General features: G+C 35.9%; 1 protein-coding gene across 6 annotated transcripts; it reads left to right on the top strand.

Moving 5' to 3' along the window:
• Positions 1 to 19,969: 19,969 nt before the first annotated feature.
• LOC121429451 (peripheral plasma membrane protein CASK-like) lies at positions 19,970 to 68,560 on the top strand. Of its 6 annotated transcripts, none has more exons than XM_041626461.1 (11): positions 19,970 to 20,405; positions 45,297 to 45,383; positions 55,088 to 55,171; positions 58,166 to 58,363; positions 59,160 to 59,393; positions 60,657 to 60,856; positions 61,545 to 61,660; positions 62,737 to 62,898; positions 63,927 to 64,129; positions 65,332 to 65,418; positions 66,621 to 68,560. In XM_041626461.1, exons 1-11 carry the CDS (start codon positions 20,319 to 20,321, stop codon positions 66,795 to 66,797), a joined length of 1,635 nt encoding a protein of 544 aa, XP_041482395.1. In that variant the 5' UTR covers positions 19,970 to 20,318; the 3' UTR covers positions 66,798 to 68,560. The 6 variants fall into 6 exon arrangements, with proteins under 6 accessions (XP_041482395.1, XP_041482394.1, XP_041482397.1 ...); XM_041626460.1 differs by having other exon boundaries at positions 20,148 to 20,405; positions 55,049 to 55,171; XM_041626463.1 differs by lacking the exons at positions 19,970 to 20,405; positions 45,297 to 45,383 and adding an exon at positions 47,832 to 47,969.
• The last annotated feature ends 3,529 nt before the right edge of the window (positions 68,561 to 72,089 follow it).

The following is a 72,089-nucleotide window of genomic DNA, read 5'->3' as shown; positions in this document are numbered from 1 at the left end:
AATATTGGCTTTTAATTGGAAGTTATTAGCCCTCAACACCATATTCTAAGTGCCATTTGCTATTCTCATTGACACTCCTCTGTGTGAGGCCCACCGCCGTAGAGTATTCTATGTACATTATGGGGTGTTTAGTGTGCTTTGCTAAAGGTAACTGGAACACATATCCTTCATTTTAAGGCTCTTAAGGGGGGAGCTTAAAGTTACAAGTTCATATGATTAAAAGACATGTTTTGATATTAGCTTTTATATTTACAAAGACCTTCAAAATCTGGATTTTGCAGGTACTTTGTGTTTTATTTTTCAAGTATCTATTCAGGTTCAGTGATATTTGCCTCAGACATGTTTGAGTAGCCTACGGAATAGGGGTATATTAAATGGTTCACTGGAATGAAGTGTGATAAAGAAACTAAAACACAATGGCCTGTATTCTGAAGTCGGCTTAACTTAAACTGAGGTTTAAAGTTGTGGTTTAAGTATGGAAAGCCAATTGTTACATAAATCACTAACAGTATTTCAGTTCATTTGGCTCTCAAATCATTCATAATTGTCTAGGAACTATAAATAGATGATTGTCTTCACCATTGATGAATCAGGAAAGAGCACAGTAAACATAAGAAACATACAACTTGATAAAAATTTTGACACTTTTGGCTTTCCATAATTTTATCACAGAGGTAGACCATGGTCTAAGTTAAACCTGAATTCAGAATACGGGCCAGTAATTCTTGTTGTAAGAATTTATATATGTTGAAAGATTGTCTGTGGTTATTCATTAGTTTCTCTGGTTATGCACATTTCATGATATAATTTGTTGTGTGTACATACTAAGTGTTTACAGACCAATTAAAAGAGGAAGATGTGGTTCAGAGTGACAGAGAATTTTTGATGGCCTACAAAAAGTTTAGATGACCCTGTTACATTTGATAGGTTCATCACCATTTTCAAGAGCCATTCTAAGAAAGAGAGAAACTAATTTTGAGATAAATGCATTTAGCATTAGATTTTTTTCAGTTTAAAATATTCAGTTTCACTCAACTTTCGATACATTATAGTACATTATCTATGGAATTGAATGACATACAATTTTTGAGAGAGCATAGACTTTAATAAAAGTCTTGTTTGATATTGCAATTAAATATTTGAAGAAAAAAAATTATTGATTTTGTAAAAAAAGATGAAGGGTTATGTATTCATAGTGCCATTTTTGTCATGTAACCAAATATTTTTTTTTGCAGTTTGAAACTTGAAGTTATCAATATTAGAATGTATGCTCTAATAAAAGAGATAGATGTTCATGTAAAAGTTACATTAAAATACAGCAACATCTCTCCTTTGCTTTTCTCTCTCTCTCTCTTGAATGTTTATGAAGCTTTGCTTAAAAAAATATTCATAGCATGACTACAACAATATAACCCGAGGCAATTGTGATATCGATAATGTGCATTATGTGGACAGGTGGAGGAAGCAAGGGTTTTCTGTTACTTCATTGATCTCATTTGTAATGGGAAATGAAATGAATTAATATTTGATGGTGCTCAAATGCGTTGTCCGTTTCTGCTGTGAGGTATGTTGTATTTATCCATGTTGTGGTGACTGTCGGAATGTGTGAGACTTATTAAGTTATAATACCGGTATACACAGCAAAAACATCGGTGTTAACTTAACACCGGTCAGAGTTACTTGTAACTCTGTGTGAGACTTATTAAGTTATAATATCGGTATACACAGCAAAAACACCGGTGTTAACTTAACATCTGTCAGAGTTACTTGTAAAATATGAACCTGTTCGTAATCTTAGATCACTTCATAAGGATTTATATAACGTACCGATTGTTAAGACAAAGTTTTATGGTGAACGGGGGTTTGCGCATGCTGCGCCGGAACTCTGGAATAGCATCCCACAAAATTTAAGGCAAGTTGACACAATTGGGCAATTTAAAACTGCACTGAAAACATATTTATTTTACTGAAAAGAATATTAACAAAGCATTACCAGCAGCTTACCCTTCATCTTTCTTTTTCTTCTAAAGTGCATTGAGACCTTTGTAAGTGTAATGCGCTATACAAAAGCTGTTCTATTATTATTATTAACACCAGTCTGGTATCTATATCGGTCCACACGAGAGAGGTGTTGAAACAACACTGGTTTGGTGTTAGGCTATACACCAATTTAGCATTTAAGCAACACCAATTAGTGTTAAACCAATATCGGTTTGATTCTTAACTGGTGTTGTTTCGACACCTCTCTGGTGTGGACTGATATAGATACCAGGGTGGTGTTAAATCAACACTGGCGTTTTTGAAGTGTAATTTCCCTATGCACAGGAAAGGGAACAAAGTTCATGTAAGGACCTATGTTTAAATTGGGAACATTCTTAAACGCAAATCATTTCTTGATAGACATACTCATGACCAAACTCTTTTACAGTTGCAAAGACAAGCACCACCAACTCTACTACCACTATACCACTGCTACCACCACTACCACTGCTGATTTTAATTTGATGATTTTGATTTGATTTGGCATCTCTGGGCTTTACAAATTATGCAGTTTAATTAGACAGGACTTAGCTACCCATCTATCAAATAAACCTTTAAGAGGGAAATACAGAGCATTGCATTTCAATGAATAGATTAAAAAAAAGGACATTAATTGCAGGATTCGAATTCAAGACCATGGTATTTAGAGAGCAAATTTACTCTCAAAACAACAATTCTTCCAAATTTCCCCTTTATCCCTTTCCGGTTGCCTCTTTCTGTCCATGTATTTATTTGTCATTCCTTTTTGACAATCTGGACTGGACTGTGGTCACTAGAAATCGTCCACATCTCATGCACCTCCAGATCAATCAAGGGAGAATAATTACGGAAGAATACGCAATGAAAATAAAATCATTGTATTGAAAGGTTCATGATGGAAGGCAATGTGCATTAAGATGTTTGTTTATAGGGGGTCATTCACACTCGCAACATTTAGAGATATTCAGACCATGAACTTTTGCACCATCAGAAGAGTTTTATTTTCACTGATCTTAATTTTTTCTTAATTTCTTAATTTCTTAATTTTTTTTCCTTGTGGTGGTGATGGGGGGGGGGGGGGGATGGGAGAGTGGGGTGATGTTGAAATTTAGAACACATTTAATGTTTATGGTAATTAATTATTTTTTTTGTTGATTGCTTGATTTATACTTTTGTTTTCTTTATTTACATTTGCTTTTTCATTTTTATAATTTCATATCATAAATGCACTATGTCATTGGCAGGGAATATTAACTTCATGAATAATAATAATAATAAGCATTTATATTGTGCCATCTATTTAGAAATAATCTATGCTGAGGTGCATTGTCATTATTACTCCAGCCTTATCTGGAGCTGCCTTTCAGCGCTCAATGCATTCAAGGAATTGATCTTTGCTGGGTACCCATTCACATCACCTGCGTTGAGTGCAGCACAATGTGGATAAATTTCTTGCTGAAGGAAATTATGCAATGGCTGGGATTCGAATCCAGAACCCTCATTTAATGACTACACAGTTCACTTATCGATCTGTTGAAAATTAACATGCAAATAAAATAAAGAGAGAAATGAGAATATCATGAAATGAGAAAATTCATGAAGAGATGGTGTTGGTATTATGGTAATCACATTTTATATTTTACAGGTATTTCTGTTTTGCTGTACATTATTTTTCAAATTTTTATGATAAATAGTTTACTTCAAATCAATCACATCCTTCGCACTCTGCTTAATAATTTCATTAATAGAAAAAATTCTTTGAATTAGAGTTCAAAACTGATATTCTAACCCTAGCATTAACTTAAATGAGTATAGAGATTTTAGTCCAATTTAATTGCTTTGTAAATTGTAAGTTGGAGTGTTTATAAAGTTAATCATGATGTCTGAGAATCCGCATAAAATTGAAATTCATACCTCATTTCATGTATTTCATTATCAATTTATTGAGCAATTAATTCATCAAACAAGGTGTGAAGTTAGTCATGATTTACATCAAGTCATCCCCAGGTATGAATGAACCTCTGTCGGACTTCGTGTGTGTGTGTCCCCCTCACAGCTGAGCAAGCTGAATTTCATGCTTTGTGGGAAGTGCCCCCTCTCTGTGCCGACATTCGGTGAATAAACAGTTCGGTGGCAGCAGTGGGTGATATAGATGGTCTCTTGCCAAGGAGGGATCCATTTTCCAATAGACTTGTTGACATTTCCCGGTTCCATCTTCTCCCCCATACACTTCTTGAAGTGAAGGGGTCTTCAAAAAAAAAAAAGAAAGAATGAGAGAAAGGATGGACTTCAATTTTTTTTTAGGAAATTGGACAGACAAGGCAACATGTTAGAGGAAGAATGTAAAAGGTTTTGATTTATCCTTAATATTAGAATAATTATATAATGTTTTAGGGGGTATAAAATCTATTGAATCTATGTCATAGAATATGGTCTCATACAGCCATCATTTATGGACTAATACCATGTAAATTTGTAGTAGGCCCAAAGAATGTAATTAGTCAAGTCAAGTACATGTAGGGTCACAAATATTACGTACAAAATAGAAATACACCTATAATAGTAAAGATAATACATTTATATTATTAAGGTAAAGGACAATAAATATGGGTGTGATTTGGTTCACAAATTTACCCACATTGTGCTGCACTCAACCCAGGTGAGGTGAATGGGTACCTGGCATGAAATGCAGTGCACGTAACAGCTGCTCTGGTAGAGCCAGGGTAATTCATTATGCTGCATTACTAGTATTGTATAGTGCATAGAGACTTCTGATCAAGTAAGTTTAACCGCTGTAAGCAAGTATAATAATAATGATGAATTATTATAATAATCATTATTATAATGAATTATTATTATTATAATTTCATGAATTAGTGCAGCAATAAAAAGCTCTGCAGTACAATAACCTTTACCCCAACACCACTATGTAAATTACATACATTACTGTGGACAGATTGGTGTCGACCCTAATTAATATCTTAATGTCTTGTGTATGAGTAATCGGACACTCTTAAGTTGTCTAGGAATTGAAGATTTAATTGTTCTTGGAAACAGATTCAAGCCAACTTGAAGTGTATTCAAGCATGATAAATACCGAGGTCTAGTTGTGTGTCGCTGAGGGCTCTGAATGACGTAATGACTTATATAAAAAAAAAGAAACTGAAAACATGTAAGCTCTTTGTATTAGTTGGTACTGCACAAACTGTAATACTTAATTAAGTATATCATTACATTTTGTATCTTATGAATATTTTGTCTACTCCTTATCATTCTTTTAAGAAAATTGATACATGCATATCAACATCTCCACAGAGCATAAATTACATTAGTTCATTTATGACCCCCGATATAGGGCCTACATGTACTACCGCCGTATCTAAGCCTTATGCCATAAAATGCTAATCACTGGATGAAACGGGTGCCTTCTTTCATGATTATCCTAATTTCTGGATCCATTACCGATAATGCGCCAAGCCCGCCTGATAATCTTGCTAAAATGCAGTATTATGGCACAGTGCATGTATGCATATTATATCAAACATGCCTTTGTCAGGGTTAATATATAATGAAGATGTAGTGGTAAAGTGGTGGCTTGGAGAGGGGGACGAGGGTTCAAACTAAAGTTGTTGCTATATTATGCCATTACCTTCTTTATCGTGTCCCGTAGAGGCTTGGAATAAAAACTACAGGTCTTTATTTTACTTGTTACTAGTCCCTTAAAAAGTCAATGGTTATGTGATTTTTTTTTTGTTGGGGGGGGGGGTACTTTCCTTTGCACCAATTTGATACCCATCCCCAAAATAAATAAATGAATTAATAAATTAATAAACAAATGAATAAATGAACAAGCAAATTAAACAAATGAACGAACAATCATATGAATAAAGAATTATAAATGAAATTAGAAAATTGATATTTATGCTAAAAAATATAATAATCAGATGGAAGAGATGTATGACTTATGTCAATGAGATGCTATTATATCATTTGCCTAAGGTATTATTATTTTTTAAGATACGCCACTGTCAGCGCTCTCCTTGAGATATATGAGTGAGTTTTCCAAATTGATAGATTTTACTTTCATTTTGTTTAATTTATTTCACAGGGGTTGGGAGTTGATTAGTTAAACACATTTCATGAAAAGTGTATTGTATATGTATTGAGCATCAACATCTTATGTTTCTGTTCAATGAAAAAGTATATCATGCATTCAGGAGTTGCATTCAGGTATTGATGATTTAAATTAAGCCAATTTATATTTATAAATATTTGACCGAGTATGGGCTCTTCATCGAGTACCATAATTGCTTTTTCGAATTCAGGACTGTTATATTCATTGTTCGAAAGCGATCAATATCTCATTATATGGTCGGGAGAATTTATGGCAGCTGTCACTTAAACCATTTAGAATGACAGCGTCATATTTTATACTGCTGCTGGTAGGAGTGTGATGTTGGTTAGATTAAGCCTTTGCTTCTCAACATGTCCGATTGTCTATCGAGCGCGAGAGAGAGAGATAGAGGATTCAGTTGCAGAGGTGTTAAGATGAAGCAAGCATCATTTGAACTATTTTAAGATGACTTGTCCTCTGGTATCCTCGCATGCATTCAGCGGTATACTCCCTTAGGGAGAATGAGATAAAGGGAAAGCATCAGCACTCTCTCTCCGAGCATTGGAAAATATTGCCCTGTAATATCCGTTTGCTCTCATTCTTTGCTCTCCCATCTCCACCAATGCAACATGAATGTGAGCCAGCAAACAATGAGAGCAGAGATCCAGGTTTGCAATCGGCCGATAAAGAGCAATTTTCGTATCTATGTCCTCCGATGGAAGCGGGGGGTACTGACATGAATGGTACTTACATTTGTAGCTAAGCATCGGTCATGGATGAGCCCTGCATTAGATATGTGTATGTGTGTTGGTGTGTGTGTGAGAGAGGCTCTCATTTGGAGATGGGTATTGGCACCGTTGCACCGGTCACTCGGATGTTGCTCTTAATGATTTCACCATTCTCCATCTTCCTCCTCCATCTCGCCAGCAGCCGGTAGTGGGCGGGATGCGGTGCGTTCCGCAGTCAACAACACAAACTCCGGTATCTCCTGTGCCTCGTCAGCGTGTCATGTTTCGGGCTTGAGCTCTGATGGGCAGCTGCAGCGAGATGCGATTATCATCACTGCAGGAGGCGAATGTGGTGATGAGGATGATGGTGGTGATGATGATGTTGCCCACCGGTAGTAGAGATCGCATCCCTACCAGCTGTGTGTCTTAATGTATCTTCCCTGTCTGAGTTTCACTTCTCATCACACACCTGAAACAATGAAACTTTAATGAAAATGAGGTACGGGGCACACATCACTCTCTGGAAATATTCCTCCTTGGAGTAGGAGAGCAGGCATTTATTTGATTCGTCTGATTCATCACCGACTCTTGCAAATTTTGTGTTACAAGTGGAGCACTTTATTGTGGTATATCTGTGGATGTGATTAACAAGTTGTGCCCTGGTAAAATGATTCTTTTGTGTCTTAGAGGATGTTAAAGGTTATATAGAAAAAAGCTGTGATGTTGCGGTTAACCTCTTTGCAAATGATCGAGTTCAACGCCATTGTCGAGATGGATGTTCGTCTCGGAGAAAAGATGCGATCCAGCATCGCTATGGTGATGCTCTCCATCTCTTTCCTGGGGGATTCTTAACCGATGATGATAATGATCCATGGAGATTACTGATCAGGAGTTGAAATCGTCGCCCGGTAACCCCCTTTCCGTCTTGTCTGTCGTATCCTCGTAAGCAAGTGATCAGTCGCGGTTGACAATCTTCATCCGATATAGTTTTCTTGTGTGTGAAATTCTTTGGATGGATGGTAGAGTTGTCTCTCAAGCACACCATAAGTAAAGAAATCTACCCTCATTGTGAAGGGTTATTTATATGAAGCAAAGCCTCATTCTGCCTTTGGGTCATGAGTGGCATCAAAACTTCCTGTACACACCCCCAAAGAGATTATTAGTTGTGATGTGAATCTGTGAAATGATATATAACAAGCAAACCTTATTATTATGAGTCTGACTAGCAGATATCACCAAATTTTCCAAGTGTAACATTTTTTAAAAAATTTGAATCTGACGTCATAAGTAAAATTCTAACTATAGAATAAGTTCATTACCCATGTATAATCAATTATCTGAGATTAAAGATAGTCAAATCAATAGAAATGGAATAAGAATTGAAAAAAAAATATTCTGAGAAATTAAAATATTAACGTAGAACGCAACATAATGTATGGTGTATACATGTATGAATGAGCCAAATATGTCCTATCGCTGTCATTGGTGGTATTTTAGCTGACAAATGTGTCATATTTTAATTTTGTGTTCTATCCATCTCATTCATGAACACTTCTGTATAGGACCTATGAAATTCAATATGAGAAACAGCGATTTTGAATTCATCAGTTCTTTGATTTGCAATTTGGCATACTTTTTATACTAAAGCATATAAAAAGAAAGCAACACAAACACCTTCATACCTTGCTATTACTTTGCATCATATAATGATACACATTTCACTGTAGGCTATTTTCGATTTACTAATTACTCAGCGAATTCAACTGAATTGTTTGACAAGGCTTTCAAAGATCGTTTTACCACCCTGATTTTTCTTTCAATTATAGTTCTATGGATAAATGCACATTATAATGCAATACATGATTTGCCACGCCTGATTGCCCCTGATATTACTTATGCATGCATGGGGGAAGGGGTCGCGTCGCTATAAAAGGATTATTATCCTGCAAGGGGCTCAAAAACCATGAGCCAAGATGATAGGATTAGGATTACCCTTTATTAAGGCTCCAATTTAATCCAAACATATCTAATAAATTTGATTGCGTTTCTTGCTTCAAGCGCTTCAAGGGTTTTCATCCAATGTTCATATCTGCTCTAGATGTCCTTTTTTTCCACAGATAGGAAAACAAGCTTTTCCTCATTCTCATTTTTATTTATTTAGAAGTACTGTATATTGATGAAGACTAAAAGGAAGGAGATTGAAAATAAGTGAGTGTACAATAAAGAAGTCGAGGACATTTATAGATTTGAGAAAAAGAAAGAAAGATTGATGGCACTGTGATCTTGGAAGTCTAGGTCATTGGTTCAAAACTAAGTTGGTAAGGCATTGATTGATTTATTTATTTATTAAACAATATTTCAATAGGGTGCCCTTTCAGCAAAAGCTGGTATCAAAAGGGGCCCTAAAAGCATAAAAACAGTACATGTATATACAAGTGGTAAAACATACAATGTAAAACAAGGTAAAAACATATAATCGTACATAATTATTAGAAGACAGAAAGGCATGAAAAATTAAATCACTAAAATATTTGTGGTACAAGAATCATTGACATTTTAACATTTGCTGGACATTATATATGATTTCAGTTCTTTTGTAAAACTAGAGAGTGTGGATAGGGTTTTTAAATGAAGGGGCAAGGAATTGAACATTGATATTGAGGAAATAATGAATGAGCATTTATAGTATTCAGTATTGCATTTTGGGACATCGAGTAGTAGATTGGAGGTGGATCTTGTATTTACGTTATGTTTTTCGGATACTAATTTAAAATTTTCATTAAAAAAGTCGGAAGATAAATTATTTAAGCTCTTAAATATAAATATACATCGAAAATACATTACTCTTTGGGGATAGGAGAACCATTCCCCTTTTTAAAACACATTTTTTCTTCATTTTTGGAAATATAATTTATCTGTCTTTATATTGTAAATTCAATCATTTAATTCATTCGTATATTTGTAATTGATTACTTAATTAAACAATTAAATTTAATTAAATAATCTATTCTCATTTATCCAATCACTCATAGATATATTTTTGTTTACTTAATCAAATGAGTAATCCGTTTGTTCTACATGAGCTACCCTGAAAAACAATAGAAATAAATGGTTAGAAAATAAGTATTTTGATGAAGCTGATACAAAATGTATAACTTTGTCTTGTGAATTCTGCCATTCAATGGCCGGAAGTGTAATCGAGTAAATCACTCTGATCGGAAAAAGTAATGCCTTTGCTATTTCCTTCCTGCCTTTTTTTTCTAAATAACACACTGGCCTTTAATTGACCTTTTGCTATATCTTACTCAGTATTTAGTAAATGACGATAGGAATAGATAGCAAGTGTAGCTACTGAATACTGCAATTAAATAATTGTCTATGGACTTAGGGCTGAGGTTCATGTGGTCAAGCCATTATATTTTTTGAGTGTTGGAGTGGGTGCGGAGAATTGATGAACTGGCCGTTTAGCCTAGATAACCTTATCTTATACTGCCCCTCCGTATCATATCATTCAGGGTTCAGTGTCCGAGCGTGTTAGATTATAGTCCATTCAGTAGCATGCAACTGGTAAAGTCCAGAGTCCGTTCATTTAGTCTATTGGTAAGCCACCCCATGTACATGATTGGATTGAACTTGCTTCTGCAGAAGATCGACTCGTGGTTGGATTAATGTTTAATGATGGTTTAATGTCAGCTGGTAAGATGCAGAGTTCATTCAGTCTATTGCTAAACCACCCCATCTGTACAATTGGATTGAGCTTGCTTTTGCTGAAGATTGACTTGTGGTTAAATAGATTGAGATTTAATGTTGGTTTAATGTCAGGTGGTTAGATGCAGAGTTCATTTAGTCTGTTGCTAAACCACCCCATGTACACGATTGGGATTGAGCTTATGCTGAAGATTGACTTGTGGTTAAATAGATTGGAAATCTAATGTTGGTTTAATGTCAGGTGGTAAGATTCAGAGTTCGTTTAGTTTACCCTAAACCGTGCTTTGTGAACGATTGAATTGTCTTTACCTCTTCCGAGGATCGAATCGTTGGATTAATGTCTACTCATTTCATCTGGTGAATTCCATTGTTCTGGAAACATAGGAAAGTGCTCAAAGTGATTCTACGAGCTGAATTTACTCTTATGTCATATTGGATTGAGTAACAATGTTTTTTCATTGGGATTGGTTTGACTACTGATTTTAGCTCGTGAAGTCCAAGGTTTTTTTCATTGGGATTGGTTTGACTACTGATTTTAGCTAGTGAAGTCCAAGGTTCAGGCTTGTATAAAACATTGGGTATATATCGCCCACAGTGTTGGAATTTCAGTATATTGACCCGTGATATTTATGATTTTTAAAAAATAATCAATTGGATCTTGTATGCAATCAAATGCATAAGTCTGGCTTTTTTTTTTTACCAGAACATCTTACATTCATGTGTTAATTGCTCGAATGATCTGAAGTGCTACAAGGTTTGATTGTGTACGGTTGGACCCTGGTATGTATATATGTTTGTTCCAATATCATTAAAATTCCACTGGATTGTGGTTAATCCATTGTTAAATCAGCTTGCATTATTACTGGCATTTTAATTGGTAGGCAACCAGCTTATTATTCTTTGTCACTGTAAAAACCCAGCCTGTATTTGCGATGAATATTTAAATGCTGTTTGATTTACGAGGGTGGAACTGTCCCTAATTAAGGGGTGTAAACCAATCATGTTGACATTTTTACGCTTCCATTGTCTTTGCTTTTACAATGGAGCTGTCATTTTTCTCATGGTATCAATTTTTGATATTTGTATCTTTTGAACAATGCTGGTTGATGTAAACTGAGCTCTTTGCTTTGAAACTGTACATGTTTATCTTTGTTATAATTAGTGATGTCTGCTTGACAAGCATAAGTAATTAAGTTGTTTGCATCATATTCTTGCTGGTTCACTGATAAATTGAGTGTAATTTGAATTTTCTTTCCAGCTATATATATCATCGTGCAATAATAAGATATTTGAATATTTGAAGTTCATCATCTTTGAAGCATCACAAGTATGTTTAAGTAGAAGCGAAGCATTGTGAAAATGTAACTGATTGCAGACTTCACAAAAATCTGATTGATGCAGTACTGTTTTTGGAGCCAGCCATACAACGAAGCAGAGGATGAATAGTGTATGCTTTTGCAATATTCACCATATTTCCCAACACGACTTGCTCAAGGCTTGCATATGTTTCCTGCATTTGCATATTGTTTAAGCACAAGCAGTTACGGACAAATTGGTTACGTTGAACGGTCGCTGCTCAGGGAATAGCAGTAATTTTTTTGTTGTTGCTTGAGGATAAATGATGGTTGGAGTCTCTCTGCCTTTATAACCACTGATGTATGAAGTTGGGATGTCGTTAGGAGCTGATTAAGCAGTAACGGGCCATACTTCCTGTGTAAATTGGACCTGTGTTTAGATTATGTATGACCATGTTCATGTAATTTTCATGTGTAATGGGGTTGTTTTCACGTATGGCATTAGATGTTCATTTTGGCAATCCCTTCATCGATAACAAAATCAAGGATTCTGTGGAAGGTTTGCAATGGACCAATCATAACTGACCTAGAAAATTTTGTAGCTCTTACTTGCCTATTGAAAATGTAATTTCTATGTGTTATTTTGTATGATAGGGCCAATTTCTCTTACTGTACTTTACACAAAGCAATGATGTATATTCATATGCCACCAAAAATCTTGTGGATCAGAATCAGTATTTTTCTTGGTTGCATTGCTTTTACAATGAAGATTTTCAATATTAATTATCTGTGAAGATGTTCACACCTACCATTTTTACCCCGCATGCCTGATGCCTCCCTTTACCAACCCTCAAAGGCATATGCTTCCTCATAAATTATCTGCAGTGTTTTCTCATCCAGATATTCCAGTGATATTTTGGGAGGTTGGTATGACGTTTGTAGGTTGAAGTGTTATTCAGATGGGTCTATGGCAGAGGGCACTCAACCTTTTTTTTAATCAGCATCACTGCACTCCTTTTCTGTAGAATGATCGGGGCCCAAGTTTCATAAAAATCATTCATCAATCAAAAATTAGACTTTAGTGTCATTTGATTGGTTGAGAGAAAACCTGTCATTGAAATTAAGTTTTTCATTTTGATTATAGGTTTTGTGAAATGTGGCACTAAGTTTTATTTTTTAAAAGTGTAGGGTAGGCCATTCTGAGTTTGAAAAATAGTATTTTTCTGATATATATGTAACTAGACTTGAATATCTTTAAGCTTACAAAATTTAGAGTATTAACCCATTCCTCTCATTCACAAGATTTGGTCCTATCATGCTATGAATAATTGAATTAAATTACATACTTAACTCTCCAAAATACCTACAAAACAAAAGCTCAACTTTTAACACCTTTAGTTAAATCTCAAGTGCTTACTTTGTATGTGGTTATAGTTGGTGAAAACATTAACAAAGTCAGAAATATCTTGGAAGCAGAGGGATTTGAACAGGGCCTGCTACTGCTTGCTAGCAACCACTGTGCCACCTTTTTCATGATGGGCCCCTTTACAAAAAGTGTTTCAATCAAACACATAAAGTATAATCAAACATAACTTGATTTTTTTCAACCAATCAGTTGCATGCATTTGGGGAGTTACAATTAATTTTTCTTGGTTAGGTTCAAACGCAACTCTTTCTGCAGCCCCCCCCCCCCCCCATGTTCCACAAGGATCTCTACTGGGTCCACACCAAATATGTCTATATGTCTCACTATTAAATGCTTATTGCCGTATTCAAGAGACTTTCCAGCAAGGATATTCACATTCAAGCACCTTGCGTTTAAGGCGATGTTATTAGCATTGATTTTACATTGCAGGTGCAGATTCTTTCCCTCGTGATTTCCTCTGCCAGGTAACATGTCATTAACATCTCGCAGGAAACGCGTGGTGGAAGTCGCAATATAATTACCATCATATACCGAACACCACACTCTTTTTATTCTCGATCCATCAAATTGGTATTGATATTGCATTAATATGAAGGAAATGCATTGGAATTTCCATTGGGATAGAGAACTCCTTTCCAGCTTCAAAGCCATCAAGTTCTTGAGCGGGAGATATGTATGGAGTTGTGTGCACTCTGAACTGGAAGTTAAGATACTGAAATTAGAAATGGTAGAATTCAGCTAAAAAAGATAGAATTCAGCTAAAAGAGATGATACCTTGGAAGAAAATCATAACGATATTGTCAGTCTATGGCTATTGATAATTTTACAGAGGTGCCAAAAACAAAAGAAAATTATTCAGCAGGAAATCATTGCAAGTGTGAACAGTCCTATTGCATCTGCACACCTTTACAATAGACGATTCTGCAAGATAAATCAAATTTAACAAAATGATCATTGTACCTATTGTATAGTTGTCTAGAAAGCATTTGCTTTGCCAGCCTAACAGAATGAAAGTCAGATAAGGAAAACAGATATCTGATGAATTTGAGAATGTCCCTTTGGGTATAATCTTCAATTGATTTAGCATTTTGTTGAAAGCCATCCTTTGTATATTCCAAGAACGCAATACTTGAGGCAGGTAGCGTCACGCTAAAGCACATTGTGTAATATGTTGGCTTGCTCTCCTGATCTACTGCGGATGTAGACACACTGCAGTGTTTCTGGATGCGATGCGACTTGTTTCTTAAACCGATTAGTGGTGCATCAGTCGAGCAATACACGGCTTTCTATATACACAGATGCTGCTGAGCCAGTGCGCTCAAGGTCGAGGGACAATTAAAACCCGCTCATCGAGTGTGTGGACTATTTCCTGTTGGTCGCCTGGCCCAGGAGAGAAGGAGATTAATGAGCAAATAGACGGGGCTTTTATCCCTATTTAGCACACCATTTTGCAGCTTGGTTAAATGGGGATGAAGTGGGATGAGATGGGGGGGGGGGGGGGGTTGTAGATGTGATGGTTTGTCCACCTGCTTCAGCCTTTGCCCATGGTTATATATCTACCAGAGGATTCTTGCCACTTGGACTTACTAAAAACATGTAATGTACTTTATATGTATGGTTAAATAGTATTTAGCATATGAAGAGCACTCTTGTTTTTATGTTGTGATACTTCAGCAACAGAGTTGTATATTTGACTGACAATATGCTAAAGCACAAGTTCTTGATGAGTTCTAGTGTGGTTCAAGAGCTACTTTATTGTATGTTGAATCTTTACTTTGAGAAAAATCATTACCAATATCGATCTCAGAAATGAAAGCTAGAAATAAAGGTATTCAAAATGCTATCTCTAGAGGAGTTATTTGATTTGATCCTGTCCAATCAGACAGTTGAATATTCAGGGGGTTTGAGGTGTTGGGGTGGATTACCATACAATTCCTTTATTATTTTTGAAAAGTATTAAAATGATCCTCTTTTAAGTTTCTTTAACATCATCTTGGTGTACATTTAATATCCAACTTTATCACTTTTCAAAGGAAGTTACCTGCTAGTAAAAACTTCTCTATGTTTACTGTATAAAGGAATGGGCCCATTGTGTATTAGTGTAGTTGCCATTGCTTCCTATACTTTGAAACATAAATAAACATTTATTTGTTTCAGTATGCTATAGAACAACCCTGACATATATAAGGAAATCCTGTTGTTGGAAAGACTCAGGGAAAGATTCATGTCTAATGCTGCAGTCATATTTCTCCTACGGTGACTGTGCAGCAAGTCGAGAACAGCCATTTTATTCATTTTTATTCAAACCAACTACCGTAAGGGCACTAGTATTCAACCCAGCATAATTCAAAGATTTTTGACATATTTCAAAAATTTAGAAATATGGAAACTATCTTAATTTCATACCTTTGTTGTTTCCAGGGTAATCTGTTGTCAGTATTTTCTTTATCAATCTGTCGACTGTATGCGCGAAGGATCGAATTATGCGCCGATGGCCTTTTGCACTGAATTGCACTAGTATTCAACCTAGTGAGGATAGATAGCAAATCTCAAAAGGGTTTAGATTGCTAAATTAGATCTAGATCTATGTAAGTCTCTGGCTTTGATTAATTCCCTGTTTGGTCTCATTCTCAAATGGTCTAGTCCATAGTCGGATGGGATAAGGGCAGATTGAGAGACAGGACCATCTTTCATCACTAGGTTGAATACTAGTGCCGACGGGTTGAATACTAGTGCAAAAAACCATCGCCGTATAATTCGATCGCCCGCGCACACAGTCGACTGGTTGAAGAAAAAACTAACAGAAAAAGAATAACCAGCATTTGCTCTTGGAAATAAGACGGGTCTGAAATTCAGGTAAATTCTATGTTTCTATATATTTGAGGAAACTCTCCAAATGGGTTGAATACTAGTGCCCTGACGGTATATGTAGCTGGTACAGAAAAAATGTTAAAATGGCTGTTTTCGACTCGCCGTACGGCCGCCGTAAGGGAAATGTGACTGAGGTATATGGAACAATAGGAACGAAAATTCAAAGAGAAGCCACTTTTCCATTCTTTCAGTTCATTGGTATTACAACTTTAGTATGCTCATCTGGTCCCTGTAATAAAGAGCCGAGTGACTGATCCTACAGTTCATATTTCTATGATTGATTTCATTGATTATTGTGTATGATCAATCATACACTGTAAAAACTGCGGTGTTAAAACTGACACCAATTGGTGTAGAGGACCACACCCTGAGGTGTTAAAATTACACCCTAGAGATTAAACATAACACCAAAGAGTGTAAATGTAACAAGATAAGGTGTTGTAATAACACCTATAGTTATAAAACTAACACCACCAATTTAACACTGGTGTAAAATAAATGGTGTGGTCCTTATGTACACCGGTTAACACCACATTTTTTGCTGTGTAAAAATCATTCTCATTATCAGTTGCTATTAAAGCTTTATGTCATGGGGCACTGCTCTTGCAAAGACAGTATTTCCAAACACCTTTTTGAGCTGAGTACAGTGTAGTAATATACTTTTGTGCATTTGTTATAATACCATTTCAAATTTAGGAATAGCATACAGTAATGAACTTTTTCATATCTCATCGCCTTTATGTGAAAACACTTGGGTGTTATTTTTCATGGCATTGACATTGGAGCCGACCTTCAGGAGTTATTGAACACCGACTTGTCAAAGGGTAGATTGAGATTATTAATCGGCTGGCATCAGGTGGCAGTAATACGCCGATATCAGTCCTAGATCTCCGACATCTGGATTACATCTCGTGGGAATGCCTTCATTTAAAATAGATCGGGAGAGCACGTAACTCATATCGGTGGGTGACCGTTGGTCAATGTACTTGGACTTCTAGCATGTTCGAGTTAAAGTTGCCTCAACAGAAGAGGGAACAGAGTTAAGAAGTGGGAGCACAGATTCTGCCTTCTATTTGGAATAGTTTTGGAAAAGTGAGTTTAAGAATAAAGAGAAAGAAAGATGTCGATGGCAGTGTGAAAAAAAGGATGATCATAATAAATTCACATGTATCCGAAATGTTTTTGTAAACTAAATACTGGGGGAGGGGACGGCTAGCTTGCTAGCTTGGGAAGTCATTTATATTCTATTTTTTAAGATACTTTAACTTCATGAATATGACGAAGGAAGTAAGATGTGTACATAAATTTGAAATAGGGAATATTTTATTGAACATTGTATTGTTGTGCCACAGACAGATAAAATGATACTTCATTGGAACTTAAATGATGTAGAGGTGATTCTGTTTAATGTAAAATATACAACTATTTATGGTTAAAGATCTATTTAGGGTTTGATAAATGATTAATTGTTTTATGTAAAATTAATTGCATGTACAACCATACATTAAAATGATGTGCCAGCATAATTCATTTTACATTTCTTAATTTTTTAAAAAGGCAAAGATAGTGGTACACCAACTGCTTAAAACTTCAATTCACTATACTGTGAATGTTAATCATCATACGTCATATATTTCAGTCTAATAAGTTTCAAAGAAGTCTGATATTTATCGCCACTTATATATTTGCCATCATAATTCATTTTACATTACTGTGTGTATATAAAACAAGAAAGACAAAGAAAATGATAACTCCAACTACTTATAACTGTCATTCACTATATATCATGCTTTTAATTCAAGCACTTCAGTCCATTGATTTTTAAAGCAGTCTGGTACTTTCGGCCACTTCAGTATTTATATCCCCTCTTTTTAAAAATATCATTACATGGATACCAGTATAAAAATAGCATGAATGGTACGTGGATGTTTATATTTCATCATGGCACTCAACACCAAAATGCTCAAATTGCTTTACTTTCTTTCTTTAACAATGACCAGATAAAAAAAAAGAACCAGAATCCCCCCCCAAAAAAAAACGGGGGGGGGGGGGGGAGCTACTCTTAACAACCATTTGCCTATATCTACAATATTGGTTAAGCTTTTATTGGGGAAATTCGGGGGGGGGGGGGGTCATTTTATTTTCCAGGGCTTTTTTGAGCATTTCGTGACCCCCGCGTAATGTTTTCCCTGGTATCGACTATTGATCACTTTATAACTAGGTGGGAGTAGAAACTTGTGGTCATCGTGAAGGAAGTCTAATCAGGATACCAGGCTGTATTGTGCCACTGTTGACCCATTTTTGCTGCTGACTTAGGATGTTACGAGGGTTTCCTAGCATTGTTTTAGTCAGCGGGCAGTAAAGACATGCTATCTCATTCATGAAAAAATTAGACAAATGATTAGATATGAGAGATCGTGTTATGCACAGTGAAGGTTGACTGTGATTGGTTGATTATTGAAAACAACCTTTTAATAGGTAATAGATATATAGTTTGATCTGTCTCCTGAGTGGTCAAACTTCTGAATCATAATTGGACAATTTCATTGTTTACCTTTATTTTCCGTCGTTGCAAGGATGTTGCAAGATTTTCCTTGCATTGTTTCATTGTGGGTAGTAGGACATTATGCAATCTCATTCATGAAAGAGTAGGACAATCGGATTGATATGAGAGATTGCGTTCTGCACTTGAAGGCTAATTGCCTGTGATTGATTGGTTAGTGAAATCAATCTTTTAATATGAAATAAGTAAACTAAGATCTGCTTCCTCAATAGTCATACTTATAAATCATACAGGATAATTCATTTGTTGATGTATATTTTCTGTTGTTTTCTGATGTTATGAGAGTTTCCTTGCATTGTTTCTTCCTGGGTAGTTAAAGACATTATGCAATTTTCATTCATGGAAGAATGGGATGATCAGATTGATATGAGAGATGGTGTTCTGCACAATGAAGGTTGTCTCTGATTGGTTGGTTACTGAAAGCGACCTTTGACTATGTAATAGGTGTAGTTAGATCTATCACCTGATTGGTCAAGCATCTGAATCATAACTGGACAATTTCTTTGTTAACCTATTTTTGCTGTTGTAGGATGTTGCAAAATTTTCCTTGCATTGTTTCATCCTGGGTGGCAGGACATTATGCAATTTCATTCATGAAAAAATGGGACAATTGGCTTGATAAATAAAGATTATGTTAACTACACTGCAGGCGTTGTCTCTGATTGGCTGGTCATAGAGAATGCATTTATAGATCTGCCACCTGATTGGTCAGACTTCCGAAGTATAGGAAAATAGGAGGATGGCTTCATAGTGCTGGGTTCAATATCTGAACTACCTTTTAAATCATGGTTTGAATGTGTATCTCTGAGTGTTTCCTTCTGACCCTTTCAACCAGTATATCCAATAATACTGCTAGCCATCGATACTTATGCATCTATCAGTCTCATGTTACTCTCTTCCTCTCTCTCACTGCAAGGGAATAGATTCAGGTTTGATTGGCTTAACATGTTGTTTTAATCGACTTAATCAGATGATCACCATTGCAAGATGCAGTAATTGACAAATTACCTTGTTAGATCTTCCAATTAACGAGAAATTGCTGAATATCATTGGCTGTGTAACCAAGGGCTGCTTGACGACGTGATCGGTCGGCGCTGAGTGTGACTTGTTCCAGTTGGGCAAGAGTTCCTTATATTTAACATCTTTGAGTGTCATCTCATACACATATTTCTCGTCAAAAGTGCAATTCCCTTTTTAAGGGTGACTGAAGAACCTTGCCGCTCATCGCTAGTTTCTTTCTCTCAGTTGAATACCCTGCCAAGTACAAGGAAGATAGTGGATGAAAATATTATAAGCTGCGGAGGCTTCGAGAGATGACGGCCACTTGAACGGTTCTATACTTGGATATCAAGCGTGACTTGTGCCATTCTACAAAGCCATGTCCATTGAGAATACTGCATGACATGGAATACTCGATACTGATTTCATTTGGAAAATATACACAAGCAAATTCAACATTCTTGCAGCTTGGGTGAAACTTGTGAGTGTTCAGTGGATCTCTGAATAAGGAATAACTCGGTGCGCTGTTTGATCAGCAAATGTAACGTAGTGATGATATTTTACCTCCATCTTGTGAAGTGTGGATGCGGTCGCCATGGAAATGGATTATGATACAAACAGCATGGATGGGCAGAGCCCGTCGGATGATAGGTCAGAAATTGAGCTGGCCTTCGAAAGATGGGTGAGTATGCAAACTTAACCGCATTTTGTATGTATCGTAACTTAAATGCAGAATATGAACTGATGTGTGTTAGATGTTAGGATAAGAATTTGTGAAAACGTATGCCTCATTGTTTCATCTCATCAATTAATGTACAAAAATATAGATTTTTCCCATTTTTCTTGTGTTTTTGATGCGAGAGTAACTTCATCACAGCATTTTCTATTCTTCCCAAGTTGGGTCCTGACCTGGTTTTATGAAATATGTTTTATAAAATGTTTCCGACAAATTTGCCCTGTGGTAATTAAATGTAATTTTCAGTATTGCTTTTGATAGTTCTTGATTTGTGAAACAGTGCCCATATCCTGTATTACACCAAGGTAGGCTTACACATACACCAGTTTTGGTTGCAAAGCTCCTAGTTTACTTTTTAAGAACTAGTAGATCCATGTATGAAAGTATTGCAATGAACTGGTTTGTCTTTTCTAATAGATGTCCAATCACAAAAATACATATTCTTTATTTAGATACGCATTTGAAGAGATGCTAATTACAGATAATTGATTGTCTATAACCAGTCTTATATGATCTCTAAGTCTAGACAAAGGACAATCTATATATCTAATTGACATCTTTATCTGTCTCCAAATGGCAGGGATGAATGTTTAGAAACAGAAGGTTGTTAACTTGTATACTCACGAGAATATAATACCATCGCTTCAGAAACAGAAGGGAGTCAAACTTTGACTTTTAATATGGCACATTCCTTATAGGCGTCACATAGGAATCCGATAATGAAATGTGAGAAAATCTTTGTTACATCACAAGTGATAGGATGATGAAAAAATGTATTTTTTAATGAGCACAATTTTTGCTCTCCATTTACATAGTAAGCTTTAAGTAATGACAGACATGCATAAAAACACAAAAAAGAGAGAGAGAGACGATATTTACTGTAAATCTATGATTAGAGGTGTAGTTAAAAAGTGCAAAGTTATGAATATGCATTACTTTTATTATGACATCACACTGCTTTGTCATGTTGGATGGTCGGACGTGTTAAAAGTTGCATATTTGGTTCCCAGTCCTTTGCGTACATAAAGCTTGATAAGGCATTTGACAATATAAAGTTACCGAACACCACTACCATCTATGAGAGAAATTCAAAATATTATTAAAGGTGTACATCCATTTTGTTTTCAGTTAAACTGAAGGCCTTCGAGTGTAAATTCATAAGGTTTAGTTTTGATATTTGAATTTACAAGCACCCCACAGGGAAAACATTTACATTAACTATTGTTCTTTCTAATAGAACTCAAGGACAACCATGCCATTATAAAAGTCTGTTTGAACGTCATGATATTGAACCTGGAATTCATGTTATTGTTTGGAACCCATTAAAACCCATTAGGAAAGAATGTGCTATTCTAGACTTTCGCTTCATGTTTTCCAATGTTTGATTTTGTTGTATGTGTGTTATTGTTTTGTCAGTGGGATTTTTTTTGCTTTTTGTCTGTAGGATACTAGGGAGTTTACACACCGGGATGCAGAACGCTTTCAAGGACATAGAAAATGTATTGATAATGACCGTCAAATGACAGTGAGCAGATGGGAGGTCTTTGTCGAGAATTGGTAAACAGGAAGAGCAGTTTAACTTGTCTTAGTTTCAGAGCTGATAAAAAACAGCAAATATGCCATTTGTCCAGAGTCCAGGACGAAACTGCCGTTTTGATTTTGCCAATTTTCGACAAAGACTTCTTGGTTGCTTATTGTCCTGAAGGGCATTGGACAATACAGTTCCTATGTTCTTGAAAGCATTTGTATGTTAATTTCATGGCTACGAAAACGTTGTCTTTGTCAAGCATTTTGTGAATTTGAGTTCCAAAACTTGATAGAAAGCATTAATAGATCTTTGTAAAGCATTTTAACTTGATAATCGTGAAGGCGAGGTGAGTTGAAATAAGACATAATTATCAAGCCACTCACGCTTGAGTGATCACCGCATCTTTCCCTCTCCTTGACTAGACCTGATGCTCACTTGTTGGCCGACACCAAGCGGGAAGCGCGAGCTGGCTTCTAAATTGAGCGTCTTTTGTCGGCGAGGGAGGAGAGGGGGGATCGAAGGGAGTCATTCCCTCTGTAGAGGAGGCTCCACTCATCTGTAAATACTGGGATGGCGATTCGAGAGGCGATGGAAATAAATTAAACCGTGCTTTCTCTCAGTCGACGTGCAGTTTGATTGGTGTAGGGGTGAATGTTGTGGATGTTTTTAGAGAATCAAATGTTTGGTGGCTGTGTCTGTTTGCTCTGTCTTCACTTATAAACATTAGTCATTGAATCAACCAGTATTCCTGAATATGATTCTGACACTTGCTGTAGTGCTATATAAATAAAGCCTTAAAAAATAAAAGAAAAGCATAGTTTTTGAAATTTATCTGAGAAATGATCAGTTTTGAAAAAAAAGGAATGTAACTGGAATATTTTAATATTTTCTACCCTGTTTTATACAGTATATCTTTCAGCTCCTTGGGAATTGTGTGAATGATGTGTGCGCTACACTTTCATTTTTAATATTATTAAAACAACTTTTATTATTTTTTCGTTTGATTGTAATGCATTATAGAGATATAATCTCTTTTCTCAATTTGAACAAAAACTTTATGAAAAATTCAACATTCTCCAGCTCAAATTAGAAATCAAATTTGTCAAGATATTTTGAAGGTTAAATCTTTATCATTTCATTTAATTTGGTCGACATTTTAATTGGCTTTTTTTGGTCTGAACATCTCTTTTTAACACCCGTGTCACATTTATATTAAAAACTGTAACTGCTTTTTTGTTTTGTTTTTCATGAACTAGATACCCATCCTATTCCTTGATATTTAGTAAAAGACCAGGAAAAGAAGAGAAAATAATCCTTGAAATCTAACCTATTTGTATTAGCCCACTTCCATGACTTCTATCAGCTGATCGCGCCCATGACACTCCCCCTCCAAGTCCATTGTTCTATTGTTTCATGCGTTTGTAATTTCCTTATCTGAAATGTTGATGTAGTTGAGGTATATTGTCTACACTCACATGGCAGCAAAGCCTTGGGCACGGGTAATTGGACTTTGGAGCCTTAGATTGAGTTGAGGCCGACATTACATTGCATTTTCATCTGAAATCTTCCAACAAATATGCCCCCAAGATTTCTCTTTTAATAATTGATTTTTCAAGATGTTCTATTTTCTAATTCAGTTTTGAAGAATGTAGTGAAAGCAAAAAGGATTTAAATGGTTGTCATGTTATTCAAAAGTATTTATGCAGCATTATAGGTTTGCATTTGATTGATTACAGTATTTAAAATTGATTACTTTTTCTGTTATTCTTACAAAAAAATTGTGTGAGATTTCCTTGATGTCTCTTCACAAAGACAAAACAATCTGCAGGTGTATCATATCCCACTAAGCATCACTGGCTTTGTTCCTATTACAGAAGTGCAAATCACTGTAAACTGTAAAAACGCTATTTGAAACTTAAGCACGTTGTTTAAGCCTGATACTCTAGCAACTACTGTTTAATCTTTTTAAACAGCTGTTTAAACTTAACAGCTGCTTAAACTTTACAGCTGCTTAAACTTTTTAAACAGCGGTTTTAACTTTGTAAACAAGCTGTTTTAAAAGATTAAACAATTACAATTTTTAAAATAATCTGTTGCTACAGTGACGGCTTAAACAACATGCTATCTTTTTTATGAGTAAAACATAATTTTCATATTTGATTTTCATATTTGATTAATTCTTTGCATGCTGAATTAATTTTGGGGGATGATAAAGACAATTGTTTCCATGTTATTTTCTTTAATTCAGGATTTCCATATTACACCATTGATACGTATTGTTATTATATATGTTATCCCAAAATTATTGCCTTATATTAGCTTAGTTATTTGAAGGTATGGGATAAAACTAATTAATACGATTGTTGAATGTGCAAGATTGCAAAATTAGCATGCAAAGGATTAAGAGTCAAGAAAAGGGATACAGTTATTGGGATAGTATTTCTAGCATATTTACTTATTTATTTTTCTTAACTCCCTCCCTCTGTTCCAGTGAGTTAGGGAATTTCCCTTCAAAAAGCCCCCTTCCCTCTCGGCAGATGAATAATTAAAGCCCGGGTCAAGTCTGTAAACTCAAGTGTTAAGAAATGCCTTGGAAGAGTGTTACACTTTAATGAATGGGGAATAGAGATGACTTCATTCGTATTGTTCAAGTGAGAGGTATAGAATGTCTGTATCTAACAATATCTGTTACATGGTATAGAGGTACAGCTACATTTCATGAAGGTCATTTTGAGAAATAATGTCATCTGTCATTGATCTTTTGACTGATATTGAGAATAGGGATGACATTTATTACAAGGACATATAAATTGGAGGGGGGGGGGGTAGTTTGACTACCCCAGACTTTTTTGGAAAGGAAAACAGTAATTTAAATTTAAGTGATATTCATATTTTCCTTTTCCCTGTATGGATAACCCTTTTTCTGCTTGTAATTTTTTTTTTTTGGGGGGGATGGAAAGTATGACAATTTTGTCTTTACCCCCCCACCCCCAGATTTTTTTTACAGGCTTGTATTGAGGTTGACATTCACCTGCTTGTATATGGAAAGATTGGAATTTGGTCCTCACACTCTCCCTTTGAAGAAAGAAAAAAGGAATACACTGGTTGGCCAAACTTCAAACATGTAATAACTTTTTTGGACACTTTTAGGTAAATAGTTTCAGTTTGCTTGGTGTCCATTAGTTAATAAGATATTATTTGTATAACAATATTGCAATGATTCTGGTATTATCTCTTTATTTTCTTATTTAAAAATATTGTAACAAGGTAAAATATTAGGGTTCCAAACTTTCTTATACAGGGATTTTTCCAGCTCTCCCGATCGATATTTCTAGTATTTCCTCTTTGCATAAAACGACCTTGTATGCATTCTTCGGCTGTGGTGTAGCTTACACATGACACCTTTGCCATACAGAAATGAAGTAAACCTTAGGAAATTCTTGAACAAATTTGCGCTGCATGTTCACAGGTTATCCTGGTAGTCATTCATCAGTAACCATGGCAACATAACAATGTAAACATCCATTGTGTTGGGGTTATGTTTTAGTAGCCTTGCCTCCAGCCATCTCGTATTGATTTGCGAGAGCTCATCTGGCGTGGGGGTATTTTCTATGCAAACATTGCGAGATGATACGATAGGGGGTGAGATACGCCTCGCTGGCGTGAAGTTGACCATGGCTTGAGAAAGGAGTTTGGTAGCTAGCTAGGTCTTGCTAATCAAATAAAATGTGTGGATGTGGGCAGATGCTGAATTGATAAACAATCCCGAAGATTGGCTGGATGAATCAAGCATTGGAGCTCGACAGCTTGGTGAGTGGTCATTCCGGACATGTCAGCGGTCAGAGAGAGTTTAAAGTACTTTTCGACAATGGAATCTTGACTTGCCTAACATTAAACATTCCTATCAGAGGCTGTAAGTTACCAATAATTGTAGTTTGTTCCAATATTGTATGTGAAGTATGAATATTCTAGTTAATTTAATGAAGATAAATAAAATATCAAATTGATTAAAATGATTGAAATTAATGTCAATAAAATGTTTAGAACTCGAAATCAATAAAACAGTTTTAACTTTCGGAGAAATGTAACAGAAAAATGCTGGTCGCTTTTAACACACCATCTATTACAGCTACTTTACAAGACTATAAAACTAGGAGTGATTCACTTGTAACCATCAGCAAATGGGAGATCCAAATGTTTGCCATTTACTAGCAAATTTGAATGAATATCTTTTGGTAATGATTCCAATACGAATTGATTTGAAATTTTTCAAAGATTGAAGGAAAGATTATTTTCATAAAACAATTTTGTTATTTCATTTCAAGAAAGTGACCTGTATAAACATATAAAAAAGGGAAAATTCAGTTATCTATCACATTTGTTTAAGCTCAATTACACAAAAATCACTACTTTCTGGTTTGAGATACAACACATAATCCCATTTGTTTATGAGATTGTTGGGAGTCATCTAAAGTAGATATCAATGTGTTAATGAACATGTCCGATGCAATCGTGAAATGATATTTGACTGTTTTACTCATGTTTGAAGTACATTATCATGTTGTGTATCACATCTCTTTCCCATAATCATATAAAGATATACCTGCTTTTAATAACCATTTGTATAGGACAACCTGTCTATAGTATTAAGGCCTATAATATGGTTTGATTTTCTTTGTTTAATTTTACACATTGAAACATTCTTGCATGCACTTGTCCATTATTATTACCTGCTCATAAAGGTGACCCTTCACAGATAGGTTTGATGGGTATTAAGAATTAAATAAACGATATACTTACTCAATGCGATGTATAATTATGATCATAGGAATACTCTTTGAAGGGATGCTCCAGGCTAGAGATATTTAAATCTCAATAATTAGAGTAAAATTCATAGAGAAAAATTCTGAAAATTTAATGAAAATCGGATAACAACTAAGTTATTGAATTTCAAAGATTTGTACTATTCCGTGGAAAAGTTCTTGGCGTATCTTCTGGAATATTCATTAGGTGGGCTGATGATGTCATATCCCTACTTGTTCATTTGTATTTTATTATATGAAATTTGGCTTATTAAAAAAATATCTCATGAACTAATACAATCGGATTGACAACTGATTAGTGCATTAGATCGGCCTATTCATTGCTGCAACTTATTTCATCATAATGGAGACACATCAATTACACAAGTATGAAAAAATGAAGCAATTATGATTTCATGTACTAGCATAAGAAAAGGGAAAGTGGGATTGTGACATTATCAGCCAACGTAATGAATATTCATGACGATGTGCATAACTGTTTTCACAAAATATTTATAAACTTTAAGATTTGATAACTTTGTTATTTGTTCATCGATTTTGATGAAATTTTCAGCGTTTTGTTCTGTGAATTTTACTCTATGTATTCAGATACAAATACTTTCAGCCCAGAGCATCCCTTTAATCTATAATATCTCATAGTCACCAGTCTGGATCATAATAATGATCCACATCAATCCCATAATACTCTAATTTCTCTGGCATGGAAGTGTTAAGATATAGGCTCAATGTCTGTTTGAGTCGGAGCTGAGCCAATATTAATGTAGATGTCCTTTTCTCTGTCTATGTAACTCAATTCAACACGGTTAACAAAGATAAATCATGCAATTCATTGGCCGGTATCGTTTCACACCTCTCTCATTTTAACACCCCTTTCTTGTTTTAACACCCTCGTCTTTTTACACCGCGGAAGTGTGCAGATTGAGACGTTTTCCGTGGAATGATTTATTGCAGACATCACCATCGTGTGATGTGGTTGAGCTTTTGATTAAGCTGTGGTGATTTAAAAGCACTCTTTTTTTTTATTGGAGTTCATACTTGTATGATTTGCTTTGCTGTTGTCGAGTGCTTTGTAATTGCTTGACTGCCCCTCCCCATTTACAATTATGATTTTTGAGGTGAGGCTTAGGGAATGGGGGGGGGGGCTTTGTTTAGATCTCTATAGTGTACGAGTAGATTGGCCTTAAAACTGAATTATGTACAAGTGTATTATGATTGATTGCACATAGTGAGTAAGGCAATTTATCATAAAAGTTAGCCATATTATCAATTGATATGCTTCATATATTTTTGTGGGGGGGGGGGGCTATTGTTGAATACTATGTTCCCTTTTTAAGGCAAGGGTCCCATTACAAACATTTATAAAAACAACTCATTATTAAAGAGAAATGCCAGTAGTTGCAATAAACATTGATTTCATGAGAAAGTCTGTAAAACCAGGCTTGTCAGTATATCATCGAGGATCTAGATCTGGTACAGTTACATAAATCTTGAAATCTTGAAATCTACGCCGGAAAATATTCACACTGAAGATCACCAACACAGATAGGCACATGTGGGACAGTGTATTATTATTGCTGGAATAAAGACCCGACGGAAGTGACCAAATCCGTGCTTATTTTGCTTATTTCTCAGCAATTACACAATTTCTTCCAGAATCCTTTGGCACATATTTTTTATTCATACAAACAGACACTTGGGTGGTCATTATATCAGATTCTGTGAAAAGTCATTTTGAGATCGTTACCAATACTGGAATTTATCTTTAAGTCATGTCCAAAATACCAACTTTCATGAAGTGATTTTTAGTTATTTTCACTTGCAATTATGATAATGTTATTGAATTATGCATTTGATTGACAAAAAACAAATATATTTTAAATATTTGATACAAGTAGCCTCATGAAATACTTGCCTGTTATGCAATGAAAAAAGGTAGAGAGTACAATGTAGAGATACTTTTATGTACACTGTAATATATGTATATTCAATGTATACATTTATCATATATGATGTGTGTGGGACCCCCAGCAATTGGTTCATGAATATTCATAACTTCTGCCTGCAGTTCTGAATCACCTGATACAGTATTAACAATATAGGTGAAGCACTCCATACTCCCTCATGTTTTATTCATGAGAGGCCTCTTCAAACCAGGCTTCAATGAATATTTACTTTAGGTAAGGAGTATGAGTTGACCCTTATAAACAGAAATGATATATATTTAGTTGCTTTCTCTGTATGTTGTATGAAATGTTTTACTCTTTTTACATTGTATGATATCGTAATATGTTTGTTAATATTTAACAGGGCTCTCTTGTAAAGCAGTTGTATACTGAAGAGACTACCCTGTGTAAATAAAATAAAATAAATCAATATAAAAATAAGTAGAAGGTCAGTAACATCTTATTCTTTTCTTCAGATGTATGTGTATATTCTTTATAGAACTTATTACTGTTATTGATTTTATTTTGTGAACAATCATTGGTTCTTTGAGTGAGAGAAAAATAGTGAAATGGCACGTTGATATCATTATCAAATTCACATATCATTTTAACAAGGTGAACTTAAAAGTTCTGATGTAAGAAGCAAAAGCCCCTTTTCACCCTTTTATGTAAATCACCAAGTGACTAATTCAGCAATTTTTTCATTTTCATCTGAATAATCAATTACTGTGGAAAAGGCTTAAAGTCAGCACTCTATTGTTTGCAATACATACATTTTATCAAAATATTCCTCCCATAATTTTGTGGTGTTTAGGATCCAAACACCCACACATCCCCTCCGATCGTTTACATGCACCCTCATAATCCATTTATTCAGGGCAGGGATGCTGCCCTAGACCATCTTGAATTCTAGAAGCGTGTGGCTTCCTTCCGCAAATATATATATCTACTCCTGAATTAAACATGCAATGAATACTACAGGTTTGCAGGTATGCTCCTGTGTAAGGTAATTGTGGTTTTTTTAATACACCCGAGGTTGGATTCCCCTATTTAAATTCATGGCAGTTTACACTTGCATAGCAAAGCTTAAGCCGATCTTATGCTTAGTTGCTCAAATGAAATTAGTCTTGTCCTATTTAATCCATCCCTTCCTGGGAAGAGATCATGTGAGACACTTAATTGTATTGATATTCCATTTTGTACTTCTTGATATGGGACAGCTCGGCAGGGTTTTTGTGTAAATATATTCAGGTGTCACTTTTTAACACTACACTAGAAGTTATGGTGTTTTTAAAACATCAGTTAGTGTTCTGAGTGCACCACACTGTCAGGTTTAAAGATACGCCTTAATTGTTGAACATACACCAAATATTGTTCAATCAGCAAACAGATTGTTTGTTGGTGTTTAATTAATCCTATGAATTCAACTCTGGAATGATTGCACCCTTGGTGTTGAACTCAAACCATGAATTGCGAACTGTTCTCCGAGTGGTAGTATTGTTATTTATATTCCATTACAAAATAATGATATCATACCAATGTCGATACCCAGATTTAAAATTATCCTCTCAAACAATCTCATTCACCTCGATTTTCCACAATGACATGAAAAAGATTGATGATACATGCAACTTTGAATTAAAACTAGAACTTGTGAAGTAGAGTTTTCTTAACATCAGACAATGGAAAAAGAAATCTTGATTGAATTTCATATTGCTTGTGTATAGGCTACTGGAGGAAATACTAGTAGCATGCAGGATTGCTTGTCTAGTTATTTACAACTAAGCATTGATGACATAGCAACAAGGTCAATAGACGAGCAGGCTTGAGCACCATTAATTAAACCAACCAAAATACATTCCAACCATTCTTTAGTATATTACTAGTAAATAACAATATCATTTGAGAAATGTGTTTATCTATTAAGCATAAACATTTATGATTTATGAAATGGAAGAATGAGGCTAGTTATACCAACACCTGTATGGGGGAAAAATGTTGTTCTTAAACCTGGAGATGGCTTGAGATTATTTTGAAAATGTTTTTAATTAAATGGACCTTTTTTAATATTCTATAATATCTCCTGTTTGCATTTTCTTCCAAGCATGGCTTTGTATCTGACCAATTAGGGTTATAAAATGCATCATGCATATTTGGCAATTTTCATAATCTAATGAATGATCAATTTTGTTTGATATATAGTTACAAGCTTGTGAGGTATAAATAGATGTGAATGTGCACAATTGAGATTATTGCTGCTTGGGAAATGTAAACTAGAAAGCTTTTCCCTGGTAATTTTGTGCTACCATTGAACATTTTTATGGTAACAAATGTCTTTTTTTCAAGATTCTCAATTGATTTTGAGTAGTTAAGTCAAAATCATGGAAGTCTATTACCAGAATTTAAAGTATATATGAAATTGAATTAAAATCATAAACAAAGTGTATTACTTTCCAGCCATTACAGGTATTCTAAGAATTATACACTTTCCTGGCCCATTGGGCAGGTAAAACTGTTTCCTATTTAATTGTCAGTTTTTTTTCTACAAGTTATTGCGTCAATCTGCAACTTTAAAGGTCAAGTCCACCTCAGAAAAATTATGATTTGAATCAATAGAGAAAAATTCGACAAGCACAATGCTGAAAATATCAAAATCGCATGATAAATAATCGGTCAATTCCATTGTGACTTATGGGACATTTGATACTTTTTTCCACATAATTGAAGTACATATCTGAAAAAGTAGCTGCATAAACATGGATTTACTTTATTAAAATGAAAGAAGAATACTGAAACTTACTACATACAAAAATGTATGCTTGCAGCTTGGTTGCATAGGGTGCTATATCTTCAGAAATGTCATTGTGACTTATGGGACATCGATGGACCACACAAATTGGGCTCTTTTGTTCAAAGTACCATATCTATCTCAGTTTTATGACAATGTTTTTAAATTTGGACTTGCAGATTAACCAGTGATAGTGCTCACAAAAAGTACTTGAATTGGACTTGATTCATTTCATTTGTTTCAGTAGTTGTGTGTAATCATGTGTGACTTATGGGACAAGTGAATGTGACTGATGGGACCCTATCTCATTTCATGGAATTTACATTTCCTCTCAATGACTTTTTAAGTCAAACTTAATTTCAGCATGAAGAAATATTCCCTAACATGACACCTTTAATAATTTATGCGATTGTGTCAGAAATAAATTCAACACAGGGCAGAAATATCTTTTCATGCACTTCATGAATATACAATGTAAAGGGAGCATTAACCAAAAAAAAACCTTCCTAACTTGTCAACAAGCTTTGATAACTGTAATCAAATAAGTACAAAATAATCAATAAACAATTACAATCATAAATATTTAGCAAACAGATGAAAAATGAACAATTAGAATAAGAATGTACACACTTTCCATTGTGACTGATGGGACAAAATGATAGGACATATTTGTTACAGATGGGACAAATGAATGTTGCTTTCCTCTATCTGTCTCATACAGTATGGTAAGAAAATGACCGACCTTTTTCAGTGTATTGTATGTAAGCAAATTAAGACATTAATGCTACCATGAAGTATATCAATATTCTTGTTAATATATTCTCTTTCATGTCGAAAGCTGATATTTTTCATGAACTACATGTAGTTGTTGATGTTTATGATGAAACAGATAGATATCAGTGCACATGCAAATTTTTGACAAAAAACATGAAAATTTTGGCATAATTTTTTTTTATTATTTTACTATCTAAACTACATGTATATTTGTATAGTAAAAAGTGTATTCATTTACATGGAAGATTTTACCATTGTCTCTGCAAAAAATATTAAAATAATTGATTTTTATGAAAAATTTAAAGATAGCCGCCAAGATGGCTGCCAAAAATTGCCAATGTTGAAACCTATGGGACACGATTTGGCAAAGGGTACATCAAGATTCATTAACATTAACTATACACTTTAGGCAATACAAAAAAGTTAGTTAAAAATATATCATGGGGTTCACCCTATCACAAATTCTTTTTTGCCAGTTGCTTGGGTTGTTATGTCATCTCTTTCGTAGAAATTCAGAATGCCTGTATAAAGGACATCATAATTTATAGAGTACCGAAGCAATGATGTCAGTTACCATGGTATCATGGCAGCATGGTTCTAAACAAAATAACCAGGGGGCTGTTTCATAAAGCTGTTTGTAAGTTAGGAGCGACTTTAAGAACGACTGGTAATCCTTTCTTACATTCTAAAACATTGCCAATTTATTATGACATTTACCACAAGGATCACCGGTCATTCTTAAAAACACTCTTAAGTTACGATTAGCTTTACGAACCATAACCCTTTTACGACTCCCAGAATGATGGTAACAACCAGGGACAACACACATCACCATTTTTTAAAATACAAATGTGTATTGACGATCATGCAGCTGCGACTCAGTTTAGAACCGGCCGATTCGATGTCATAACATCGTGACGTCTCACTTCGGTACTCTGCAAATTGCGCATGTTACTTTCTATTGGCAGGCAGCAGGAATGATTCTAAGAAAACTTGATTGCAAGCTTCTGAACAACTTTTTGGCATTTACAGGGGCTGGTAGGGAGCGCTGTATGTGCCCTTTTAATATCTCTGCTCATGGTAGCCTTGTGCATCTGAAGACTGGTGCTCTTATTTTGACAGGATCCAGTGGATCGCTCAACTACAAAATTTGTGACTGATGGGACATTGCAATAAGTTTAGTTTCCATGGAACTATATACCAAGTTCATGTCATACAATGTATGTAAAACAGTGGGTGCATACTCCAAGGAGACAAGAAAACCAAGAGAGTGATCTAGACCTTAAAAAAAATGAATAAAAGCTGGGGTGAAACAAACCCAATTCACCTGTACTCAAGCTTTCCATTTTAGCGATCATATTCAGTTTTCTCCTTTTTTTTTGGGGGGGGGGGGATGGGCACACAATCCAAACTTTTTTTTTGTTCCATGCACTGCCTATTATATTCTGTCTGTTTTTTCTGACAGTCAGCATACTGTTCTCCAGCTTTTAAGCATTCTCATCTCACTCTTTGATGTCATGGACAGCTTTAAGGTGGCATGGTTTACGAACTGTATGTGTGACTTATGGGACATGTGACTTATGGGACTTAAATGTATGTCCCCCCAGTATAGCTATTTCAAGTCCAATGCAGATACAGCTTGATTTGGTGAAGCAAGCATGTACTGTGGTAGATAAAAAAGTCCAATACTTATCTGCAGGAGTCTATGGAAGCATATGAGGGAAACTTAATGCTTAAAACTGTGACTTATGGGACATCAAACATACATACATTGAAATGTATTTTGTGCCTCACCATTTCACTGCAGCATGTAAAACAATACAGCTAATGGTAAATTACTGCTTGGAGGTCACATGGACAGTGGAATTTTTCAATAGCACCCTTTGCATGCCAGGAGCCAGGGATGGGTCAAAGTTGTACAATTTCTATGAAATCTTAGTACCAAAGTGCAACAGAGTGCACATTGTATATTTTATGAATGAATGATGGTATAGTAAATATAATTGTGTTTTTGTAAACCTTAAACTGTATACTTTTAAACAGAATAATCAAAATTGCTCAGAAAAGAAATGTTTTAAAATGGAAAAATGCAACATTTGGCTGGAATTGACCATAAGAAATTTATGACATTTCAAAGTTTCGCTTATTTTTAACAAAATAGTTATATGAACGAGCCAGTTACATCCAAATGAGAGAGTCAATGATGTCACTCACTCACTATTTCTTTTGTTTTTTATTGTTTGAATTATACAATATTTCAATTTTTATGAATTTGATGATTAGGACCTCCTTGCCTGAAGCTCAAAATGTTAAAATAATGGAATTCCACGTGTTCAGGGAGGAATGAAGCTTCATTTCACATGACAATGACGAGAAAATCAAAATATTTCATATTTCATATAATAAAATACAAAAGAAATAGTGAGTGATGTCATCAGTTCCCTCATTTGCATACCGACCGAGATGTGCATATAACTGTTTTGTGAAATGAAGCAAAACTTTCAAATGTCATAACTTTCTTTTTTTTACATCCGATTTTGATGAAATTTTCAGTGTTATGCTTGTTGAATTTTTCTCTTTTTATTCAAATCAAGTTTTTGTTGGGGTGGACTTGTCCTTTAATAAGCTTTAACATTGCATGCAGTGAATGAGGATTTTCTGAGGAACATTTTTTTATTTTTATTGTTGAGGGCCCTTTTGACCACTTCGGGGGTGAAATGGCACCTAACCTCCGTTTTTTTTTATCCTGCTGTGGAGCATCTTCTTTACCATAATCTCAAAATGATGTTCGTAATGTTAGTTCTCGTCATTACCGTGATGGTTATTCCCCATCGAGCCATCCTTTATGTACACAATTAGACATGATTACCTGTTCGTTTGAATGTCAAGGTATGAGTCATGGCTGTCTGTTTGTTGATCTGTCTCTATGTATGTCCATTTATCTGTCTGTGTTTGTGTTAAACATTTTCTACTTCCTATTCATCATCCACTCTTCTTTCTTTTTGATCTTAGTTTTCATCATGTTCCTTTATTAGTATCCCAATTTGATCTTCGCTCCCATTCTCTCTCTCCTTTCCCTCCATATCTGTCTCTCTGTCTCCCTCTCTCCTTCCACTTTTCCTTCTTCTGTTCCTTCTTCTTCTCTTGTTTCCTTACACGGTTTCTGTTCTGATTATTCTTTTCCACCAGCTTCCCCTCTTCTCTACCACTGTTGGTCTCCTTCTCTCTCTCTCTCCCTCTCTTATTACCTCCCCCTCTCCTTCCACTCCTCCTGTTCTTTCTCCTTCTATAGTTCCTTTTCATGCCTTGCTCCCTTCTCTCTCTTCTTTCTATGTTCATTTTTCCTCTTTCGTTTCTTTTGCAAAATCTACATACTTAAGGTGTGTTTTTTTTTTAGCTGAACTTTGGCTAAAAATTTTCCCATGAGTTGATCTAAGGTAGATTGTAACATAGTACAGCTAACCTTAAGAAATCTTGACTGTTGCTATGTTTTTTTAAGAGGAGAGAGAGAGGGAGAAAAACTTGTTGGTCTATTTTGATTTGTGAAGTAGTTTCATCAATGTGAATTCCCATATTCCCATATTTTTTTAATTGTCAATTTTACATTTTTCTGTACGCGGGCCTGTACGCCTCATAAAAATACATTCATAAACTAACAAAGTTAACAACCCCCCCCCCACAATCTATTAGAACAAATAAAAAGGAAAAAAATTAGATCAAGATTATAGTATAATGAAATAGATAATACCTTAGAGATGGATATTCACCAACAAATGAACAAAGCCTTGTTTTTCTGCAATGTGAAAGATTTCATATGTACATGATGCTTCCTGGTGGTCATTAGCATTGACCGCTGGGAAGCAATTTATTGACATACTCAATTGGCTTTGAGCGCTTGACTGGGCTCAATTCATTTTCACTTGGTAATTGATCTCAGGGCCTTTTCACATCATCATTCTAATGATGATTGCAGTTCGTCTTTAGAATCATTGTAACCATTGACATTCACTCGAAAAATGTGATTTGAATTCCTGAGCGAAGGTGGTATTGTGTCCTTGGTGACTTGTCTATAAAACCCAATCAAAGCACTGCATCGCAAAAAAAGAAACTACGATGAGTGCATGGCAATTGTATTATCTATGGAAGTGCTTGAAAGGCCACGTAAGCTCCGCCCCTCAAAAGATGTTTTGGAGGTCAACCCTTTTAGACATAAAATATGTACCATAATTTGAGTGAAACTAGAATTCACCTCCAGAGTAGAATTCGAATTTGTGATTGTGATAAGCGTTCGTGATTCTAGTTTGGTTTCACACGTGCTATTATTCATCATTAGAATTATTTTTCACTTGAATCGTCATTGAAATTATGATTTTGGTACCGTGTGAAAGGGCGGTCAGTCTGATATAAGATGGAAGGGGCTCCAGAGATCTGCTTTCTTATAATACAGGCCTTTTATAGAAGGTGTTTTGAGCTTGGTTTTTAAAGTTAAATGTTCATTTTGTTAATGATTTGAAAATGAGTGTATAAAAAAATTGAATGATAGGCCTATGTGACCACCCAAGTGTCTGTTTGCATCAATAGCAAAATGTATCATATGATTCTGGAAAAAAATTGCTGAGAAATTACCCCCCCCCCCAAAAAATAAAAGAGCATAGGATTTGAGTCAGATGTCAGGTATTTTTCCAAGCAATACACTGTCCCACATGTGCCTATCTGTGTTGGTGATCTGCTGCGTGATAAAATATCTCTAATTTCCTTTAGATTTCAGGATTTTATTTATTTCATGCGACAGTGACAGATCTAGGTCATTAGGAAGCAAAAATGCAAACAAGTACAAATTGAATTTTGTACTCAATTTTGAATATTATTATTCACTGCTGTTTGTCAGTTCATAGACCAATTAACGATAAGTGATAATGTGGTTTCATTCTTTCCCAGAAAATGCATTGTAGATGAAATATCTCTTTTAAGCATATTTATGATAATATTATGTGAGTAACATGGTTGACATATTATCATGAAAACAAATCAAAATTTATTGTCTGACCATCTCAAAGATATATTTGATATCCCTGCATCTGTAAAAAAAAAAAAAAATTGGAAAACACTGTAGATTTTTTTTAATTCTCACATTAAACCATTTCCTGTATGAATATATTATTTTTTTGTATTCTATCTAATCTAAGTGTAGATCTTTGTTAATTCTCACACTGAACCGTTTCCTGTAAGAATATATTATGTTTTTTTGTATACTATCGCTTTCTTTTCCTCTCAAGTTTAAAAAAAAAACATATTCATCTAATATCCAACTACACTTACACCCTGGAGTTTGCCATTGGGGATTTCATATTTATACGCTCCTTTGCGTATGCATTGAAAATGTCATGTTCGGCTCTATCCAAACGCCTCGGGGTGCAAGCAACATATTTATTATACATTTGCGTCTGCCAATATAAGTCTTCGTCTATTGGGTTGCATCATTTCATGAATGCTTATATGCTTGCCAGAATAACAAACATGTTATTAGTTTTTCTGCCAATAAATGCAATGCAACATACATGCCATGTTAACATGCAGTGAGCAAAGATGCCAAGAATTAACTGGAATATTTGGTTATATTGGAAAAGTTGGAAGCTTTTTTGTTGCATTGCATGTATGAATGATACAAAATTAGTTCATGCTGCATTATTGAAAATTTAGTTCTCAGCAAGTGGGAAATCATTGTTTAACAATAGTTTGCGCAGTAAAGAATGAAACAAATATCAGAGCAAAAAATAGTAGGAATTCAGTCTTTTGGATAACTTTGATGTGTTCATCCATATCTCGATCATAAACCTGAATTAGATTGTCAAACAGTGTATTTTAATGTTGTTCTTGTGGGAAAGTGGGTGCATTCTTTGTCAGTGGTAACTCAGGCTAATTCTAGTTTTATATCGGGGTAACCTTACAAATATTTTGGCGTCATGAATAAGACAAGTGTATTTCTTTTGAGCCTTATAGATACTTCGTAACTTAGCAGAATGCATTATTAGCTTTGTTTTGATCTAGAGTATACATGTAGACTGTACTTGATCCAACTATAATGCTTTAAGACTTCAGCACACCTGAAAGCCAGATAATGATGTGATATTATACAGATTAGGCCACAGTAATTCTCTCTCATTACAAATTTAAATGGATGAATTGGTACTGGGAATGTATATAACAAAATATGAATGATAATAGGAATCTTTTAATTCTGTATTCAGTTTTTGAGATGTATGGAAGATATTTGGAAAGCATTCTTAGATGTTTTGTTCATTATTCACATCTTTTTGCCAAAGGCAAAATATGGAAAAAGGATTATATCGTGGAGCTTATTAAGGAACGGATGCTGCCGAAATGATAAATTGGACTGGTGGATACCTTTTGTTTGTATTTCCTATTTATGTTTCTCTCTTTTCTGCCACTGCATTTTGTTGTCTCCCATTTCTCACTTTGTCTCTCTCTCTCCGTCTATCTGTCTTTTTTCTGTATACTTGCCCCCCTCTGTCTATCTCTCTCCATGCTATTGGGTCCATACACTTGTTTAATCTGTCTCTATTTCTGCCCCTATCACTATCTTGTGTCTCTCTTAGTCTTTCTCCTAGTGTGGTATCTTTGTCTCAATGTTATAGTCTCAGTCTCCACGTTTTAAACATTGTCTCCATCGCTCTCTCACTCTCTCTCTCTTTCTCTCTCTGTTTTTCTGTCTATATTATTGCTTATGTCCTTCTGACTTTCTCTGCGTCTACTTCCCTGTGTTTCTATTTTTCTCTAAAGACCTTTCTCTGTTTCTTTCTGTCTGTAATATTATTTTCCACCCCTTCTACTCAATCTTGCTTCATCCATCTCGTCCTATATCTTTACTTCTCCCCCTCTCTCTCTTCATTTGAAACACTTTCCGATGGTTGACCAACTGCCCCTAGCAGTACAGACACGGCGGATCCATTTTTCCCTGTATTATTTCTCAAGTCACATACTGTATATTAGGCTGATAGAGCTGTCGATGATATTGGCACAACTGCGAATGTGAATTATTGATGCGCGACAAGCAGCGCGGTGAATGCTTCCCCCTCCTTGATCATATTCTTGACAAAGATGTATTTTGGGATGCCGCAGAGTGTAGCAGTTAACCTTTAGATATGTAGGTTGGCTTCCTGAAAATAATCTAGAGGACTTTCACTTCTTGTTCTTCTTTTGTTATAAGAGAGTTTTTCCTGATGATGAAAGCTGTTAAAATGATCTTTTTACTTTACATTGAGCATTGAAGGGAATCATGTTGAACGTACTGGTTGATACTGATAGGTTTCAGTCTGTAGGGGAAGGTGGGGTAAGTTGAGCATAGGGGCAAGTTGAGCCACCAGCCCCAGGCCAATAATGAATGAGTCAGACATTGTGGTGGTGTCATGTATTGATGACCCATAGCATTACCCCTAACCACACCACATTATTTTCAACTTTGAAACAAAAAGTAGTTTTTTAGAGGGAAAATATGAATTTCAGCCAAAAAAGTAAAAAAGAGTGTGAAATAGATAAGTGCTGTATAAACACACACGTCTTTCAATATAATAAAGACATGATAACATTATTATTAGTCCAGGTATGGATCTTCATTCTTGTCATAGTCTTTTAAATAATGGATGCATAATAAATGTGTGGATACAAAATTATCGCACTAAGTTCGGACTGGGGTAAGTTGAGCCAAACAGCATGGGGCAAGTTGAGCCATGGTAATTCCTATGGTAATGTATCTTAAAAAAACAAACAAACCATAAAAATCGATTGAAATGCTGGCTGAAAGGAGCAAATTTAAATGACTGCTCTTTTCCTTTTAAAGGATGTTAGTATTTATAGAGAATTAGCAAGTGAAAAGACTTTAAACAAAAAATTGACATGCTGGTTCTCCCCTCGTACATTTTGTACATAGTTTTTGTGGCTCAACTTACCCCAGGAGGTGGCTCAAACTTACCCCGTAAATGGGGCAAGTTGAGCCATTTGACATTGTTTTTTTCAAAGGTCACGATGACTTTCAGTGTGGGGATAGAAAGTTATATATAGGTGGAAATATTTCAGAAGAATTGAATTTCAAGGCAAGGTACTTATTTCAACAAGATTATTAATCATATAAATTCTAACATGCAAAAAGCACAAACTGTCACAACTTACCCCGCCTTCCCCTATTGTTTAAAAGTGTGTTGTCTACCACTATTATACCACTTCTTCTTTTACCTTTCTCTTCTCCTTCACCTCCTCTTCCTCCCTCTCTCCCCCTCCATCACCTCTTCCATCCTCCTCCTCCCTCCTCCTCTTCCTCCCTCCTCTTCCTCCTACTTCTACACCTACTACTACTACTACCCTTCCTCCCTCTTCTCCTTCCCCTCTTTTTCCTTCCTCCTCCTCTTTTTCCTCTTCCACTTCCCCTTTCCCTCCACCTCTTCTTCTTCCTCTTCCCCCTTCCTCCTGCTCCTCATCCCTATCCCCCACTTTAGTCTCTATAATTTTCAATTTTCAGGGCTCTCTCTATGATTACAGTTTCATTCTTCCTCCCAGCTCTGTCAATGTAACCGATCGATGCGTTAATTGGCTTAAAAGATCAATATCATAATAGTACATGCTTCGTATTATAGTAACAGCATTTGTGGAGTTCCATTTACACTGGCCTATATGTCTGTATAACTGGATGCAGACCTGTGAAGGTGTTTAAAAGATATCAGTGTGAATGATCAACCAAAATTTGCCCCTTTGGCTGTTTAGTTCCTCATTATAATTTCTCTGAAGATTCAGAGGTTGCTATCCGCTAAAAGCCCCCTTTTTTCTTTTTAGAATAGTGTCAGGCTGAGGATTAGAGATAGGTTTGGAATAAGTTTTAAGTTTGGATTGATGTGCAGCTTATCCACAGGAATAATTTGTCAACAGAACGGATTTCATGTCTACGATTACTGTAGCTTGGTGCTGCCAACAGTAATTGAACTCTAAACCTCCTGTGTGGGCAATTGTCACCAGAGCAGATATCATGGAACCAGTACTATAGCTCAATGCTACTAAATTGCAGTTTAACCTTCTGTGTGAATGGGGTCAAACGCTATCAGCTTAGCCGCATGTTATAGTATGAACCCACATCCTTGAGCCATTTGTTATGTTCCTGGAGTTATGTTATGAATATCAACATTGATACTACAAGATCATGTAGGAAGCTTTCTTGATGTGTTGCTTTGTGAAAGGTCATTATATTCACTAACACTGCCAAATTCATGGTTAGCTAATGACAATACCATGGTTAAATGATTATTTTGTAATCAAGATCCATAGATTAATTTATCTTTTCATGTGTTACTGACCATTTTCATTGAAATTAATAATGATAAACCTACTTTGGGTCATAATCCTTTACATTATATATTCAAATATGATGAAATATTGCGATTGGATATTCTGTTACTCATATACAGTAATTATAGATTAATAGATTTTTATAAAGAAAGAAAAAGGTGTAAAATCTATCATTTCTACATGAGATAGCTTGAAGAAAATGTAACAAAAAATATCATACTTGTAAGATTTATGCTTTAAGGAAATAATGATAATTTTATTTGACTAAAAAAATAATTAGGTTTCAAAGTGGACTTGTATGTTTCACAAATTCAGTTTATTGATTTCATGAAACAACAAAGTTGTTTATCTCACTTTCAATGAATTGTCTAGAGAATTATTGAATGCAGATGACACCAAACTTCCACTTACAAAACGGTGAAATCAAGATTGTGTACATGTATATATACTTCATGATTTTATGACAATCTTAGGGATAAGATAAGGTCTTTTAATGGCTCTTATCCTGACCATGAGGACCATGGGGAGAGTTGGATTGAGACATCTTCTTGGAGATCTGAGCAATAAATGCAGCGTCAGGTCGACAGTAATTGACGTAATTCACTGCCCGTGAGGACTATGGCAAGCTAAATAATACCATGAGCCCTGCACCGATTCTTGAACTAATTCCTATTCTGTAGAGAGACACTTGAACTGAACTGCGTGACTTAAAAGTGCATATAGGATTAGAGTGATGTGGTTATATGACAACTTTGATATCATTTTAAAAATTTTCTTTATGAATTTGTACTTTGGAGTTTTTTTTTTTTAGATCTAGAGCAAAGGTTTTATTTCTTTCCTTCAGATTTTTCATTATATTCATTTTTGTTTTATTATAAACTCAAAATTACATTCAAATAAATGGTCAGAAAGGCCTCTCATATACGTCATTTATTCAGAAAAAAAAAATCATTGATTAATTTTTGTATTCATGTATTAATTAATTTAATTTCTTAACATTAAATTCTTTCAATTTGGTAATTCGAGATCAGTAACACACAGGGATACAAAATCTGAAGTCGCATTATCCAATTTCAGAAGGAATAAGGAAATTTCAATCAAAAGAATTGTCTTGGATTTTGAGATAAAGAAATGGCTGGTAATTGATATTGTGGAGAATTTGTTTTAAATTAGGTCTGTATCCTGTTGAGAGTGACATAAAACCTCCCTCTCTAGTCTCCTAAATGCAGGGTTAGTGGTAACCCATATATGCTCTGGTCTCTGATTAGCTTTCTCTTTCTCTCTCTCTCTTTAGAAATTAGAATTGTTCCTCTCCTACTCTGACTTTTGCTCTGTCTGTCTGTAGGTGGTTTCAGACCGCCTCAAAGTTCGCCAGTTCCAGGTATTCTCTGATCGGGAAATTTACCCCAATCAGAAAATACCAGGTATTTTGGTAATGTGAAAGCAAACTACGCGTAATTTCCCCGAAAGAAATTACCCGCTAAATAGTAGGTACTTGGCGAAATTACGAGAACTTTCGTGAGGATTTTTCCAAGGTCGCAGGTGTTTTGGCAATGTGAAAGCAAATTACGGGAACTTTTATCCCAGCGTGTCGTTGGGCGCGGCGGCGTGGGTGGCTGCTGGGCTAGTGATTTTGAATCTCCAGCCTTGCCTGCTTATCAGACCACACTGCGCATGCTTGTAACTTCGGGAACTTATCCCGAAGGATGTGTTTCGGGGCAGTGTGAATGCAGGAATAATTAACGGGTATTTTTTAGCCTTAAAAAGTTCTCGTAATTTAACGGGGATTCTTGTGATCGAGGCGGTTTGAAACCACCTTGTGAGTCTGTCTATTTATTTTCTTTATTGCTCTTCCTGCCTCCTATGTATATTCCTACCCTCCCCCCTTTCCTCCTCTCTGCACCCTTGTTCTCTTTTCTCCATTTTTTGGTATTGCCTTTCTCTTCATCTTTTTTTACCCCCCCCCCCCCCCCCCCCCCCCGATTGCCTCTGTTTCTGTCTGTCTCTTTTCCCTCTCTGCCTCCCTCTCTTTCAGTCTCTCTCTCCCCTTCAATCTATCTCTTCCCAAACTCCCTCTTGTGTCTCACATTGTTTGTGTCTGTCTCTTATCCACTCTCCCTATCTCTCTCTTTTCCCCTCGCTTTCCCCTCCCCCTCTTCACCTCTCAAATTTAACCCTCTATCTATTCCCAAACTTTCTTTGGTTCCCCCCTCCCCCCCATCCCCTTTAAAGTTTATGTATCTCACTCTTCCCTTCTCTCCACCCCCTCCCTCCTCTCTCACCCTCTCCCCCTCTCTCTCTGTCTCTCTCCCTTCCTCTTGAGTATGAGTATCTTTGGTCAGCCGTATTAATCACTTCCCCCTTCTCACGTTAAATGCGTTAGCCCACTCGTCCTCCCCTCCCAATCAGACACAGCTTTACGTGTAAACCCCCGCGTGTCGATGTCTTAAGTGCGTGACACTCTCTGCTCCGAGTGGGACGTTAATGTGAGATATATCAAACATTCGGGCTGCCCTGAATTTATCTACCCGGGTAAGTTTGAAAAATCCTGTCTATGATTGCATTTTGGGGTGCTTTGTCGAGGAAAAGGTGTGGGAACTGTCGTGAAAATGCTATGGAACTACTGAGTATGTGTGGATGGAATGCTATTAGTTAATGAGGAGCAATCAATATGGGTGTAACGTAATAGGTGCATGAATATGACTATGCATACAGTGTAACTTTATGATGCTGTCTGTGGTGGTTATACAGTATGAATATGTGGATGTGCATTCAGAGCCCATGTATGTAAGTCAGTGATGCATTTCCAGTATTGGATGTGTGAAGAAAAAAAAAGACTGTTACACAATCTGTATATTCTTTTTACCATACTACCTTTTAGCATACAGTTATATAATAACAAGTGATTATTTAAATTCATTCAATATTAAAAACTATATTACCCAGTCGTATTATCAGGAAATGATGTGTTCCTGGTAAAATGTATAAAGATAAAGATCTGTTTTGTACAGAGCTTCACAGTTGACCAAACATTTCCTACCCAACACAAAACCTGACTTTTAACTACATCTTAATATTGATTTGATTTTATTTTGTTTTGATTTTGAACCATTTTGAAATACCAACAGAAATAAAAATATGTAATTCCATGACGCTTGTAATTTTGGTGATTGTTCACTCAGATCAAATATCAGACAGAGTCTTAAATACAACACTCACTGAAAGTTCATAAACCTATGTTGTCAGAGACATTTATCAACATACCTGCTATTAAAATGTTCCTATGAATATTCCTATTTGGGGTGAAAACCCATGAGTTCTTTCAATGAAAATATTTATCGCTAGAGGGTACCCTCTAGTGATTATTTCAATCCGCGATAATGAACCTATTTAGAAAATATTTATGTTTTATCGAATAGGAAATTCAAATATAATTCTGTTTCTGGACATTTCTCAGTAATTTGATTGGTTAGCAAGTATGCATGACTGCAATAACTGCCACAAGAACCAATATCAGGTCTCAAAGTACTTGGTACTTGATCGCTACTGAACAATATGAAGTGAAACACTATTCTTCATGATCCTTTAATTGATGATTTCCTCATTTTTTTCTCCTTTTTCCATATGCAGTTGTATGACAAGATCAATACCAAGTCAAGTGAACAGCTTCCCAACAAGAGAAACCTACCTACTGATAGTGTCTTAAGAACCAGAGAGGTAGGTTTATATCATTACATTTCTTGCAGCTTGTAGATAAGGATAATTAATGACATAAGCCTGTATTCTGAATGTGGGTTTAATTTGAACTCTGGGGCATTTCATAAAGCTGTTCATAAGTTAAGAGTGACTTTAAGAACGACTGGTGAACCTGTGTTATGTGCCAAACCATTTAACACGAAAGGATTACTAGTCCTGAAAGTCGCTCTTAACTTACGAACAGCTTTATGAAACAGCCACCTGGTATAAAGTTGGGGTTTAACTATGCCAATTGCGACATAAAGTTCAATTTATCAGTTTATTCGACTTTCAAATCATTCATAACTGTCAGGAAATAAAAGCTAAAATTGTTTTCTGACTGTTGAAGAATGTGGAAAGAGCTCAAAAAGCATAAGAAAGAAACAATGTTAACAAAATATCTAACGTATTTGGCTTCCCTTAGTTTTAGCACAGAGTTTGAATAGATCATGGTCTGGATTAAACCCTACTTCAGAATACGATCCAGTGGTTATTAATCATTGGATTGTATCAATATGGTCCTCCAGCAGATGGTCTTATTCTCAGACCGTTGTGACACCATCGAGCCTGATTTCACTTGGTCTACCCTTATGTTAGTCCAAGCGCTGTTCTGGTCTTATCATTGCTTGGTCTAACTTCCATTTAGTCTAATGACCAGATGGTCTAATTCTCACTTTGTCACATGAAAGCTTGGTTTATAATCAGTTCATTGAATGGTATAGACCAAGTGAATATTAGATCAAATGAGTATATCCAAACTGGCAATTGAACAAAATGGTAATGAGACCACCCATCAATTAGACCAAATGGTCATTTGCTGAACTTGTTGTAGACAAAATGGAATTAGACGATGTGAGATAAGACCAAATTGGCAGTAGACCAAGTGTCTGTAGACCAAGTGGCAATTCGTCCTATCATTTAAGTCCACGTACCCACAGGACACATGGCAGGAGACGCCTACCAGTTAATGTACCTCCGATCCGTAAAAAGATGCATTGCATTGGTTGGATATTAGAGATTACAATTGTTTTACCGGCATTCAACCTCTAGATGTGTAGTAACCCTTCAAATTTTGAGAGTCAATTGGTACGGGTAGAAGGTACAGGTATAAGTAGGTCCATGGTATGTTCCAGTTCGAGACCATCAATTGATAAGATTTTCAAGTTGGAATGTCCACATCAAATGCTATTATGCATTTCTCCACAATTGGATCGCAAATCGATCATAAAGTGTGTAGTGGGCTTATAAGGACACCTTACTTAATATCACAGCAGCGTCTTTCACACCAAAGTCTTTAAGCGCCTTTTCATCGCTAATCTTCACATTTATCACAGACAAAAGAGTTTGATATGCAGGAAGACACAGAGTCCCTTTGAATCTTGCAATGAAGGCCCTCTGCATCTTTCTTGCATTTGTGATTGTTTTGTGTATGAGTATGAGAATTAGTGATGAGAAGGCGCTTGCAGGATTCTTGCATGAAAGATGCAAATCTGATTTTTGGTATGGTACCTTACTTCTGATACAAAAATATGTCATATTCAGTAGAAAAGTTACACTAAGGTTCTTCATGCATTCAGTTCATATCATGGTAAGGACTGGCCACATCATTCACACGTTTGCCATAGGCACTCACAGAAAGGATGTGTGTTTTTAACAGCATTGCTTCGTAGTGTCTGCCAGCCGCAAATTAACACTAATTCTGCTATTTCCACATTGAATCGGGCGAGCATTGCAGGGACCGATAACCTTACTAACCCACAGGAAGTCAGGGGTGTGTTTTGGAAGAAGATAGGCTTTAATCCAATTTAAGTCTTGGAATTTGTTCATTTTCCAGTAAGTTTACACAGTTGTTGCGCATGGTCAAGAGCGTTAAAAAGAAAGGTCTGATGGCTGCAAATAGGAAGGCTGTGCACTGTGTCAATTGAGTTCTGGTGGGTGTTTAATAGAGCTGTTCGTAAATTAAGAGCGACTTTAAGAACGACGCGTGAACCTTGTGGTAAACGGTATACACCAAAATGTTAATCGGCGATGGTTAAGTGCTTTAAGGTTCACCAGTCATTCTTAAATTTGCTCTTAACTGACAAACAGCTTTATGAAACAGCCCCTGGTCAGATATCTAACATTCATTTATACTCGTAGGTGAGGGAAGTGAAAGGAGAATGTACGGTTAATGACCTTGTGTTGTGCATTTTTGTGGTAATTATCTTAATCAGCCAGTTCAGCACAGGAGCCAAATGCATTTCTCAGATATTTTAATTGTCTTGTCAGAGGTGTATGATACTGTTCTTACAATGAACTTGGACCAACTATTTCAGAGATGACGTGCTGCGCTGCTCCTGCTGGCATTCTTCAAAACATTCTTATTATGCTCTCACACTTGGGCAACAGACAATCTGAGTCAGTCATCGGCTGGTGAGAGGCCATCTTGACCGTTCTTGACCGAAATACTGAGAACGGTGTTCTCTTTTTGTCAAGTTGTCAAGATGATGTGAATCTATGATCGTCATGGCCCGACTGGAGGTACCGGTGTCAGGATACCGATGTCTGGAAATTCCCATGTCTCCTAGGGTCAGTTACAGTACATGAGAGTTTTTAAATATTTTGGGAATGTATGTATGTATGGCTGTATTTCTGTATACTACATAATTGTGGCAGCATTTTGGTCCATAACGGTCAAGATATAGCCACTTATCGATCGGGGGCCAACATGAACTGACTGTGATCAGTGCGGCAGTGTGAGAGCACCATTAGTGAGGTCCTATTATTTTTATTCGCCACTACTGATATATTGGATGTCGGTTGCGCAAGCAGTAAGCAGCTTGTCTCGTCATCTTTGAACTATAAGGGTTCTCCTTGATGAGTGTCTCTGTGAGTACTACTTACTTGATGATAATATGTTTTCATTTGTTAATCATACATGTTTGTCCATCAGTGTAAATGCTTTAGTACTGCTGTCATTGTGTATGATATACATGTAGGCTGCAGGGTCATTCACACAAACCTGCAAAAACACAATCCTATGGTAGAAGAAATAACTCTGGAATGCTTCCAAACACTTTGACTACAAAAATTGGAGCTCTGGAGCCTGTAACACAAAACTTAGCAATGATCGTAGAACATATTTTTACGATCAATTCCATTGACTACAATGTACAATCAATCGTGAAAATCAAGCATATGATTAGTCACTATCCTTTGTGTTACAGGACCCTGTGGGATTTTCAAACTTCTGCTTAAAAATTCACTGAGTTGGCAAACTGCTATATATCCAGACTGCAGGAAAATAATATTTTAGTTTTGGATGAACGATAAAAAGTTCATGAAAATGATGAGATTCTCATCAGGGTCAGTGAATTAAAGGTCAAGTCCACCCCAGAAAAATGTTGATTTAAATAAAAAGAGAAAAATCAAATAAAAAACGCAGAAAAGTTCATCAAAATCGGATGTAAAATAAGAAAGTTACGACATTTTAAACATTTTGCTTATTTTTCACAAAACAGTGATATGAACAACTCAAATGAGACAGTCGATGATGTCCCTCACTCACTATTTCTTTTATTTTTATTGTTTGAAAAAAAATTTGAATTATACAATATTTCATTTTATATAGATTTGACAATAAGGACCAACTTCACTGAATCATATAGTATTAAACAATTCTCATGTTCAGGGAGGAATTAATCGTTGTTTTACTTGACAATGAGGAGAAAAATATAATATTCCATATTTCATATAATAAAATACAAAAGAAATAGTGGATGACGTCATCAGTCTCCTCATTTGCATACCCTACAGGATGTGCACATAACTGTTTTGTGAAATTAAGCAAAACTTTAAAAATGTCAGAATTTGTTATTTTACATCCGATTTTGATGAAATTTTCAGCGTTATGCATATTGGATTTTTCTCTTTTTATTCAAATCAACTTTTGTTGGGGTTGACTTGTCCTTTTGGGGTGGACTTTTGTTTGTTAAATTTTTTCCACCAGGGTGTTTTGAAGGAATTCAGAGTGAGTGTGAATGGGGGCCTTTTACACTGATGAACAGCAGTCATGTATGATTCTTTATGTTTGTGACAAACATGTAATGTCACGGTCTGATAAATCGTTCCCATTACACTGGTAGAGCCATGCAGGCTATTACAGGGACCTCGGGTACAAGGTACTGTGCGAAACACTTAGATATGTCACTCGGGTACACAGATAGGTTTAGCACAAGGATTGGGAATTTTGAAAATTCTTTGGAAGCTTATTTTCCATGAGGAATGGTTCAAAATCATTTTAATGCTTGTAAATTTTACGTTAAATGTCTCTTCAGCGTTGTTCTTTCTAGTAGTATGAATTGAAGCAATCAAGATTGAAGAGAAAATGTATTATATACTCTGAGAAACAAATTTGTAGTGTTGATCATTTGACTTTCAAAACATTGCATAATCATTCACACGTTTCATTTGAGGCACTTTTAAATACCCACAAAAACTTCAATAATTGTTTATGATGTATCAATTGTCATAAATAAAGGTCTGCTTTTAATAGGCCTTGCAAATTTTTGTATCAATAAACGAGATTACCCATTACACACCATGATTAGCATATTACTAATTGAGGAATTTTTTTTATGAATGATATGGTTAATATGACTTTGATAAATGTACAATTTTTTGTCTCATGATACATGCTAATTAAAATGAGGAGTTTATATTTCTACTGTACTATCTTTGTATTTAAAGGTTTATGGGAAATAGATAATGTTTCCTATTCTTTTAATAGTTATAGTATAGTATGCACTACATAGAGAGAGCTAGCAGTATTTATCGAGCATGATCTAATTACATCATGAGTTTTTAGACTAGAAATGCACACATAATCCTAATGTCACATTCATGTCCTGTGAACTCGGAATGATATACCTTTTGAACTCTCTAATGTTGCATGTATGGTATTTATAAGTACACAAAAAGAAAAACTCATACAAGTGTGGTGCATGTAATTGGTTAATAGTAGATTCTCAATCATGAAAGTTATCCATGTTATTCATTTATAATTGTTTGTGTCGGTGCAAGAACACCCTTAGTGAAACATTTTGCGCACTGTATCAGTGTAGAAACGCCCTTACACATTGCCCGTTTTTGCACACGTGTGGTGTGCAAAGGTGTGGTATAAGGGCGTTCTTGCACTGACATGGCGTAAATAGCTCCCCAAAATCACGAAGTGTACATGTAGGACATCTTCGTTGTGTCAAAGGATGGGAATTCAAGACTGATTAGAAAATAAAAGTCTAAAAAATATATATTCTTCTCAATCTTCTGATAATGTTAGAAAAATCATACCGATATGATATCAGTAACTAATGGCAACCATATAGTCTTCAGTAACTGAACATCGAGATTACATTAAAAATCGATGAGTGTGAATGACATTGATATCCCCCTTGCAGGGGTGTTTCATGAATGTAACATTATGACGTTGAGGTTGTTTAGTCTGGACGAGAAGTTCAAGACAACATAGTCTCAGGTGGAGGAGGGATGAAGATACATGTACATAGTATGTAATGACAGTGAGCGTTTGGTTCAACCTGGGCCCTACATTTCTTCCGTGGCTCTGATGGAGTGTATCTACACAGTAAAAATGCATTTTAAAAGTTAAACAACTCTGTTTACAATATTAAAGATAAATTCCAGTTTTGGTAACGATCTCAAAATGACTTTTTACAGAATCTAATATAATGACCACCCAAGTGTCTGTTTGTATGAATAAAAAATATGTGCCAAAGGATTCTGGAAGAAATTGTGTAATTGCTGAGAAATAAGCAAAATAAGCGCGGATTCGGTCACTTCCGTCGGGTCTTTATTCCAGCAATAATAATACACTGTCCCACGTGTGCCTATCTGTGTTGGTGATCTTCAGTGTGAACATTTTTCAGCGTAGATTTCAAGATTTCACAAATTCAGTTTATGTAACTGTACCAGATCTAGATCCTCGATGATATACTGACAATTAAGCCTGGTTTTACAGACTTTCTCATGAAATCAATGTTTACTGCAACTACTGGCATTTCTCTTTAATCTTACAGTGCGTAATTAACAATCATGTTTAATTTATTAAGAATTAGACCTTGTTGCCTTAGATTTTAAACACTTATTTAAACTACTCCTGTAAGGTTCATCCACAGTAAATTATGGGAAGCCAAATTTATTTTTAGAGAAAACTATACAGTGCATTGTATGTCTTATGTTTACTGTGCAATTGCATCATGCTTTTATGGTGGTCAGAGAAAACTATTTTTGTCCCAGACAGTTACGGATGATTTGTATGTCAAATGAGGTGACAAATTGAATCCTATACTGATGTGTCTATGTAGAGTCTGAATTCAACCTAACTTCAGTCAGAATGTGGGCATAAGTGTTGGAAAGAGATAGAGAATGAATGGAGTACACTCTGAAATAAAACTTTTGGGCCCCTTCTTACAAAGAGTTGCGATTAATCCAATCAACCACACACAACTATAGAAAGCCAGCAATATCATCTTTTAAAATACATGTTTGTTCAAAGTGTTTTCTAGCTACATTGTAGGATGTATATTCATAGATTAGATTTATTGTTTTCTTGACAATTTGGTGTGTTTGCCTCTGTTTACAACGGACGATTTGCAAAACTCCTGCAGAAGAAGTTATGACACTGATGGATTTCCATAGATTTACGATTGATTGGATCAATCATGACTCTTTGTAAGATGGGGCTCTGATGTCAAAATGACTAGTGAAAGGGTACACTGGGTTCAACCGCTATTTCATATTTGAATATTCATCTCGTCATATTTGAGTAGGACAGACTGGACAGTCATATCTGAATAGATGATATAGAGAATCAGTGGAGTTCCTTCCACTCTACAATGAATTAGTCAAAATGACTAGATTTTTTTTTGTAAGTCATCACTTGAGGTTGATTGTGAATTTATTTAACATTATAGTTGAGAGTTTGTTACCAAAATGATCTTTTAGGGATATTTCCAGCAAATATTGTATCAAAAAATTATAAATACAATTTAATGATTTTTTTGTACCGGTGTCAATATACAATTGGTGTCTTAATAAAGATTATTCTGTCTGGACACACCCCATCTAGCTGTATGTTATTAGATAAGTCTTTTTGATAAAGAATATTGATTTCATTCTCTATGGTATTGATATTTGATATGTAGATCTTTATTGATATTATTAACTTCATTCTGTCTGAACACACTCTGTCTAGCGGTATGGTATTTGATAAGTGTTCCTAATAAGAAAATGAATTTATTCTGTATGAACACACCTTATCTAGCAGTATGGTATTACATTGATATCTTTATTAAGATTAACTTTATTCCGTCTGAACGCACCCTGTCTGGCAGTGTGGTATTTGATTGAATCTTCCTGTAAAACCACGGGGTATGTCCTCACTGGGAAATGAGTCATGTTAATTGAATACAGATTAAAGGACTAATGGGCTTTAGGAAATGCCATTCATTTTACTACTAATTTAAAGAGCTGAATGCGAATTCGCCGATTATGCTTTGCTGAAGCTAATTGATTGCTTGCATGTTTGCTTCAAAATTGATAAATTTCAAAACCAAATATTATCATCAATATATTATGTACGCACCGATGTTCATTGCATATTAACTTAGATACTAGTTGGGACTGTTTCACAAAGACTTTCTATGATGGTAACTTTGCCATTATTGTAGCTACCATGGCAACCTTGATTGTGATTGGCTGCTGAGTCCTGTTACCATGGTATCTGTCATAATGGCAGTGCATAGTTTTAACTATAGGGGAGACCGGGGTTAGTTGGAACATGGGGTAAGTTGAAACATTGTAATTTTCTTTAAAGCCTGTAAAATAAATTTATACAATACTGCCCTCAATTTATTGCTACACGTAATAATAATTCAACACTGTTGTATTATTATTGCAATAAATTGAGGGCAGTATACCCCATGTTCCAACTCACCCCGGTCTCCCCTATTTATAGAACAGGTCCAAATTGATTCACTGTACTGCAAAAGTGTGTTGTTTTCCATTAGAGAGATGAGATTTTTCAAATGAAAACATGCACCTTATTTTGCAATCATTTTTTCCCACTCATATGACATCATATCAATCACAATTTTGATTGTTTTTCAGCATTTTATGGAAAAAATGTTTTAGGCTGAGAACCATATGGGCACTATTGCAGATCAACGATGTTCCATTGAGAAGCAAAAGTGTGCTATTACCATTGATTTCCCACAGCAATAGATCCCTTCTGGGTCTCAATGTAACATTTTTAACATATTTAAAGAATACAAAGCCATAAAAAACATGCAAATCTATGCAGAACATGTTTTGAATATTGGAATTACGCATGAATTGCAAAATACATGTATTTCATCCTTACATTACAGTACTCGAACTGCAATAACCATTCTTGATCGATTTTTCCTCCCTTTTCATTCAACATTGTATATGCCTCATTTCGTAATTATGAACCATGGTATTTATATTTTTTATGTATTTTGACTTTTGTACATGTATGTTCCATTTAACTTGCATTTTGTTCATATGCATATATCACTCAGAAATACATGTATAATTGTAGATATTTGTAGAGCAGTAACTGTACAACCAATTCTATTGTAGTGTGTGGAACTTTCCTGAAGCAGAAATGACTACCTTTTCATTCATATTCAAGACATGTTATGGAATAACTATATTTCATATCATGATACAGCACCAGAATTTTCAAATCTAACAAAAGAAACACAAGTGTTATTTGTAAACAAGCACTTCTTGTTTTTTTTCTGAATGAATAAAATCATTCATGAATGAATAAAACTTTCCTCGTTGAGGCGTTTGAAACAGATTTGTCCTTCTCATTAGATCCAAACTGTACTTGCAGCAATGCAAGTTCAGCTATTTGTGTGAAGTAGGCCTATATATGCATGAATTACACCACCAAAATCGGTCTGTCCCCTGAATAATTCTCACTATTCTGGACGTGAAAATTCATGAAAGTTTCATGCATTACTCTAGGATTGTACAGTTACTCAACACAGCATAGTGGCATGACATGGCGTAAATACCCCTCTCTCATATTACCCTCGTCATCATTTTAATCTAATCTCACTCTCACAACCACCATTAATAAACCATTCCATTTTTAACCAATGCATGCTTTAAAATCACAATGGAATGCTCCTTGCCTTTTTAACCAAAAATATCAAGTAGTTACCCCAGGAAGGAGTAGATTATAATCTCCTACTCGTAAATATTAGTTTCATTGAAATTAATTTGGCATTGCTTTTAATTGCTCAGCAAAATGGAAAGTGGGAAAAGGCTAGAGTTTATAAAGAAAATGTCATATTTTGGATAATCCTATAACTTGACATAACATTCTTTTGCCCTTGGAAATAATTTTTGGCTTCGGAAAGGGTAGAGGCTCAGCCTCTGAAACGCTCCTTTTCCTTTAGAAAATGATTCTTTATTAAAATCCCAAGAAACATTACCCTTGAGGAACGTTCCTCAAACCTTGACAAAACGTTCTTTTGACCTTGAGGAGCGTTCCTTTTGAACGTTTTGATGGAGGGATATGTGAACGCAACATGTCTTGCCCTATGCTACCATTGCAGAACGTACCTCTACAGTCTGTGCATGTCACTACCGAACAGGTCTTGGAGCTGTTCAGGCAACACAATCAAGACAGCCAAGACGCCTACGAACTACAGGCCATCCTCAGTGATCCCTACTTCAGGGTAAGTCTCTGCACTACACTCCTGGGGCCATTTCATAAAGCTATTCGTAAAGTTACGAGCGACTTTATGAATGACTGGCTATCCTTTCTTACGCGCTAAACCATCGCCATTGATTATACCATTTACCATAAGAAAGGATCACCAGTCGTTCTTAAAGTCACTCTTAACTTGCGAACAGCTTTATGAAACACCCACCTGGGTGGTGTTTTCATGAAGCTGTTTGTAAAGTTATGAGCGACTTTATGAACGACTGGTGATCCTTTGTTATGCACTAGTAAAATCAGCATTAATGAAAATTTGGTGTATATCATCTACCAAAATAAAGACTTACCAGTCTTTCTTAAAGTCGCTCATAATTCACAAACAGCTTTATGAAGCACCAACCAGTTATCCGAGCATGCCTGCCTTTATAGTTATATCCTTATATAATAATAAGCTGGAATGTAACCTGAATGGATAAATAAGTGGGTAAATAGCTTTTCAAGTTCCTTGGTAAGAACTACAGCCATATCAGTCCTTTCGTTGCCTATCTATAAGCATTCAATGTACATGTACACTTGATTAATAAACAGCCAGAAGACCCATTTGGCAGGGTGCTACATAAGCACTTGCCTGATTGACCGACGCAAGTGATAGAGTCGGGCAAGTGTTTTGAAGTAAAGACCAAAACTACTTGCTCGAATTGGGCAAGCAAAATTCTCACATTAGAATGACCAAAATTAGGGTCGATATGATATCATATTGACCCTAATTTTGGTCATGGCAGGCAAGATAAAATCACTTTGGAAAAAAAAAGTGCAATAACAGATCAGTTCATGTCAAAAGTGAGAAAAAAAGGTCAATGGCTTACAAAACTGCAATACTTTCCTTTCAAGAGGTAAAAAAAATTCAAGGATTTTTTGGGCGAAGTGAAAGAGATTTTTTGGCAAGTATATTTGAACTAATTGAAAATTTCCTTGCCCGACTGGGCAAGTGCTTCTAAACTGTTATATAGCTTCCTGCCTTTGGCATCCGCTTACACAAAACAGATTTTTTTTAATATATAAAAACTGAGGTATGTTACATTTAGGTTGAGGACCCTTCCCCCACTGTACACCCCTCCCCATGTATCTTTTTAACTTTGAGGAGACAAGTGTGTGAATTCTACAGAAAAGGGTACATGTAGCACACATTGAGAAGAAGAATGAAGAGTTTTAGAAAGCATATTATGTCAAAAGATTTCATTAGATAACAATCCTTTAGGGGTGCTTTTGAAAAAAACGATTGAATTTAGATACATGTCAAGAAGATCAAGAGTGGAGAAACTTTTGTAAATTTCCCCCTTTTCATACCCATCTAAGGTGCTATTTAGAACAGGACGACACTTGATAGATAATCCGATAATTGATTTTAAAAATGGAAGACAGTACTTAGTTTATTGTCCCGGCTAACATTTTGGTGACAGAATCTGGCCATCTTGAACTTTAAGAAGATCCCTAGAAAAATGAAAAGGGAAATCAATGAGCAGATTGTAGGTCAACAAAAGTTGTCTGAATATGAATATGAAAAAAATATATCTCCCTGGTACCCCAATGAACTTTTCTTTTGTTTGCCCACAGATAATGAAACATATTGCCATTGTTCAAGATTATGTTAATGGATTTTATGTAAATATGATAAGTATTTGGTAAACAGTGTGGCGATATACAATCATTGTGGGCCATAATTTGAGTGCCATGGTATGCACAGTATAGCTGCTCGGAAATGAACGTGAATTTGGAAGGTATGATTTTAATATGCAATTTATTAAATCCTCTGTTAGTCTTGTAGTCATATTTGAATATTCCAAATCAACAATAAGAAATAGTTTCAAATGTCATGCTTTAGACGCACATGGACTGTCAGTCATCGTGGTTTTAAACACTATCTCTCTTAATGAGAAAAGTCAAGTCAAAATGTCATGGAAAGCTTTAGGGAGGCTCATCGAGGTGTGTAGCCGAGAATGAAATACCCTTTATCTAGGTCACCATGGGAAGTATTGCACATGTCTGCTGCGTTATCTTGACATAGGGACTGTGCTACATTCTCATATGAGGGTTTTATATGCAATAAATGCAATCAAGGACTCTTTTTGTACTGAGGCAAAGGATAACAATCTGCTATAAAACCATATTAATCTTTCTTTACCATTTTGAGGCAAGTATATACAGTATTGTGAAATGATATATTTTTTTAAATACTTGAAAGACTCAACATGCTGTATTTGATAAAGAAATAGAATCTGCTAGCATCCATGCAGAATGTTTTGATACTGCATGCTGGATTAGCCTGAGTAGATCTCATTAATTTCAGTTATAATCATTAGGGTTATGCTGATTATCAAGACTTTGTGCCAGTACTTAGACTTATACTCATTGATACCCTGCCTAATAATGACACTCATTACCCTACATGTAGTTGCACCTTATCCCTTCATCAATTTTTGGTATTTTTTGTATTGAAATATGATGATTGTTGACCAGGTTTTGAAATATCAAGAATTAATTAGACTTTCTTTCATTCTAATTATTTGACCCCCTTCTTTTGTTGACCCATGTTACCTGACTACTTGACCTTTTAACCTTTTAAGCCCCACAATTATGGAACAAACTTCCCCTTGACATTGGGAATTCAACAACTTTTATACATAATTTCAAGCTAAGATTAAAAACCTATTTATTCCAGTAGTATGTACAGCATATGGGGAGCTCTTGCAATGCAATAGAATGTATACAAATAGTTTTTGCGCAATAGAAATGCATGTTATTATTATTATGTGCATTTATATAGTGCCATTGGTATTCTCGTGTGCACATAATCTCAATCCCTATTATTTTCCAATTACAGTGAAATCACAATTGTTATGCCTTTATCCCCGTTATTTTCAAATGGAACGTTTAATATCATTAGCAAAATTTATGACTTCAGCTGACCTCAATCGACTCAAATGTGTATGTGACTTTTTCGTACCATTAGGCACTGCTACAGGCCCATGACGTGGTAGCCCACGAAGTTTACAGCGACCACGCGATCAGGGTGACTCCACCCCCTGTTATGCCCTACCTCAACGGAGACACTGAACTGATGCAACCGCCCAACGGCAACATGGACCAGACAGACGCAGTCACCAGGGTGCGACTTGTGCAGTTCCAGAAGAACTCGGAAGAACCCTTGGTAAGTGCCTTCTCCATTGGATTTTTTTCAAAAGAAACGTCCAGACCCTGAAGGTGGGGATTTTCTGATTGAGCCTTGTATATGAAAGGATAAACATTTCTAGGCATTAGTTCATCAAACCAATTGTTAATAGTCTCAGTAAGACAGCTTCTGTGAAAAGTAGCAGCAATGATGATTGGTCTAGAATTTTGCAACAAGAAGTGCCTCTGCTAATAAGTTTCAGATCATTTATAAGATCTGACTTAGACACACACAAAAAATGTTCCTTCCACGTGAATATTGACCCTCGGCTTTGTCTTGACCGAGTTATTCTCCCCTTGATTGAGATTTGGGGAGGCTTGGGAATTAATGTTCATGTCAGTTATTTCTTCAGACATCGTGATTCAAAAGAAAAACACTGAAGCGCGGTGGCTAAACGTTTACTCAGCGACGTCGCGGTAACGAAAGAGGGGGCTTATATGCGGAGACCGGGTTTTATGGGTCTCGTTCCGTGACGGGTTTCCCAGGCTACCTGAATGCAGTTAGCCTTTTTCGGGGAGTTTTTACCGGTGGCTATTCGAGTTAGGGTAACGAATAGCAATTTGATGAGATGGTATAGGTAAGTATAGCTTGTTAGTAAATAATATGCTCACTACTGAGCATTCTGTTCAAAAGAAGTGTTAAGTGATAGTTGATACCTGTCATCTAGTTTGTAGCTTTCTTTGTTAATTTTAACCCTTCAATATTGTCTTGAAGTTTCTGTGGTAGTGATATGTTGAGCGCTTGCTCTGACTTTTCTTATGACATGACCTCACAGGGCATCACACTGAAGATGAACGAAGACCGACGATGCATTGTGGCTCGCATCATGCACGGCGGCATGATCCACCGCCAAGCCACTCTCCACGTCGGTGACGAGATCCGCGAGATCAACAATGTCTCTGTGGCCAACCAGACCGTCGATCAACTCCAGAAGATGCTGCGGGAACTCAAAGGCAGTATCACCTTCAAGATTGTGCCAAGCTACAGGAGTGCACCCCAGCCTTGTGAGGTAGGTCCAGTCGGAAATGATTCATGATCATCTCCCATTCAGTCAACAAACTGTGTGCGTCTGTACCTCCCTTAAATCATCTCTTCTCATATAGACTAGCATGGAAGGTTGTTTTGAATTCAAACTCTCTGAAAGTTATGCGAGCAGTGTCCTTTTGTAGCTTTGTTAAACATGAATCATATTGAAGCTCACCTTCAGTTTTGCTAGAATACAAAATATTCATCTGAAAATGATTAATTATATGGACTGGATGTGAAGATAGATGGCATGAGATTATCTGGCATTTTTCTCCCGATTTTTCTAGAATTTAATGTATTTCTGAAGTTAACTCTGTATCTTACAGTAAACCTTGGCATACACAATGGTTATGGACTTTCACTGATTCACTTAGTGTTAAACAAAAGAAAGAATATTATGTGTTGAAGAAATTGTAATGATGCAGTATGGAAATGTGATTTTGTAGTTGAAGTCGAAACATCTTTTAGATATAATTTCAACATCCGCATTTCCATCTCAAATCTATGTTGTCTTTCTGTTATTATGCCCACAATCATTATATTCGCTAGAGGGTATTCATTTGTCTCGCAATCTACTATGGTCAACAAGGAAATTCGTGATCACTCTCGCAAAAAGTGTTCACTGGCTTTCTAGGAAATTCGTGATCACTCTCGCAAAAAGTGTTCACTAGCTTACAAGTTCACGAGCTTTCGAGTGCCGCTGCAACTCTTTATCAAGTGACATTATATTGATTATTATGGCATATGAACGTCAAGATTGACTTGACCAGAATTTTTGCCGGGACTGGCAGGTGCAATACACCGGGTGAACACCCTGCTCTTTAACAAATAGTGTATTGGCTTTAACATGCATAGGTTGTTTTCCGATGGACGGAGCGTTTTCCAACTACATTCACACCTCCACTGAAAACAGTGGTGAGGCATGCTTACACACAATGCTATAGCATCAGAGTTTTTGTTAGATGCGTTTTCTTTGATGTATTGATGTCATCATCTACATGATTTTGTTTTCACTATCCCTGTTATTTCAATATCTTGGGTTTCCCCGAGCTCTCAGATAGCTTATCCCTGAACGTTGGGAAAGCACCATTATTAAAGTCAAAAAGTCAAAAACATTTGTTTGATTTATAAGAAGCATATTAGGAGTCTTATTTTGCTTGGTAGCATATATACTGCAGTGAATAGTTTCTGCACTTTATAAATCTATAAATTATTATTTTTACCTTCCCTCATTTACCCTCTACAGATCTACGTCCGAGCCCAGTTTGACTACGACCCAGGTCAGGACGACTTGATACCATGCCAACAAGCAGGTCTTAGTTTCCGTTGCGGGGATATCCTCCAGATCATCAGTAAAGACGATCATAATTGGTGGCAAGCCAGGAAAGAGGGTGAACCTCTTAACGGTACGGCTGGTCTCATTCCATCACCAGAGCTGCAAGAATGGTGGGTATTGAGCCAAATTGCATCTAGTTACATGTTCTTCTTAACCAAAACACAAGATAGGGTAGTTGATATTTTTACAGAAGTCCTGGTGGGTGTTTCATAAAGCTGTTTGTAAGATACGAATGACTTTACAAACGACTGGTGATCCTTTCTTGTGCTATGTGATATCCCTATATAATTGATTTATGGCCTAAGAACATGTTCCAGTTGTGCATAAAGTTGTGCGTAACTTTACCAACAGCTCCATGAAAACCCACCAGTGCAGATAAAGAAAACAAAATTAATTTCTGTTTCTGTGAAAGTAACTCCCGCAGGAAATCTGCAAAGCACCTTTCTGCCCCCCTAGCACCTTAATCAGTCACACTGGCTGCCCTTGTAGACGACAGAAGCTACTCTGGCCTTTTTGGTTAAAGTGGAGATAATGGCTGAGCTGGGGTTTGAACTCACAACCTCACTATCATAGTCCAATGCCCTAACCACAAGACCACAGTTTGCTCTCCTCTGCTCTGGGAGGACTGCTACCAAATATTGCACTTGTATACACGGGATTCTATGAAATTTTATGTAATGATATTGATTTTGTATTAGTAAATTAAATTTATGAAGTGTTGAATAAATTGCGAATAATTGAAAAACGTGAAATGTAATAAACAAACTTCAATCATATATTTTCATTATCTAACTACAGGAGAGTAGCATGTCTGGCAATAGAGAGAGCGAAGAAAGAGCAACAAGCCTCGTGTACGTGGTTCGGGAGAAGAAAGAAGCAGTACAGGGATAAATACCTAGCCAAACATAATGCAGGTTGGTGCCCTTCAAACTTTTATGAAACTTTGGAGAAGTCTGTAGATTCTTAGTGTTGACTTTACCAAAAGAAGATAAAGAGATAAGTGTATGTACGATATGTGCAGTAAATTGCAGTCAGTATTGGAGTAAATCAATCAATTAACTTATATTACACAATGATTATGAAGCAAAACATGTTGATGACAGTTCCTTTAAACTGGACCCCAGGTTGACTTTAAATATGGAACGTTCTTCACAGTCAAGCATCATTATGCTCATACAAATATGTGTACAATTGCGATATTCCTGAAGTTAATTCTCAAACGGGCTGAAATTTATTTGTAAATCTCAATTGCTCTTGTCCATGGAGATCTTAGTCTAGGATCATGCTCTGCATTATATGAAAGAAAGCAAACAACCCTGCCTCCTAGGTATCTTGTTGAGTTGAATCCAAGATGGCTGTTAAATGTTCCATTATAGTCCATGAAAGATGAATGGGCCTGTTCTATCTAGGTATTTCATGTTCCGTGGTTTGTCTGTGGGTACGTCCCAATTTCAATGAAAAAATGATCTTTATCGATAATCAAACATGTTAACAATCACACATGAAAAAACAGGAGGAGCTGGATAAATCATGTTTACAGGTTGGTGTTGGCACAATTAAATACATAGTAAAAACCAGAGAACAATGCATTAAAAAGGCTATACATTTAAAAGTTCATACAATTTAGATAAAGCATAAAAATGGGAAAAATGGGTGTCAGACGCACGAAAAGGTGGATTATTTTTCGGAAGTGCCCTTTATTCAACGGTTCAGTGGTATTATGACCAATGTTGTACCTACTTGTGGTAAATACCTGAAATGAATTTGCTCTTTTTTCATATTAAATGTTGTAATGCTATTAAATTATCATGGCTTGAAGAGTTGTGAATTAAGAATGGGAAAAATGGGTGTCCGATGCACCAAAAGGTTGATTATTTTACAGAAGTGTCCCTTTATTCCACGGTTCAATGGTGTTATGAACAATGTCATCGTACTTCCCTGCTGCCTCTATGAGGATTAACCTCTTTGCATTCGATCTTCTTTCATACAGTATTCGACCAATTAGATCTTGTCACATACGAGGAGGTGGTTAGGTTGCCTGCGTTCATGAGGAAAACGTTAGTTCTATTAGGAGCCCACGGCGTCGGCAGGAGACACATAAAGAACACACTCATCACAAGTCATCCCAATAAATATGCATATCCAATCCCACGTAAGTATACTCAAAATTTTTATTCATTTATTCAAACTGGGTTGTTAATAAAGAGAAGTCTTCAGTGACCACAGGGTTGCATTGTACTGTTATTTGTAGAGCAAATTCATCAAATGATAATAATAATAGTTCTTGTATAGCGCATAACACGCTATAAATAACATCTCTATGCCCTTCCAAAGAACTTGGATATTATTACCCTGGCCGTAGCTCAAGCAGCTTTCACGCGCTCGGCATTTCAAGGAATAAATTCCTGCCAGATACCCATTCACCTCACCTGGGTTGAGTGCAGCACAGTGTGGATTAATTTCTTGCTGAAGGAAACTACGCCATGGCTGGGATTTGAACCCACAACCCTCTGTTTCAAAGTCTGGAGACTAATCCACTGGGCCACAATGCTCCACAAATCAAATATATCTTCATAATAAAAGTAATTTAGCTATATATCTACAATACATATGATGAATTGTTCTTTCCATGGTTAAAGGGAAATTTGGTCTGGGTAAATAAATTCATTCTTAAGAAACCATTAAAATGATAAAAAAATGATTTATGCAAAAGCATAAAAAATGGGAAATTAGAATGTTTATAGCTTGAAAGAAACCAGAATAGGAATTTCAGAAAATTTCAGCAGCCAAGATAAGATTTTTCCATGGTCGATGGGAAATTTGATCAGGGTGAATGATTTCACTCATATGAAAGCATGAACATGCAAAAGTGATTTGTGCGAAAGTATGATAACATGGAAAATACAATGTTGAAAGTTAGAAAGAAATTAGATTAGAAATTCAACAAAGTTTAAGCGGCCAAGATGAGAAGATCATCCCCCTTCAAAAAAAATTATAATCACCTTATTCAAACATGTTATATGCTTTGACTTATTACTTATCTTCAACAATTCTTGTAAATGATTTCCAAAAGCTGTATTGCTTTATTGGATTTCCTGTTAATGATTTAGAAAAAAAGTCTACTCCAAAATAAAAATCCACTTTGCATTATTATTCTCTTTCCTCTTCTATTTCATTTAGACACAACGAGAAGGTGTAAATCGGACGAGGAAAACGGCAAAAACTACTTCTTTGTCTCGCACGAAGAGATGATGAACGACATTGCCAATAACAAGTATCTGGAGTACGGCACGCACGAAGATGCTATGTATGGGACCAAGCTAGACACAATCAGGGAGATCCACAATAGAAGTCTGATTGCTATACTCGACGTAGAACCTCAGGTATGGGACTGCTAAGCCAGCTTAGCAAAAATTCATGTTTGTATTGCAAAAAAAAATGCTGAATTAGTGGAAATCTCTCGTTAGTAGTACATATACAGTTTGCTATTTTATATTTGATTAGATTTCAAGGATAACTTTTGACTTGTTTCCACTTGAGCAACAGGTTTAGGAAAATACATGTATGATTGACGTTAATATTAAAAGGGAAGGGATATCTCAATTAGTACAAGTATTTGTGAATGCATTAAATTTTTACGCCATCCCAGTCGACAAATGCTGTGCACATGTAATTTAAATTAATGTTAATTTGTCACATATATATTTCTTGTTGCAAAAAATATGAATAATACCATGGTCACATCCGTTCTACGGCGGCCGTACGGGGAGTTGAAAACAGCCGTTTTAACATTTTTGTACCAGCTAAATATAGATGGTTTGAACAAAAATGAATAAAACGGCTGTTTTCGACTCGCCGTACTGCCGCCATAGAGCAAATGTGACCAAGGTATAAATGATATTCATGACCAAATCAACATATATATTCTTTGCACTAAAAATACTTTGTGATTGGTTATTATGGGAAAGACACTTACGCTTACATTTGCACAGGTTTTTAAAAAACTAGGAATTTGTTCTTGACCCTCTCATTCCTTAATTTGTTAGTTTTCAACAGTCTTTCATCCCAGTCTTTTACAATCCCTTTTCATAGAAAATAAGACACTTATAGCCTTCACTTTCAAACCAACATGAGAAATATAATGTTCAATATACAGCCAAAAAGTTTTCATTGAAATATTTTCACTGTGTGAGGAAGAACATGAGTTTCATTATTTGCTTACAAGGTGTGCATAATAATAATATTCAGTTGTTGTATAGCGTATATGATGTACCTTTTCATGTCTCTGTGCACTTCCAAACGGACTTGGATGTAAGAACCTTCACTTCAAATATCCCATCAAGCCTTTTACAGTGCACAAGCATTTCTTATTTATTTATTCGGTTTAAAACATGATACATAGGTCCTAGGACCAGACTGAACATGTTTACATTAATTACAACATAATCGTAGATGAAAATTTATAGTAACAACAGAAATAGGCTACTCAACATTGAACAAGGAAACTATTATTAACCTATAATAGTTTGCATAATTTCAAGGAATAAATGATTGACTGTATTTTGTCATCTTCTCTCGTATGCAGGCTCTGAAGGTTTTGAGATGTGCCGAGTTTGCTCCATTTGTTGTTTTCATTGCTGCACCAACTCTCACAGGCATGAATGATGTACATGTAAGTAAACTCAGTGAAGAAATACTTGTACCAAGATTTAATTTAATGAATTCGTGCATGATTTGACTTAGAGGAAAGCCCAGGAAAGGTATTGTTTTACTCTTTAAGATTGATTAATTCAGAAGCATTTTGCTTATCAAAACAGTTGTATTCTCGATCCTTATTTCTTGAATTAAAAGCAATGTAAATGATGTGTGAAACATTGTTGATACATGGTTGAGAATGGAATTTTAAGAACTATAATATAAACAATATTGAGGATTTTCTTTTTGAAATATATTTTTGTTATTCGGTTTTGGCCTGATGGCAGTTGACCTAAAAAAAAGAATAGTATAATACCTATACTGGGATGGCACGATTGGAGTGTCCAGTAGAACGGCAGTCTCCTTGTTTGAGCCCATAGCTAGTTTGGGCCGGTGGTTATGATAACATGCTCGATTGAATATCGCTTAAATGTTCTTTTCTGTAAATCTTCTTTTCAGTTAATATCGGTCAACATTGATTTGACTCTTAAAAATATGCTGATCAGTGGATTACCTAGGATTTTCCAAAAAAAAATTTGACAAGCAAAAAAAAAAAAAAAGATCAACCAAAAATAAACAATTTCGTACCGGGAAAAAATTTGACAAGCAAAAAAAAAAAAGCTCTTCAAGTGGCTTGTCAGGGATCAGTTGTGACTAGTGGGGGGGGGGGCAGGGCTGCGTCCCTTGCATGGGTTGTGACTCCTCTCTCCCGTAGGTACGCTAATGCTGCTGATTTTTCAGTCACAAATATCTTGGAAGTGTGTGCACAGATTTTTTTTTCTTCCCGAGTAATTTTTTTTTAATCGGTATGACCAATACTAAATGCAACACACTCCAATATTTAGGATATTTTCACAAGGCCTCCCTAATGCTTACAAATGTCTTTACATTTTCATTCTCATCATCTTATTCTCATTTCGATGTGGAGAATCGTGGCCCAGTAGATTAGTCTACAAACAAATCCCAACCATGATGTAGTTTCCTTCAAGGAATTAATCCACAGTGTGCTGCAGGAAATGATTCCTCAAAAAGCTGTGTGCACCTGAATTGGTAGCCTAGCTTGGCCGCGGTAATAATAATAGCAGGGCCCGCTAGGAGAACAGTTTTCGGAACTGAAGTGGCTACCCTGGGTAAATATACTATTATTATTATTCGATTTTATTCTCTTTGCTATTACAGGATAGTAGCCTGGAAAGACTTGCCAAGGAATCCGAGCTCCTCCGCCAAGCCTATGGTCACTTCTTCGACCTGACCATCGTCAACAACGACATCGACGACACGATACGCACGCTGGAGAACGCCATGGAGGAGATATGCACCACGCCGCAGTGGGTTCCGGTCAGCTGGGTCTACTAAGGTCAAAGTTCATTCTATCCATTTCCTGTTTTTTTCCACGGGGTGGGCGTCGACCCGCTCGGATTGTTCTCAATTTGCACACATTTCTATGGTGTTTCTATCACCGGTATTCTTACTTCGCATTCACCGTTAACAGCCACTGGTCTGAACCCTGACTTCTGAATTCTCTAATTATCGTTGACTCTGACGAGGGATAATCATCCGGTTCCAGTAGGCAATGGATTAACCTTTATGATTACTGATTCGTCTAATTATCATGGACTATGAGCATGGATCACATAGTTCCCGAAGGCAATGGGTTAACCTTTATGATTACTGAATCGTCTAATTATCATTGACTATGAGCATGAATTACACAGTTCCAGATGGCAGTGGGTTGATGTATATCCTGAAGTCTGGCAGCCTTTTGCAACGAGTAGAGGCCATGTATGGAAGGGCAGTCAACCGTGCAGGACTTCAAATCAAGGTTGTTCAGCTTTCACAGAATCTAAGAATGAGACTGCAATAGCCACGTTGGATTCATAACTGTTATATATGATTCATTTTTATATAAGCACTGTTCATTCTGTCACTGCTTTCAAGTGAACTGTTTGAAGATGATTGAATACCTATACTCAGCAATGGAGATCACCAGTCCCAGCATGTTTATTGCTGGAATTATGTTTTCAGAATGCATCGAGCGTTGAAAGTTTGGACTTCGGCCTCTGCTGACATGATGGATCCCCAATTGCATATCCCATGATTATGATAATGACTATAATAATAATCTGATTTTATGTAAAGCTTATTATATTAGGATGATGTCTTTGAGAGCTTTACAGATATGTACAGGCGTATCATAACCCTGGTCATCGGATCATGGCTTACCCGGATGCAGTGTAGGCACTTTCTCCACTTCCTGAGGAAGCATTCCAACATGGATTTCTTAACTCATTTGCAAAGCATTCTACATAGGCTTTCGCATCCTCGGGAGATACCCATTGAACACCTGGGTGGAGTGTGGGTATGTATGGATTGATGCCTTGCCAAAGGATGCTAGGTCAGTGTGGAATTTGAACACGTGACCCTCTCATTACAAGGCCAGAGTCAGAACTGCTATCACAGCGCTTCATTCAACCATCCTGCATTGTGCACTTTTGGAGGACGGGAGTCATCCAATATTTGCCAAGATTTACTTTTTGGAACCTACTGTCTAATCATGTGTACTCGATTAAAAGAAGAAAATACAAGAAGCCTAAAGAATTAATAATATCTTTGCTTTGTATGATCAATTATATGAATCTTTCGAAACTTGAATGATATTTTTATCATATTACCAATATGTCATGTGTTTTATCGCCAATAAAAGAGGCAGGTAATGTCTTTGAGAACACGTTCTGTGAGAAAATCATTGATATATGTATGGAGTTTGGTACCATCGTTAATATGAAGAGGAAATCGATGAAGTTAGTGAAAGCTGTCACTTATCATGGTGAACAGTCAGACTGTTAAAACTTCATGGTATTTTATCTGGATCATTGCACATGCAATGCAATTGCAAACCTGAACTTGTGCATCATGCAGACATTTGAAGCAATGGAAACATGCCTTTGATATTGAAAATCAAACTGCTTTGAAAACTAACATACTGCCAAGTCTATGGGTTTCTTACATTTTTCTTGTTGGGAATAAATCGACGTTGTGTTTGAGGCTACAGGAAAGAAATGGTAGTTAGTGGAATACCTTACATATTGGTAGCTTCATATCAGGATATTTTTTTTCTCTGAGATTGATTATGAAAATTGACACATTATATTTGAATTTTAGGAATTAGTGGCACACGCAAAGAGCTTTCTGAGGAAAGTATGTTCCAAAATTTGACGTATTGCCACTTGTATTTTTCTGAAAATTCCCTAGCATCCCCTAAGTTCTTTTGAGTGAGCATTTGTCGCTTTCAACTGCCTTGGCAACTGGAGAAACTAAAAGCACAGCCTTTCCTAAGGTTCGCATGCATTTCATATGATTGTTCCAGATTGTTAGCTCTTTAATAATGAATTGCATGGGTTAAACTGGGTCTTGTAACACAAAGGTTAGCGATTGATCGTACGCTTGATCTGTACAATTGATTGTACATTGTAGTCAGTGCAATCAATCGTAGGTAAAGGTCCAACGATTGATTGCTAAGATCTGTGTTACAGTCCCCTGATCACTCTGTGCTGTTCAGTTATTGTTTTCGTGGCCCAGACATGAAGTAGTGTGCATGTAGTGCGTTGTAACTGAAAGGAAATGGCTCTATCAGAGATGCCAAGTTCAAAGACCAGCTATGCTTGAGATTTTCTGTGAATCTGAGTGAGGTCACAGTCATTATGTACAATGTATATGGGGATAGGCTGTGATAGTTGCGTGAGACAGAGATTTGAGGGGATGAACAAGAGTCCAAAATGCTTGAGTCTCACGCATAATGCTTGAGACTTGGTAGCTCTGCTCTATATCAAATAACTCTGTTTTTATTGGACTTAAATGAAGAAAGGAGTGTACCACAGTACACTTTCTGCACACAATATGTTGCAGTTAAAATGTACTCCAAACAATTTGGCAGTCAAAATGCCAATCTTTGCAACACTGCTGCTGCCCTCCGTGGATTTTCTCTGACTTATACCATGGTCACATTTTTTCTACGGCGGCCGTACGGCGAGTCAACAACAGCCGTTTTATTAATTTTAATTCAAACCACCTGTATGTAGTTGGTACAAAATATGTCGAAACGGCTGTTTTCGACTCGCCGTACGGCCGCCGTAGAGCAAATGTGACCATGGTATTACTGAAATATATTTCAATTCACAACTCAATGAGAATGAACTGCATCGCAGAGAGAAGACCTTTCTGAGACTTAATTTTTCAACGCTACATTCATCTTTCTCATCTTCATATTTCCTTCTTTTACCAACAGACACTTTGTATATCTATTGAAAGTGTTGCAGATATTTTTGAGTTTTTTTTCAGCATTATACAATATAATTATTTTGTGAATCTTGTATGGAAATGAAAATGAATATATCATCCTCTGTTTTTGTCTTTATGTTTCTTTGTATCTAAGCCAATGAATTTGTATGAGAGGAAATTTGTATATATTGACTTATGAGGAAATATGCTTTATAGCTGTGAAGGTAAAGTGTAACGATGAAGGGTGTAGGATACGGCGCAGACTTCCAAATAATCTGTAACATTAATTTGCAGCTATGTAATTGAATGCGTAACTTATTTAGTTTTTGCATCCCCCCCCTAGATTTCATGGTATAATTTAATTCATTGAGATTGTTGAAACTCTTCGAGCCTTCCTCAAATCATGGATTGTGAACCAATGTCGCACTTGCACTGAAGTGATTCCTCTTTGGTACGTATTTATAGGTAACTTATATTACCTTAGCTTTATTTTGTTTGGTGATCTTGTGATCCAAAGCACAGTATTCTACGAGTGTGCGAGGACACCAGACATCGATAGGTTCAATTTCTTGGGATGTACCGCCCAATGTGGTCGTTGATAAGTATATCATGGTATATAAATACAAATCTACTACCGTCACTTCTGCATACTTCTTAATTGTCCTTTTCCCCTTCTTCTTCTGTCATTTTTATCATTCATCTATACCTTTTTTTGTTTGGTATGAATTATAGAACTTTGATTAGAGAGTCTTTCATTTCAAATTGATCCCTTCTTTATCTCTGTCTTTCTCCCTCCGTCAGATTTCCTTTGTCTCCCTCCCTTTCTCCCCCTGTCTCCTCCCCCCTCCTCCTCTCTCTCTCTCTCTCGTTGATCAGTGTATTTTTCATATTTTATATATGCTAAATGAAAAACTTTAGGAGGGGGATTCTAAGCAATTTTTTAGGCAAGAATATGTATTACCATAGGACCAAACCCTTGCCATTGATTCTGTTCGCTTGTAGATACGTGACCTTGCGATGCCCTTCACCCATATGTCAGTCATACCTTGGGCAAATCACCCTTATCATCCTTTTAGTAAAAAGCGGGAAAGTCATTCGCTGATTCGACCTGGACCACAATCTTGTGCAAAAAATAAATTGCCATTGCTATCACATTTCCCTCCTGTATTTTCTATTTGTTTTAATTTGTGTTTTTTTGTCACAAATATTTGTTCCACTTACCAAATATTGTTCCTCCTTCAATAATTTGAATTTATATTTTGTTGTATGAAAGATGTTGTTAGGATTTCAATCATAATTTCTTATTATGTTTGTGTTAACCTCACTGTAATCAACACATCTATTGCACAGATTGTTCTCCTCCCCCTCACTTGTGATACTGTTTTGAATGAAATAGGACTTGAAATCAAAATCCAGTCTTTCAAACCACTCGATAGTGTGATGCACAACGCAATAAGAAAAGGTTTCACATACTTTTCATTTGGAATTCAAAGAAAAATGAACAGAGTAAGAAAGTTTTCATGGAATTCGGGAATGATAGTTTCCAAACTTCATGAAGAATGTATACATGTATAAGGTAGCATTTCAACTGCTTGTAACTACGAAGGGTCATATTTCATGTTTAAACTAATAATGCAATCTGTAAATATCATTTGTGAATAGCATTTGCATGTTGTAATTTAGTATTGTAAATTACCCATGTAAATTACAATTTTAAATTATGATATGCTCCCCCTTTCAGGCATTGAAAATTGCGAAGGATGACATTGGAATTGAATAACGTGATACTGATCACCTCCGATGATCCATCGTGAGTGACGATAACATCTAAAACAAATACATTGAAAGCCATAGTTGATTTCATGGTATGAAAGTGAAGAAGGGTTTCAGGTTTGCCTTTTTTTCACTATTAAATACCGTAGTTGTTTTAAAACCAAGATTGAATGTTGAAAGCTGGTAACCATGGCCCCCTTTCATGAAAAGTTGCCATGAAATGATCGCAACTCTTGCTGGAATATCACCTTTTATTAGAAGAGCCAATGAAAAAGTAGAATTTTCACTGTTGCCATTGTAGTTGACATTCCAGCAAGACTTCATAATTACATCATAGTAACTTTTTATGAAATGGGGCCCAGGTCTTGAAATTATTTCACACCTCTTGCTACTTTATGTACACAATTTACATTAAACAATTTTACAGTGCCCAGTAGCAGAAAAGAAACCATTGATAATTCAAAATATGTATTACAATTTACATTCAATGAATAATGTTTAGCCTGTCGATCATCCCCCCCCACCCCAACTCAATTTGAAATCTGGGGAGTATTTCATGAAATAAATAATCACTGATTTTCGCATACTATTTGTTAT

This window comes from Lytechinus variegatus, chromosome 16, assembly GCF_018143015.1.
Source record: "Lytechinus variegatus isolate NC3 chromosome 16, Lvar_3.0, whole genome shotgun sequence".
NCBI lineage: Eukaryota > Metazoa > Echinodermata > Echinoidea > Temnopleuroida > Toxopneustidae > Lytechinus > Lytechinus variegatus.
The sequence above is the reverse complement of the archived record's forward strand: the minus strand, read 5'-3'. Positions and strand labels throughout refer to the sequence as shown.

Bases quoted from the DNA above. Each gene is read 5' to 3' on its own strand.
- LOC121429451 (XM_041626460.1), top strand. From the start codon at position 20,319: ATGGAAATGGATTATGATACAAACAGCATGGATGGGCAGAGCCCGTCG. The intron at 20,406-45,296 runs GTGAGTATGCAA...TTCCATATGCAG, and splicing joins AGCTGGCCTTCGAAAGATGG to TTGTATGACAAGATCAATAC. The intron at 58,364-59,159 runs GTAAGTGCCTTC...ATGACCTCACAG, and splicing joins AGAACTCGGAAGAACCCTTG to GGCATCACACTGAAGATGAA.